Source organism: Erinaceus europaeus, chromosome 3 (assembly GCF_950295315.1).
Source record: "Erinaceus europaeus chromosome 3, mEriEur2.1, whole genome shotgun sequence".
NCBI lineage: Eukaryota > Metazoa > Chordata > Mammalia > Eulipotyphla > Erinaceidae > Erinaceus > Erinaceus europaeus.
Window position 1 is genome coordinate 150,975,819 of NC_080164.1, and position 72,089 is coordinate 151,047,907.

Consider the following 72,089-nt stretch of genomic DNA (forward strand, 5'->3'; position numbering starts at 1 on the left):
GTTTCTTTGAGAGAGAGCATATGTTCACATGTATCCATCAACTACTGCAAAATATATACCTGAAAGCAGAAGTACACTAGAGTTTGCAGTGAGTACCCCCCTAACACTTCCTCTCCACTATTCCAAGCTTTGGGTCCATGATTGCTCAACAATTTGTTTGGCTTCATTTGTTAACTCTCTTTTCAGTCACCAGGTTCCAGATGTCATCTGGATGCCGGCCAGGCCGCCCTGGACTGAAGACCCCACCAATGTGTCCTGGAGCTCAGCTTCCCCAGAGACCCATCCTACTAGGGAAAGAGAGAGGCAATTATAGTAGCCAGACCTTCTACCTTCTGTAACCAACAATGACCCTGGGTCCTTGCTCCCAGAGGGATAGATAATGGGAAAGCTATCAGGGGAGGGAGTGTGATATGGAGATTGGGTGGTGGGAGTTGTGTGGAATTGTACCCCTCCTACCCTATGGTTTTGTTAATTAATCCTTTCTTAAAAAAAAAAAAAGAAAATGTTGTTCTTCATATGAAAACAGCAGTTTAAAAGTCCTAGTGATGCTAATTACAATAAGAAGCTGATAATAAATTGCATGAGAACACTGACCCACATTCTAAACGGGTGTTATCAATTAAGGCAGATTTTACTCTTAATAGCCTTTTACCCCTCTGTCAATATCTGCATATGTGGTGAAGGAAAGATAACATTAAATACTTTGCTGGGGGTTCACAAAGCTGTGATAAATAACATGAAAGCTCTAGTGAAATGCTTTTAATTTCTCAGGCATGAGTATTTAATGCCATCTTATATAAGCATATTTCTGAAGCAAAATTATTTTAAAAGAATGCTACATTTTAGTCATGGCTTTTAAAATACATTTCAATCTACAGTTTTCTACATAAAGGAATATTTATTGAACAAGGGACATCCTAGAAGCAACAAATACCTCAGTAATGGCTTTATTTTATTTATTATTTAGAACTTGCAGCACAAATTCTCCCAAAAAAGGATGTAGGGACTGCAGTCAAAATCTATCATGCACAATATAGGCAAAAATAAAGTGTTTTTAAAAGTAAGTAATGTGGGAGTAGAGTGGTAGCACAGCAGGTTAAGCACACGTGGAGCAAAGTACAAGGACCGCATAAGGATCCTGGTTTGAGCCCCTGGCTCCCCACCTGCAGGGGAGTTGCTTCACAAGCAGTGAAGCAGGTCTACAGGTGTCTTTCTCTCCCCCTCTCTGTCTTCCCCTCCTCTCTCCATTTCTCTCTGTCCTATTCAACTACAATGACATCAATAACAACAATAATAACTACAACAATAAAACAAGGGCAACAAAAGGGAAAATAAATATTAAAAAATTTAAAGTAAATAATGCACTCAATCTAGTTAAAAACTTTAATTTACAACATTTATAGATATGTGCCTGATTTAAGGAACATTTCTAAATTACTAAAATATTTTTTTTCCAGTAGGGAATAGCTCATAAGAAACAGTATACTTCCTAACCAGGTCACATATTAACTCAAGTATAAACAAATACTGCCTAAATTGGATATCCAGGGACCAGGTTTTAGGAGATGCAGAACATTAGAAATTAGAATATCTTTGTTTACAGATAAAATGGTACATCAAAATTTTTTAGCTATGCTTATCATATCAGTTTAAAAGTAAAACTGTTTTCCCTAGGTAGTGATGAGTTACTTTCAAATCATTATAAACTCTGACTAAATATGGTTCACATTAATTATTTAATGTAATTAATTTAATTTAATAATTTCTTTTCAAGGTGCAAATGAAATAACATATCATTTCACATTCTTCCTAAATTGTATGAGAGAGAGATACCTTCATTTTATAGATATGACTGTGTTGTATTTTAAGGATGTAAGGATGTATTCTTTTTTATTTATGAGTGACTTTTTTTGTAGATAATAATGAATGGTTATTTCACTTATTTTATTTCATCTCTCCTTTCACTGAAGAAACTACTGCTGGTACTTAGGTAAATCAAACAAAATAATTTATAAAATGATAAATTAAAATTTCATGAAATAAGCTCTTTATTGCAATGACTCAAGAACCTAGACCTTTTCAATCTTGTTGATCTTTTATGTACCAGTAAACTATTGTAGTTTATGAGTATGATATTTACATTCTGGGCATTTTTTATTTGTATTTATTTAATTTTTAATATTCCCTTTTGTTGCCCTTGTTGTTTTATTGTTGTAGTTATTGTTGTTGTTATTGATGTCGTAGTTGTTGGATAGGACAGAGAGAAATGGAGAGAGGAGGGGAAGACAGAGGAGAGAGAAAGATAGACACCTACAGACCTGCTTCACTGCTTGTGAAGCAACTCCCGTGCAGGTGGGGAGCCAGGGGCACCAACTGGGATCCTTATGCCAGTCCTTGCACTTTGTGCCACATGTGCTTAACCCACTGTGCTACCTCCTGACTCCCTATTCTGGGCATTCTTTATGAAGTAGCTTGGTGGAAGAACTGTAGAATATAAGATAAAACTATGGTCAGTTGTCTTTTAAGAGAGTTTCCTAGAATCTACTATAAGAAAATCTCTGCTTCCAGTGACTATAAATTTGTATTTTAAAAACACTGGTTGAATCCCCTGCATAGGAGAACTTTCAGAATTTCTTGCAGGACAGGCTTGGTGATAGTTAATTTCTTCAAACTGTTGCTTGTCATTGTCAGATAAGGCTTTTATGCCTGATAATACTGTTAATTGAACTAGAACTAAGTATATCAACTGCTTCTTCAGTTAGCTATCTTAAGAATCAGATTGGGAGTCAGGCGGTAGCGCAGTGGGTTAAGCGCAGGTGGCGCAAAGCACAAGGACCTGAGGAAGGATCCCGGTTTGAGCCCCTGGCTCCCCACCTGCAGGGGAGTTGCTTCACAGGCGGTGAAGCAGGTCTGCAGGTGTCTGTCTTTCATTCCCCCTCTCTGTCTTCCCCTCCTCTCTCCATTTCTCTCTGTCCTATCCAACAATGATGACAGCAATAATAACTACAACAATAAAACAACAATAATAACTACAACAATAAAACAACAAGGAATAAATAAATATAAAAAAATTTTTTAAAGAATCAGATTTTATTATCCATTATATTAAGAATACTCTTTAACAGGTTTACATCTGCTGAATTTCTTCCAGTGCCTCCCCACCTCAGGTCCCCAACTCCTTTAGGAGGGTTGACAATTTAGTATACACACACTAAATTATTTAACAGCTGAAAAAGTGTTGCTGCCTACAGAGTGAGAGATTATGATCTAACATTCCAGGTTGAACCATGTAGATCTAAAAATCATTCAGGAGACTATACTAGTTGGATGAGCTTCCTTTAATTTTGAGTAGGCTGCAGTAATGATCAGATTAACTTTTTTTATTTGATTAAATTTGTTTTAGTCTTTTTCAATTACTTCTACTCTTCTACTATAATCTGGTGTCTATTGCTAGTTATTTATTTATTTATTTTAGCTTTTTGCTGTTTGTCTTTTTTTCTGTGGCCCACCACTGTTGCTCTTTAATTTGTTTGGTTTTTTTTAGCACAGTAAAATTATTTATTGAATATAGAACATTGAAAAGGTTATTTAATTATTTTGTATATAAAATATAACCAATATTGAGGCCTTATTATAATGTCTGGAAATACAAAGTTAGCCAATATTGAAACCTTATTACAATGTCTGTTCAAAAATACAAATGTTAGCTATTATAATTATTACTATTTAATAATCCAGTCAGTAATATCAGTAGCACAAAAACTTTCATACCTAAAGTACTAGAAGTCCCAAGTTCAAACCCGGCCATCATAAGCCAGAGTTGAACAGTAGTATGGTTAAAAAAAAAAAATAGCTAAAGAGTCATCATTAAAGTTTGCCAGTCTCCTTCCCTTATTCAGCTTTTGCAGTCCTTGCTTTGCTAAGGTTAGCTTTGGAGTGAGTGAGAGAACTGTTAATAGGAAGTAGGTGATACCTCAGAGGGTATCTAAGGCTAATTAGATACTATTTCATTAGGAACTTTATACTGACTCACTGCAGACTATTGTGTACTTTTGCTTTCAGGTATATATATTAGTTTATGGATACATGTGAACATATGCTCCACCTCACAGGACCTGGTCTATATCTAGGTTTTGGGACTTTGTTAGGAAGTGAACTGCCTGGAATGGAATTAGAGAATACTATGAAAGGAAAGGTCTCACCCGAGTAATGAGGCTGAAGGGTTGTCATTCCATACCTGAAGTCTCTGGACACAGTCTGAAGTGAAGTATGCTGAGTTGGTACTCTAATGATGACTCTTTAGTCACTCTCAGGCCACCCCATCAGCTGGGGCCCTAGTAGGGGAGTCCTGAGATTCCCAAACAGACATGATGGACCTAGACCTCAAATAAATCCCTCTATCCACTGTTACCAGTCATCTCTATCAGGAACAACAAAATAGACCCCTTTGTGGACCCCCATAGGACCTTGTACTCAACTTGGATGAACAGTGGTAGAGAATGTTCCATCTTCCAAAGGGAGGCTGGAGAATATACTTTGCTACAACTGAGGAAGATGGGTCCTGATATTGGGGCAGCTTGGAAAGTTCCCACTCATGAGCACAGGATGTGAGCTTGTATCTACAGAGATGCAAAAGTCACATAGGCACCTAAGCTGAATATGTGCCCCAGACCAAATCAAATCGATGAGGTTTACAATCAACAGTATTTATACCCTTTTTTCATATTAGGGAGCTATTCTCTTCCCTGATTCAGATTTCTGTCCCTTTTCCAGCCATGACATCACCTCCTCAGACAATAACTTGGATCCACCTGCATATCAGATTTCAGGCTCAGAGGAAAAAAAAAAAACTAGTATAGCTACATGCCCTTTGGAATATAAATAAAATATGCCTATGAGCTATCTACAAAATGGAGGATCCCCCAACACTTCATCTGCACTCTTCCAGTCTTTAGGTTCATGATTGTTCAATAGTTTGTTTGGCTTTGAATGTTAACTCTCTTTTCAGAGACCAGGTTCCGAAAGCTACCATGATGCCAATCTGGCTGCTGCAACATCCAAACTTCCCTGGACAGATGACCCCACCAATATGTCCTGGAGCTCCACACTACTAGGGAAAGAGAGAGGCTGGCTGGGAGTCTGGGTCAACCTGTCAATGCCCATGTTCAGCGGGGAAGCAATTACAGAAGCCAAGCCTTCCACCTTCTGTGCCCCATAATGACCTTCATATTCCCTGGGCAACAACCCCACCAATGTGTCCTGGAGCTCTGCTTCCCCACTGCCCCACCCTACTAGGGAAAGAGAGAGGCAGGCTGGGAGTATGGATCGACCAGTCAATGCCCATGTTCAACAGGGAAGCAATTACAGAAGCCAGACCTTCCACCTTCTGCATCCCACAATGGCCTTGGGTCCATACTCCCAGAGGAATAAAGAATAGGAAAGCTATCAGGGGAGGGGATGGGATATGGAGATCTGGTGGTGGGAAATGTGTGGAGTTGTACCCTCTTATCCTATGGTTTTGTTAATGTCTCCTTTTTAAAAAAAAAATTATTATTTTTTATTTATTTAAATAAAAATGTCTCCTTTTTAAATAAATAAAAATCATACAGGTATACAGTAAATACTAGATAACTAAAATACAAGATCATATTTATATACCCTTAATTATTACTCTCATTTTACATACCTTACAAATTCTGTCTATTAAAATTTCATTCCTAAATTTAGAAACGTAGCAAGGGAAATATGGGGTGAAATATTACTGAACTGTGATCTACTTCATCAGACCTAAAAGTTCAAAAGGGAGATTGGAGGGGGTAGGTGGGAAGGAGTGGTGAACCCAGGGACCTAAAATACATAAATTAAGTTTAAGAAATGTTATGAATTTTACCTAAGGAAGATGGAGGTACATTAGTAGAGTATCAGGCTCATAATTGCTGCTGACTGAAACTGGGGCATAAGGTCAAGAGCTATTGGCTTTAAATTGCTAAATATATTGAGAGGGTCATTGAATTTATTATATTGTGTTAGCAAAATATTATTTTAATATGATAACAAAATACTTTTAAGTTAAATTCTGAAAAGTTATAGTTACACATTATTATGTGCACAAGAAAGGGTAGGTAGTACAAATATGGTAAGGAAGACGCATGAGGGATTGGAACTATGTTTCTTTTAAAAATACAAACAGTATCCTGAATTTGAGAGGTTGAAAACATACTATCTCTAAAGTGTTATCAGGGTCTTCTAATTTAATGCATTTTTTTGTTCCTTGATTTTCTCTATATTTAGACTTTTCACTGAATCAGTACCATAGTAACACCTTATATTGTTCTGTGTTTCTCAGAAAGCTCCATTGTCAATGGAACATGTTCAAAATAGTTTATTTGTTTAAAAAAAAAACCTGGTTTTCTAGTTGAAAAGAAACCTCAATACTGAATGTTTATATTATGAAAATAACATGAACAACTGTGGATGTTTTTTTGTTTTGTTTTGTTTTGTTTTGCCAATGAGCAGGGTAGGGACTGGTGATTAGAGAATTACTGAGGAAATAATGGGCAAAAGGGATTTCTGGCTAAGTCATCAATAGCTAGACAAGATTCTTGCTAAAGACAAATATCTTGCTGCAGGATATTCATAATATATATATATATATATATATATATATATATATATATAGAAACATCCTAAAATACATAGGAATAAAGAATTTCATCAGATATGTAGGTGAATAGATATTTAGAGAAGTCAGATATTGAGAGAGGGTAATTTATAGCTAAATTGACTTCATCTTGCTAATGTTTAATTAAAGGAGAGTCCTTTTTATCTTAATTGTGTTTATTTACAATATAATGTAAGACTAGAATAGAGTCTTTTCCAGAGCATGTGTGGGAATGACAGCTAAGGCCTTTTGGCTGACTTGAAAAGGAGTTTTTTCCTCAGTTCTCTTGAATGTCCCCTGGGCTGTTGTTCTAAGCCCTTTTGTCATTTTATTCCCTCTTCTGGGATGAATCCACTTATTACACCCCTCCCCCCTTCCCCCCAGAATGGAAATCAGCTCTGTTTTATAATGGTACAGGGCCTTGAACCTAGGACTTTGGAGCCTTAGGCATAAGAGTCTCCTTGCATAACCACTGTGCTACCCTCCCCCCAAGAGAGTGTTTTTCTGTATAAAAGCTAAGGATTCTTTGGAATCATATTTGAATACCATGTTTTCTTAGGCCAGATTATGGGAATAACAGCTCTCTGTAGATCCAAACTTGAACCAACTGAAAATAGGAGACAATAGATGTATTAGTATTTTTCTACTTCTTCCACTACTGTGTACTGTTCTGAGGTAAACATTGCCTGTGTGTGTGTGTGTGTGTGTGTGTGTGTGTGTGTGTGTGTGTGTGTGTATTTGTGTTGGCTTCTAATAAGATACCAAGTAGTAAGACTTAGTCACTCCTAGTGTCCTCAGATTGGCTTGCCCTCTTGCTATCATTTTCTTTGTTCCTCACTCTTGCCTCTTCAGATTGCACTCCTGATGAGATAGTTACAAATAAACATCAGCTATAGAGTTAACTTTGTGAGAATTAGAGGTTAATCAGTTCAAGGCTCAATCATTATCATCAAGCAAGATTTCATTACAATTCTGGGTTCTGTTTTGTAATTTCTTGTCTTTATTCTCGAGTGTCATATGACAATAAAACGATAGTTTATTTGCTTCTTAAATTCTATGTCCCAGAAAGAAAAACCAAAAGATTACTTTACCTAAATTCTACCAAAAAGATTTCATATCTCATTGTTCTGATTGAGTTAGATTTCTGTCACAAAACCAAACACTCCTGCAGCATTCACATTGTTTCAGTCCTGTTTCATGAGTTAAATGTGGGGGCAGCTTCACCTGAACATTAGAGATCTGAAAACAGAACAAATGGTGTTTCCCAGAGGGAAAGTGAAATGTATTTGTGAGTGAATGCTACAAATCAACCATTGTGTCACACACAAGCCACAGCATATCATATTACAAAATATGCCAGTAGATAGAAAAAAACCTCTTTTTCCCCCCAGTTCAAACTGCTTCTGATACAGAATCTAGAGATATAGCAGTAATTGATCAGATACAGGGGGGCAAATGAGACACTTTTAAGTGAATCAGCATTTGTGTATATGTTGAACAAGAGAGTTCTGGTCCAGTAGATTGGTACGTGAGGTTTATTATTTGTTTTGTTGCTTCCCGGGTTTCAGAGCTCCAGACTGATTGTTTCTGATGGAAAAAGGAAAAATTGATCAATAGAGTGAGAGAGAAACAGATACTATAATATCAAAGCTATCTCCAGTGCTGTGGGAAATGGTCTTAAAACAGGTGGTGGAAGGGCTGGGGAGACAGCATAATAGTTATGCTAAAGATTTTCACAACTGAGACTCCAAAGATTCCAGATTCAGTTCCAAAAACTACCATAAATCAGAGATGACCAGGGCTCTGGTAGCTCTCTCATTAATAAACAAACAAACAAACAAAACAAAACTGGTGGTTTGCATAGCAAAGAAGATACACTACCCAGGGAAGCTATTTTTTGACCCTACACTGACACTTGAAAGAATTAAAGGATAAAATGTGGCAACAGTCATAAGAGGTAATAGAAACAGATGGAACCTAAATAAACTAGAGGTAATCTCACCAGTGTGAATTATATGTTTTAGTAGATCCTCAAATAAAAAAAATAAATGGTGTTTTTTTTTAAGATATAAAGAGAGATAACGGAGTTTCACATCAGCATTTGTAGTGTTGGAACTCAAACATAGGGCTCATACATTTAAGCGCTATGCTCTACTGCTGAGCAGTGCACCCAGCCTCAAGGCTCTCTCAATAAAAAATATACATGTACGCATTAGCTTAAATACAATTATTTAGAGGTAAAGTTACTTAGTATACTCAGGCGTACATTTATCAATAATAATCAATAGAATAAGCTTGATATACTATAAAAAAAGACAACAACAAAAGTCCTGGACCAGATAGCATCATAAATGAATTCTACAAAACCTTCAGGAAACTGTTAATACCCATACTTCTAAAGCTTTTCCACAAGATCAAAGAAACAGGAACACTCCCTTCCACCTTCCATGAAGCCAACATCACCCTGATACCAAAAGCAGATAGAGACATAACAAAAAAGGAAAACTACAGACCAATATCTCTGATGAACATAATGCCAAAATATTAAACAAGATCGTGGCCAACCGGATACAGCAGCATATCAAAAGATTGTTCATCATGACCAATGCAAGGGTAGTTCAACATCCGTCAGTCAATCAATGTCATTCACCACATCAATAAAAGCAAAGCCAAAAACCACCTGATTATCTCAATAGATGCAGAGAAAGCCTTTGACAAAATCCAACACCCATTCATGCTCAAAACTCTACAAAAAATGGGAATAGATGGGAAATTCATCAAGATAGTGGAATCCATATATAGCAAACCTACAGCCAACATCATACTCAATGGACAGAAGCAGAAAGCGTTTCCCCTCAGATCGGGGACTAGACAGGGCTGTCCACTATCACCATTACTCTTCACCATAGTATTGCAAGTTCTTGCCATAGCAATCAGGCAAGAGAAAGAAATCAAAGGAATACAGATTGGAAGAGAAGAAGTCAAACTCTCACTATTTGCAGATGATATGATAGTATACATAGAAAAACCAAAAGAATCCAGTAGAAAACTACTGGAAGTTATTAGGCAATGTAGCAAGGTATAAGGCTACAAAATCAATGTACAAAAATCAGTGGCATTTCTTTATGCAAATACTAAATCTGAAGAAGAAGACATCCATAAATCACTCCCATTTACTGTTTCAGCAAAATCAATCAAATACCTAGGAATAAAGTTGACCAAAGAAGTGAAAGACTTATATACTGAAAACTATGAGTTGCTACTCAAGGAAATAGAAACTGATACGAAGAAATGGAAAGACATCCCATGCTCATGGATTGGAATAATAAATATCATCAAAATGAATATTATCCTCAGAGCCATATACAGATTTAATGTGATACCCATCAAAGTTCCACCAAACTTCTTTAAGAAAATATAACAAGGATTACAATCATTTATCTAGAACCAGAAAACACCTAGAATTGCCAAAACCATCTTAAGGAAAAGAAACAGAAATGGAGGCATCACATTCCCAGATCTCAAACTATGTTATAAGACCATCATCATCAAAACAGCCTGGTACTGGAACACAAATAGGCACACAAACCATTGGAACAGAATTGAAAGCCCAGAAATAAATCCCCATACCTATGGACATCTAATTTTTGCTAAGGGGGCCCAAAGGATTAAATGGAAGAAGGAGGCTCTCTTCAATAAATGATGCTGGGAAAACTAGGTTGTAACATGCAGAAGAATGAAATTGAACCACTTTATCTCACCAGAAACAAAAATCAACTCCAAATGGATTAAGGACCTGGATGTCACACCGGAAACTATCAAATACTTAGAGGAAAATATTGGGAAAATATTTCCCACCTAAGCCTCAATGGCATCTTTGATGAAACAAAACCAATTGCAAGGAAGACTAAAGCAGAAACAAACCAATGGGACTACATCAAATTGAAAAGCTTCTGCACGTCCAAAGAAACTATCACACAGAGACCCCTCACAGAATGGGAGAAGATCTTCACATGCCAAACATCAGACAAGAGACTAATCACCAAAATATATAAAGAGCTCAGCAAACTTAGCACCAAAAAAGCAAATGACCCCATCCAAAACTGGGCAGAGGATATGAACAAGACATTCACTTCGAGGAGATCCAAAAGGCTAACAAAGATGACAAACTGCTCCAGGTTGCTGATTGTCAGAGAAATGCAAATAAAGACAACACTGAGATACCACCTCACTCCAGTGAGAATGGCAATCATTAAAAAGGACAGCAGCAACAAATGCTGGAGAGGTTGTGGGGACAGAGGAACCCTTCTGCACTGCTGGTGGGAATGTAAATTGGTCCATCCTCTGTGGAGAGCCATCTGGAGAACTCTCACAAGGCTAGACATGGACCTTCCATATGACCCAGTAATTCCTCATCTGGGGATATACCCCAAGGATTCCATAATGCCCAACCAAAAAGATATGTGTACATCTATGTTCATAGCAGCACAATTCATAATAGCTAAAACCTGGAAGGATCCCAGGTGCTCAACAACAGATGAGTGGCTAAGAAAGCTATGGTACATATACACAATGGAATACTATGCAGCTATTAAGAACAATGAGCCCACCTTATCTGACCCATCTTGGACAGAGCTAGAAGGAAATATGTTAAGTCAGCTAAGCCAGAAAGATAAAGATGAGTATGGGATGTCCCCACTCATCAACACAAGTTGAGAAAGAGGAACAGAAAGGGAAACTAAAAGCAGGATCTGATTAAATTGAGAGCAGGGCACCACAGTAAAAACCCTGTGGTAAAGAAGAGGGTGGCTATTGGGCTTCCCGGCATGAAGGGGGTAGGGCAGGGGTGGGTGGTTGGGATGGGACGGGACACAGTCTTTTGGTGGTGGGAATGGTGTTTATGTACACTCCTATTAAACTGTAGTCATATAAACCACTATTTAATTAATATGAGGCTGAGTCTTTGATATGTTGACTCTCTCAAAAGCCTAGACCAGGGAGAACAGAACCAATTGGTGGCACAGTTATATACAAGATGCTGGGTATTATACCCTAAACCCTAACAAAGGGACTTTTCAAAGTTAACCCAATCATCAAATAATGTGATGATAACAATAACTACCCATTGTCTTCTTGAACCCTAAGACAGCAGGAACCTCACATTTCCACTATAGAGCCTATATTTCCCCCAGTCCTGGAACCTTAGGGTGGGGCCCACTTTCCTGCATGCTTCTCTCAATTCACATCAAATAATACTGCATCCGCGGACCACAACCCAATCAACGCAACGAGTGCCATCCCAGCATGCTTCACTTCAGACTGTGTCCATAGACTTCAGGTGTGGAATGACAACCCTTCAGCTTCATCACTCGGATGAGACCTGTCCTTTCATAGTATTCTCTAATTCCATTCCAGGTGTTCCACTCCCCAATAAAGTCCCCAAACCTAGATATAGTCCAGGTCCCCTGAGATAGAGCATAGGTTCACATGTGCCCATAAACCAAAGAAAAATATATACCTGAAAGCTGAAGGACACAAGAGCATGCAGGGAATACCTCCCAACACTTCATCTGCACTATTCCAGTCTTTAGGTCCATGATTGTTCAACAATTTGTTTGGCTTTGTATGTTAACTCTCTTTTCAGCCACCAGGTTCCAGATGCCAGCAGGATGCTGACCAAACTTCCCTGGACAGACAACCCCACCAATGTGTACTGGAGCTCCACTTACCCAGAGACCCACCCTACTAGGGAAAGAGAGAGGGAGACTGGGAGTATGGATGGACCAGTTCAGCGGGGAAGCAATTACAGAAGCCAGACCTTCTACCCTCTGTAACCCACAACGACCCTGGGTCCATACTCCCAGAGGGATAGAGAATGGGATAGCTACCATGGGAGGGAATGGGATATTGAGATTGGGTGGTGGGAATTGTGTGGAACTGTACCCCTCTTTTCCTACGGTTTTGTTAATGTCTCCTTTCTTAAATAAAAAAAATAAATAAAAAGACTTTTCCATTTATTCTTACTTATTTTTACTTCAAATATTCTTCTATATTTTCATGAGATTTTTATTATGAACTTCTTATGGGGTGTGAATCAGAAAATCATTTTTCTCTCCAATACTTTCCACATTTGTAAAATAAGATATGTAGTAGTAAGATTATAGAATTGGTTCTTTTAATGTTTTATTTATTTATTATTGGAGAGAGAGAGAGAGAGAGAGAGAGAGAGAGAGAGAGAACTGCAGCCCTGCTTCACCACTTGTGAAGCTTTTCCCCTGCAGGTTGGGACCAGTGGCTTGAACCTGGATCCTTCAGCACTGCTGTGTGCTTAATCAAGTTCGCCACCGCCTGGCCCCTAGAATTGGTTCTTAAAGAGTAAGTGCTTTTAAGGCAAACACCTATGCCAAAAATCAGCAAAATCATTTACTATCTAAATGATGTTAGACATTATTTTCAGGTGCTCATGGTATGGGTTCATAGAAAAGGGTTTATAAAACTATTCACTTTGTAATTTGTTATGAAAAATCCACTGATGCCTATAAAGTGTTATTTTTAATATTTTTGCTTTATTTATTTATTATTGCATAGAGACAGAGATAAATTGAGAGGGAAGAGGGAGACAGAAAGGGAGAGAGACAGAGAGATGCCTGCAGCCCTGTTTCATCACCTGTGAAACTTTCCCCCTGCAGGTGGGGACCAGGGGCTAGAACCTGGATGCTTGAGCACTGTAATGTGTGCCTTTAACCAGGTGCACCACTACCTGGTCTCACCTATAAAGTGTTTAGAGGAATACCTAACATACATTACTTAAATACTCTAATGCTTGAAAATTAACAATATACATTCACTTGAATTCATTACAATTTATGTAACTTGGAATTTTAAATTAATAAGACCATTTCCTTTGGAAATATACTAATTAATTGGAGAAATTTACTATAAACATCGTTTCCTTTACGTGCATTCTATCTTAGAATATATCTATCACATTTCATCAGATAAGGATATAAAATGGTAATTTTACTAACATCGAAGACTTTCCTTTGTAAAACTTTGACTAGGGAAAAGAATGTCCCTCAATACTATAAGATATATTTGACTTATTCTGGGTGATGCATAGGAGAAAATTTTAGTGATGACTGACAGGTAAAAGGAGTCAAACATATAAGTCAATTGGAGTATGATCTTTTTTACACAGGAGTATCCAATGATACTATAGGTTTCTCTTGACAAATTGTGAACCTTCCAGCTATAGAATTATGCAAATATGTGTTGCAGTTTATGTACTCATTATCACAGAGTTCATTTCAGGGATTATTTAAGATTGGGTTCTATAATTCCTTCTAATTTCTTTTAATCATGTAATATTATATCAGTTCAATTCTCTCTAAGTTTTATGTATTTGAAGAGAAGGAAATCAAGCATGATGGCAAACAGCTATGTTTAATGAAGGAACTAAGTCTAAAACTAATTCTGAAGGAATGATGTCAAAGTAAGCTCTCATTGTTCTTTGAACTTTCTAAGCTATACTTCAAAGCAGGTGAAGCATTTAGACAATTTTAGACAGCTGTGTCAATCAGATGTTGTTACTTAGCAACACAGGGTTTTACTTCTTAAGATTTGCTGAATTTCTAAACATATTTTATATGACACACTTCTAGTGATTTAAACTTGTTTCACTGTGACATTCAAGTTAAGGAAAGCCCCTCTCTCCTCTCTCTCTTCTTAGACAGAGCTGCTCATAGAGCAGGAGAGCTCTCACAATTTTAATTTTCTCTTCTTAATTTTCAGAGCTATATTCATCTTAGAAAGTTGTATGTTTCTTGTGGGTGGCAGACATAGACTAATAAAAACATCTTGATGTTCAACTAGTGCATATATTTTAAAGAAAATCTACAAAAACCTTCCCTCTCTGACTAATGAGGGTGAGGGAGATTGAACTTGGGATCCAGGAACCTCAGGTATGAAAGTCTGTTTGCATAACTGTTATGCTGTCTCCCCCACCCTTATAAAAACTTTCTTATTTCTCAGGATGCACTGAGAATACACATCTGCAGGAACAATTTATAAACAAACTACTTGACATCACCAAGATGACTAAAAAAGGACGTCCTTTCTAATATCAGTTGGTGTTCAGAGTTGTAGACCTATATTTCCAATTACATAGTTATAACTTCTTTGTTGTCATACATTTTATTTTTTCTATTGAATTTTCCATTATTTAAGCGAGGCACAACCATAGTCTACTTTAAGATAAATTTCATGCAGCAAGAAAATAGAAAGGCCTATATAAGGCACCATAAATTGTATAATCACCTCCAACTAAAAAAAAAAAAAAAAAAGAAAATATACAAGTCCAGGAAACATAGAGTGACACAAAATAAATACAAATAAATGTACATGAAGATATATATTAATTAAAATGATAAAAATATTTCTTATTGGTAGCAGACTGGTAGTGTAAACATGTTACCATATACCCAAGCTCAAGTCCCCAATCCCCACTTGCAGGGACAAAGATTCACAAGTTGTGAAATAGGGCTGTAGATGTCTCTCTTTCACTTACCTTCAGTATCTCCCCCTTCCTCTCAATTTCTGTCTGTCTCTGCCCAACAAATAAATAAATGTTTAATGAAACAAAACAAAAATTTATTTATGAAGGGAAAAAGAATGAGTGAGAGAACAATAGAGAAAAACTGAGAGGCTATAGAGCACCACGTCACTTGACCACATGTATTCAGTGCAGGGGAATAAACTCAAGGTCACACACACACACACACACACACACACACACACACACACACACACAGTGTTCTTTATACCAACAAGACTTTAATGCTATGTCAATAAAATTACAATTATTTATTGAGAATTCAACAAGATTGCTATGCTGACTCCAACTTTGGATCTTAGTTAAAAGACATTCTAAACATAAACTATGAATAGTAGAAATGATTTCCATGAGTGCGTGCTGACATTGATATTACCGCTGAGATTCCAAAAGATGTCCTGAAGTATTTGTTACCATCTGGTATAGTTTTCTTTTTAGTGCATGTTTCAACATTTTAGCTCATTCACCCTTCAAAGATTCATGCATGCATAGAAATATTCATTTTACATATTGATTAGCATCTTCTGTCTGCTAGCTGCTTTGCTTTTGCTACAGAAAAAAAAAACACAACAATAATAACTAACATTTACACAGTGCTTGTTATGTTTCCTGAGTTTCCCACATAAAATTCATTTACAAGACCTGAAGAATAGCAGGAGCCGGTAAGCTACTGTAATTCAACAAGGCATGTCAAAATTAATATCTGAGGAAGCATAGGGTGTGGAACAAAGAAAAGAATGGTTACCTCTCATTGGGAATGTATGAAGAGCCTCAGCAGTAGCGCAGTATATTTTGTGGCTTGGTACATTATAGGGGGGAGATTAAGTTTTAGCTCTGTATAATTCAGGTTTTGCAAAACTGACGTTGCAAAGTTTATACACTGAATAATTCTACAGCAACATGCCATATCAGACTGGTGTTTTAGAAATTTCATTCTTTGTGCAATAGTAGGTCAATTTAGACCCCCCAAAAATGTGGGGGGAAAGTGCAGGAAATCAAAAACTTAGTGTAGTCAGTCATGAACTAGATATCTTCACCCAAAAAATAATAATGGTCTAGAGAACTAAGATAATTGCTGTGTTAAAGAATTATATTTTTTAAAATAAAATAGTTCCCTTGGAATGTTATAGCTAGAAGGTATCAAGACAAATATTTGCACATATATATTATGAAAACTTGATAAGAACATATAAAAAAGCTTATTGTAGAGATATAACACAGACTCAGACTAGCAGATCTTTGTTCTCACCTTCTGTCACCCCAAGTGGTGATAAGAAAATTGCTCTTACCTTGAGGGCAAGTTTACAAACTGCATCAAAGAAAGATAAGCAAGTTTCCTTTAGAAAGGAAGACCATGCTGACAGCAATCAGAGCCGTTTCAAAATTAGGAAAGAAGCGGAAAAAATGGGCCAGTTTGCAGAAGCAAATATTTCCTTTTTACTGCCTTCTCAAAAATGTGCGCTAGGAATCAGAAAAAGAAACTAGATTAAATGCAAGTAAAGCATACAGAATCATTGCCTTCCTCTCATTGTTTATTATACCCTAGTTGAATTGCCTAACATGCATCTAATTCATGCTCACATCATGAAGGGGTTCTCTGAAACTAATACATTTCTGACTTAAAGATAGATACACACTATTTCTTTATGAATACTGACATTAAATTTTTATACAATTTCAAATAAGAGTTATATTCTGTGACATGAAGATTTTGATATTCTGGGAATGTCTGTGATGAAAGCTGTGAATTGTCATATGGATGATGCATAACATCATAATAGACAGATTATCTATATTACCCAGAGACATTTTAACAATGAAGAAAGGAACAAGACACTTCTGGTTTCCTATTGACCTACAAAATCTATTAGCGAAATTAAATAATATTTGTTTAGATCAGAAAATATCTGGAAGAAGTCAGAATGCTGCTCTTGAGATATTTCAGTTATTTAAATACTGACTTGAAGTAATATACAGAAAATGTAAGAGTATTTCTTAGAGAATTTTTTTGTTTGTCCATAATTCAACTTGATGAACTACTATTCTGTCAGAAGAGAAGGAACCAGTTTGTTATACATTACAAAGTTCTCAGCCTGGAACTACAGATAAGTAAATATGAAACCGGAATCTTTGATTGCAAGATAATAATCATGGCACAATTTGAAAACAAAAGTTAAAAAAACCCTCCCTGTTTTAAACCTGTTGATTACTGTTGACCATAAATAATGTTTCATTTTCTCCAGTTATTATCATTGCAGTTGTTGTTGTTGTTGTCTGGGTTTTTATTACTCTGGGCTCACTTTTTTTCTTTTTTCAGGTAGAAGAAAGAGGAAAAGACAACAAAACACCCAAGCATGGTGGAGTTCAGGTTCAATCTGGGTTGCTCACATGGCAAAGCCATTGCCTTCCTGAATGAATGATCTTACCAGTTCTCATTTTCTCCTGTTCTTACACAAAATTTTAGTTCTAGAGAGATTTCATTAACTTAGCTCCCTAGTCAATCATCTGTCTTCTAATTTTGTGTCAGGAATAGTGTGGAGTGAGTTAGAACAAGGAAGATAAGAGAGAAAGAAAAAAAGAGAAAATGGAGAGAGATTTTAGATCAAGATATGAAGTCAGTAGAACATAAAGCCAGTCCTACTAAATATTTTCCCTGGGTAGAGATTTTTCTTGATGCTTTCAAGTATCTTTTCTGTGCTGTTTTTTTAATCTTCTCTCCAGGTATAAGCCTGCTGCTCTTAGAAAGCTTTGATAGTAGTGAAGCAGTGCTGCAGGTGTCTCTCTGTCTCTCTGCCTATATACCGACCCTTTCCTCTTGATTTCTAGCTGTCTCTACCCAGTAAATAAATAAAGAAAAAAACATTTAAAAAAAAAAAAAAAAAAAAAAGAATTTCACATTTAGAAATATTATTAGCAATTAGAACCATGGATGTCTTCACTTATTGAAAGTTGTATTTACTGTAAAATAGTCCTCTATAAGGACATTATATTCTACTTAGTCAGTATAACAGTTATCTAAAGGAAGAAAATTGTAGAATGAAATTAGAAATTAATATTCAGAAAGGGATGTTTAAAAAAAGTAACAACAAATGAAAGAAAGAACTAAACTGGAATAGAACCTGATTCAAAGATGATTTGTTAAGCAGGTGTCCAGATAATAACAAATAAAAAGAAGATTAGCTATATTATTGTGATTTACATGCAATCTCTACTATAAGAATTGTGCAAATTAAAGTTACACTTAGATGCCATTATGTGTTTATCAGATTTATAAATATTTCTGTTAAGTAGCAAGTCTTGGCAAGGAATCAGAGACCTTAATACATACCTTTTGAGAATGTAAATTAGTAGTCTTCATAATCAGAAATATAGCAGCTTCTGACAAACTTTCAAACACACATACTTTAGGCCATTTAATTCTATTTTTACGAATTTAAACTACATATATTATTGTACATATGGAAAAATGGCAGGAGATCAAGGGTATGTTTAGCAGCATTGTTTATAATAGCCAAGGAATAAAACCACCCAAACTCTCACCCTCTTATTTTATTTTATTGCCACCAGATTTATTGCTGCAGTCACCCCCCCTTTTTTTTTCCTTTCTATGTTTATTTGGCAGGACAGAGAAAAATTGAGAGGGGAAGGTAGACATAGAGGAGGAGAAAAAGACTGACACCTCCAGTCCTGCTTCACTACTCATGAAGTATTCTCCCTGCAGGAGGGGAGCAGGGGCTCAAATCTAGGTAATTGTGCATTTAACCGGGTGTTCCACAATCTGGCCCCCTCTCCCATCCTGCTTTTCTTCATTTCCCCATCTGAAGCTTTGTGGGTGTAATCTGAAAGCAGCCTCCATACAGAGATGGCATGGAGAGGAGTCAGAAGCAACCTGCTTCATTTTGGTAGGTAGCAGTTTTAATGAGCAAGGGGCTTTCTGACTAACCTCTCCATTTTCTCCTCTAAATTTCAAAAGTTTTATGAAGACGATAGCTGGGTCTAGACCAGTATGAAATTCAGATACACCCACAGCATTGCTTCACTACTTGTGAAGCTTCTCCCCTTGCAGGTGGGAGCCATGGGGATTTAACTCAGTTTCTTAGACATGGCAGTGTGTACCTTGTATCAGGAGCACTGCTGCCAGGCCCCATTATACTACATTTTACAAATCAGAAAGACTAATTCCTAGCAGAACAGTGATGAGGGTGATATTCTAAATCAATGGGTAAAATAGAAAATTGACCTCATTTATAGATTTTTTCAGAGCTAATCTGTTTGTAGGAAAAAAAAGTACCATCCGGAGGTAAAGCTGAGTGGATCGAAGATGGATTTGATTGATTAAATTTAAGTTCTAACATTTGTTGATGCTCCTTTTCTGATTCTATATTAATAATTACCCTTTTGATCCTCTGCTCAGTAAGTATGGGCCTCTAGATTTTTACTATATTTTTCATGAAATCATGGCACTTTTCATGAAGATATGTGTCAAGAAGGCAGAGGATTTTCACACTTTTGGCCACTGGTTTATCCCTTGAGTCCAAAACAATACTTGCCTTATAATAGAAGTTCAAGAAAATACTTGTTATTTAGAGATGAATTAATTTATACCTTTTGGGGAATTCATGGAGCCTGTCTCTATTGTCCTTTTGGGAAAATGGAAAGAGAAGGAAACATTTCCAGTGAGTTTGTAAGTATCTTAAATATGAGAAATCTATATGGCATGCTTCCAGAAAAAGAAAAAAAAACTTTTTAATATGGAAGATAATTGATTATTATTTACGGGTTTTCTATTAGCACCTAACTCTCAAAGGTGAAGCTCACTGAAACCTATAATGCTTTATTTTTTTTTTAATTTTGTATGTTCCAAAAGACTAATTCAAAGGCTAAATCTCCCATACTGATTCTTCTCCACAGGTTTTTGTAATAGGATAAAGGGATCAAGGAACCAGTAGTGCCACAATATGATATTGAAATTGACTGGTAGGTCTTTTGTAGCTTTCATAGGAATAAAGAGGACTTTATTTGATTTTACTTATCAGGAAACAAGACTTCCTTATCTTCACATAACGCTCACCATCATTTTTGCAAAAATTAAATCCTTGAAGAATTTTTGACTGAATGAATACAGTGATAATTGTACAATGAGCACCATAAGGATAGAAGTGGGGAATGGGTTAGAAGACATTTTTTGCATTCACAGATAATCCAAGTGTCACTTTTATTTAGCTGAACTTTATTGATTTGGGGTCTCTATTTAAACATAAGTACAATCCATAAATACACATGGCTTTAATTATCTCATAAGTATATATTTAACGATATATATATATATATATATATATATATATATATATATATGGCTTATATTTTGAAATAGTTTCACTACAGAAACAGATAAGGGTTAGTTTAGCTTAGCTTCGCTTAGATTGTGTTGCGTCCTACATGAATAAAGAGATACTGCGTACAGCTCAATCATGAGTCCCGGGTCGTCTGTCTCCTCTCGCGAAGCCAGCCCGACAATGGGTGTTGATAGGTCGATCCATACTCCCAGTCTGCCTCTCTCTTTCCCTAGTAGGGTGGGGCTCTGGGGAAGCAGAGCTCCAGGACATATTGGTGGGGTCATCTGTCCAGGGAAGTCTGGATGGCATCATGCTAACACCTGGAACCTGGTGACTGAAAAGAGAGTTAACATACAAAACCAAACAAATTGTTGAACAATAGTGCAGATGAACTGTTGGGGGTTCACCATTTTGTAGATAGCTAGTAGGCATACTTTAGGTATATTTCAAAGTGCATGTAGCTATACTAGTTTTTTTTTTTTTTCTCTTAGCCTGAAATCTGATATGCAGGTGGATCCAAGTTACTGTCTGAGGAGGAGATGTCATGGCTGGAAAAGGGACAGAAAACTGGATCAGAGAAGAGAGTAGCTCCCTAATATGGGGAAGGGGTATAAATATTGTTGACTGTAAACCCCATGAACTTGATATGATCTGGGGCCTATATTCAGCTTGAGAACCTATGTGATCTCTGTATCCCTGTAGACCTGAGATCACATTCTGTGGTCATGAGTTCCCATGAGAACATTGCAAGCTGTTCCAATATCAACCCATCTTCCTCAGGTGTAGCATAGACTATGTTGTCCAACCTCCCTTCGGAGGATGGAACATTCTCTACCATTGTTGATCCAAGGGCAAGGTCCTATGGGGGCCCACAAAGGGTTCTATTTTGTTGTTCCTGATAGAGATGACCAGCAACAATAGAGAGAGGGATTTATTTGATGTCTAGGCCCATCATGTCTGTTTGGGAATCTCAGGACTCCCGAATAAGGCCCCAGCTGATGGGGTGGCGTGATCGTGACTAAAAAGTCATTATTAAAGTCTGCCAGATACTTGCTCTTATTCAACTTTTACAGTCCTTGCTTTGCTAAGGTTAGCTTTGGAGTGAGTGAGAGAACTGTAATAGGAAGTAGTTGAGGAGGGTATCTAAGTCTAATTAGATACTATTTCATTAGGAACTTTATACTGACTCACTGCAGACTACTGTGTACTTTTGTTTTCAGGTATATATTTTGCCCTAGTTTATGGATACGTGTGAACATAAAAAAAATAAAAAATAAAAACAATTTTAAAAAAAGAAACAGAAACAGATAAGGTATCTCTATTCTTCATTGTCTGATGTTCAATGTCTGGGGAATAATTGTTGCCTTATGTACTTTAAGAAATATTTTCAGGTAAAAGAAAACAATTTATTCAGTTTCCCTGTTGATCAGAATCAAAGAATGATGTCATTCTGAAAACTTATTTATGTACAAAATGGTAACAATATATTGGAATGGTTGATTCACAATGTATGATTAAAATGGTATTCTTTGACCTGAATCTTCAATTCATAAGTCAGGAAATTCATGGATTTAAAGGAAGCCTGGCCCTTCTCTACTATTGATGCTCTAGCAAAACTTTTACTTCTCCTTCTGGCAACTTGTCTTCTATATGTGTAAAGGAAGAAAGTTTCCATTAAGAAAAGCCACTGTAAGGGCCGGGTGGTGGCGCACCTGGTTGAGTGCACATGTTACAGTGCACAGAGACCTGAGTTCGAGCCCCTGGCCCCCACCTGCATGGGGAAAGCTTCACGAGTGGTGAAGCAACGCTGCAGGTGTCTCTCTGTCTCTCTCCCTATCTCCCCCGTCCTCTCAATGTCTGGCTGTCTCTATCCAATAAGCAAATAAAGATAATTTAAAAAAATTAAAAAAAAAAAAAGAAAAAAAGAAAAGCCACTGTGGTTTCATTAAAGTGGTCATGCGGCCATTAAAATAGACTAGTTTGAACTCTTCAGCAAAATAGATGAACAACATTAATAGTATTACTAAAATGGGGTGATGATTGATCTATTAACATATGTATACATTTTTCTAATACACAGTAATAATAATAAGAAAGCACATTCCTATTTGCAAAATGACTCCTTGGATGCATCTTAGACCTGCTATGAGACCAAAAATCATGCTAAGTGAAGGAACCTGAGTAAGAAGGGAATATAGAAGAATAGAGGAACAAGGCAGCTTGTTATACATACTAGCTATAACTATGGATCTTGTTGTATAAAAGAGTATAATTTTGTATGTTACTAACTCACTCTTATCTGTCTCTCTCTCTCCATATATATATATATACATATATATATCATCACCAGCTTTTTTCTTTACCCCTTTTTTGTTCCCTATGATCTAATATACATACATTTAACAGTAATGAAATCGTAACAGTGATTACTCTTAGATTTCAATATTAACATTGCAAGATGTCAAGAGAGAGTATACCTCAGCTGAATGAAAAATAAACATCACCCACAAATGGATAAAAGAACACTGTGTCCTTTACAAAGTAGATAGTCAAGATATCTGCAGTTATATAAAAAGAGGTCATTAAATTGGCAGACATATGCTTCTACCATTGTTTTCAATGAATATATATCTTGGATTGGAGATTGTGAAGAAGACTGTTCCAAGGAGTGGCCATCCTACCTCTGTGTTCTGAGGCTTTGGCCATCTTACCTCTGGGGTTCTGTAGCATTGGCCATCTTACATCTGGGTGTCCATGACATGGGCCATCTTGCCTCAATGGACTCGGCCATCTTGCCTCTTGAGCTCTGTGTTGTCAGTTATCTTGTCTCTGGGGCTCCATGGTGTTGGCCATCTTGCCTCAATGGAGTCAGCCATCTGGCCACTGGTGCTCCATCCCATTGGCCAACTAGTCTCTGGGGATCCATGGTGTCGGCCATCTTGCCTCAATGGAGTCAGCCATCTTGTCACTGGGGCTCCAACTCATCAGCCATCTTATCTCTGGGGCTCTGTGACATTGGTCATCTTACCTCTGTATCTCAGTGGCATCAGCCATCTTGACTCTGTGACTTTGTTGCATAAGCCATCTTGCCTCTGCTGGTCCATCCCGTCGGCCATCTTTTTTCTTCAGCTCCATAGGGTTGGCCATCTTGTCTCTTGGGCTCTGTGGCATCATCGGCCATCTGGCCTCTTGGGCTCCATGGAGTCAGCCATCTTGCCACTGTAGCTCCATCCCATCATCCATCCTGCCTCTTGTTCTCCATGGCGTCAGTCATGTTGCCTATGGGACTCCATGGCATAGGCCATCTTATCTCCAAGGCTCCAAAGCATGACTATCTTTCCTCTGTGTTCCATCCCATTGGCCATCTGACCTCTGGGGCTCATAATGTCACCCATATTTCCTCTGAGTTCTGTGGAGTTGTCCATCTTTCCTCTGAGTTCTGCAGCATCAGCCATCTTGCCTCAGGGACTTGGTGGGTCAGCTACCTAGCCTCTGGAGCTCATTGGCCTCAGCTATATTGCCACTGGGGCTCCATCCCACTGGCCATCTTTCCTCTTGGTCTCTGTGGCTTTGGCCATCTTGCCTCTGGTGCCCAGTGTACTTGGCCATTTTGCCTCTGGGGCTCCGTGGCATTGGACATCTTGCCTCTGCTGCACCATTGTATTGGCCATCTTTCCTCTTGGGCCCCGTGAGGTTTGCCATTTTGTTTCTTGGGCTCTGTGGCATCGGCCATCACTTGCCTCTGGGTTCTGTGGCTTTGGCCCTCTTGCCGTGGTGCTCTGTTCCGTCTGCCTCTTACCTCTGGGGTTCTGTAGCATTGGTCATCTTATCTCCATGTGTCAGTGGTGTTGGCCATCTTGCCTCTGGGGCTCGTCTCATCAGCCATCTTGTGTCTGGTGCTCTGTGGCATTGGCCATCTTGCCTCTGGAGCTCCATGGAGTTGGCCATCTTGCCTCAATGGAGTCATCCATCTTGCCACTGGGGCTCTGTCTTGTTGGATATCTTGCCTCTTGGGCTCTGTGGCATTGGCCATCTTGCCTCTGGGATTCTGTAGTGTCAGCCATCTTAACTCTGGGTGTCCATGGCATCATCCATGTTGCTTCTGGTGCTCTGTCCTTCAGCAATCTTGCTTCTTGGGCTCCATGGTATTGACCATCTTGCCTCTGAGTCTCAGTGGCATCAGCCATCTTGTTTTTTGGGCTCCATAGCATTGGTCATCTTGCCTATGTGGCTCTGTGGCATTGGCTATTTTGCTTCTGTGTTCTGTGGCATTAACCATCTTGCCTCTGAGGCTTGGTCTCATCTACCTTCTTCCCCCTGGAGCTCCATCTCGTCAACCATCTGACCTCTGGGGCACTGTAATGCTGGCCATCTTTCCTCTGGGTTCCATGGAGTCGGCCATCTTGCCTCAGGGGTTCGTTGGGATTGGCCATCAAGCCTCTAGAGCTCATTGGCCTTGGCCATCTTGCCACTGAGTCTCCCTGACATTGGCCATCTTGCCTCTAGGCCTCAGTGTCATCAACCATCTTACCTCTGGGGTTCTGTGGCACTGGCCATCTTACCTCAGGATGTCTGGGGTGCTGGTCATCTTGCTTCCTTGAAGTTGGCCATCTTGCCACTGGGGCTTCATCCCATCAGCCATCTTGCCACTTGTGCTCCATGGTGTCGGCCATCTTGCCTATGGGGCAACCTGGTTTCAGTCATCTTACCTCTTGGTCTCAGTGGTGTCGGCCATTTTGCCTCTGGTGCTCCAGACATCTGCCATCTTGTCTCTTGGGCTCTGTGGCATTGGCCATCTTGCCTCTGGGGCTCCATCCTGTTGGCCATCTTGTCTCCGGTACTCTGTGGCATTGGCCATCTTGCCTCTAGGTCTCCTTTACGTCAGCCATCTTACCTCTGGGGTTCTGTGGCATCGACCATCTTACCTCTGGGTGTCCGTGGTGTTGGCCATCTTGCCTCAATTAAGTCAGCCATCTTGCCACTGAGGCTCCAACCGTCTGCCATCTCATCTCTTGGACTCCATGGAATCAACCATTTTACCTCTGGGGTTCTTTAGCATTGGCCATCTTACCTCCAGGTGTCTGTGGCAGTGGCCATTTTGCCTCTTGTGCCCCATCTCATTAGCCATCTTGCTTGTGGGGTTTGATGGGGTCAGCCATATTGCCACTGGAGTTCCATCCCAGCAACCGTCCTCCCTCTGGAGCTCTACTCCATCATCCATCTGACCTCTGGGGCTCTGTGATGTTGGCCATCTTTCCTCTGGGTTCACTGGAGTTGGCCATATTGCCTCTGGGTTCCGTGGTGTCTCCATCTTGCCTCTAGTGCTCTGTGGTGTGGCCATCATGCTTGTGTGGTCAGTGGTGTCAGCCATCTTGTCTCTGTGGCTCCATGGTCAGCTTCTGCCTCTCCATCTGCACTCTTGTCCTGCTACAGGTTTGAACACAGGAAACCACACCCAATGGGAGTAGATTGACAATCCATACATAGTTAGGAGAGGGGTGGAGAAAGGTACCTCCCCAGCAAAGGTTGCTAGGGGTTCAACTGCTAGTATAGCAATATCCTGAGGGGAATTAGGAAGGAGGCCTTTAGTCATTTGTAAGACAAAGCAGGAGATTGATATGTAGACAATAAAGGGAAGGGCCATACTAGCATGGAAATAGGGTGGAGCAGGCTTAACAAAGCTGTCGCCTGGTGGGAAGATGTATTTTGTGGGGGAGGGAAGACTTACATGGCCACCATCCTTCTGAGGTTCATGTGTCCCCCTTCTTTGCTCAACCCCTTCCTAGAGAGAGAGAGACTTACTAGGTGAACTCACCTCATAGATTAAGCTCTGCCAGGATCCACCACCTCCCCACAATTTCCCAACATTACGCCAGTCCTTGCACTTCACTCCATGTGTTCTTAACTCGCTGCATTACTATCCGACCCCCACCCATTACTTTCTATTTTAGTAACTATATATTTTGTTTCCAAATCCTCTGGTTCAATTATTTCCTGTTGCAAAGATGTCAGTCCTTTCATCCGCTTTACTTTTAACTCTAACACATAATATATTTGTTTTTTATATGGTTTTAACTTTTATGATTTATATCCTCTGCTTTCTACTAGTAGCATACTATGGGCCTGACTTTAACAAGACCCTAAAAAGCCATTCTGTTTTCAGAAAAATGAAAACAAAACTGATGAGCAGGCTCAGATACGATAGGAATTAAATGAACGTCTTTCCCTAGTCCTAAGAATAGGACTTTTATTCTTGTTTCATTTTTTTCACACAGGATTCAAATACAAAAAGGAGCAATAATATGAGTTTAACACAAGTCATATGGTTAACCCTAAGTAAGAGAAGCATGAAGATTCAGCTGATATTCCAAGGCTAAGTGAAACTGGAGAATGGGAATATGGGAATGCAAACTGGTTTTTTAAAAGACTAAGCAAATAAAAAAAAAAAAAAAAGAAAAGAAAAGAAAAGACAACTTCACACTGCATATTAAACAAATGTCAATATCATTATAAACAGTGGTAAAGGAAAAGGAATTACATATACTCTTCATTTATAGAAGACAAGAGAATCATTATCATTTAGATCATTTAGACCATGAATTTGACTCAGGGGAAGAACCTTTACTATTAACTTCCAAGAATTTTTATATATTTTAAATTTTATTTTGTTATTTTTATATAGAGAGACATTAGAGGAAATGGAATAGGGAAAGAGATAAAAAAGAAACATTTCTATTTGTGAGTTGTTTTATCCCTTCCATCAACAAGGGAGTTTATTTTGTGTTTTATTAGTTTTTTAATGGTGGTTTACAAGATTATAAGGGTAATTATACACTGCATCCAACCCCAAAGTTCTGTAACCTGACCTCCATAAGCAAGGAAGTGTAAATATCATATGTGAGACTTGCAAAAACTTTAATGTAATTTACTTATAATGCTAGGAGTGAAACATTATTTCATACCCTCTATTTACCTAAAGTTTCCTACTAAAATCTTGTATTTAACTACATTCTTTTTTGTTTATTTGTTTGTTATAATGATTTAATAATGGTTTACAAGACTGTAAACCACCAAAGTTCTGTAACCCACCCCTCATCCCTCCCGATATAGGGAATCACTATAGTTCTCAGAAAAAAAAAGTTAAAGAAAGCATAAGCATTTTTTTATTTTTAGGCATGGAAAAACACATAATAAGTTATGACTGTTTAATACAAGTTAATCCTTATATTAATTTCCAAGAACTATTTTGCTAATAGTCACCTCTTCAGAACTTAATAGAAAGTCAGGAGGGAATCAGGTAGATGTTGCATGATGAGATGCCAGAAATATTTCTTACTGATGGAACCAACTTTTTCACCTCATTCCAACTTGTTAGATGGTTGCTTGATAAGTTTTAAACATTGTTATTCTATTTATATTCTGCAGATAAAAACATTTACTTAACTTTTATTGGACTTTGTGATTATTGCCTTCCTTAGATTCCAACAGTTACAGTTCTTCCTAAAATAGAAAGAAAGAAAGAAAGAAAGAAAGAAAAAGAAAGAAAAAATAAGGGGACTATTTTCCATGAATTTTGCCTCTTGTTTTTCATATGAGTAGCAAAATGGAAGTGCCTTTCATTTTTTACATACATTTAAATTCAATTTAACTCACTGCAAATAATAATGTCTCAAAGAGAATAGTGAAATACTTCTTAAAGCAGGCATCTTTTTCTTTTCTCATATGTTCCTTGAATACCTTCTCAGTACCAGGTATTTAATAACAGTAGACAGTGAAACTACAGAGTTGAATAAGGCATGATATGGTCTCATATTCAAGGACTTTACAATTTGTCATTAAAGCTATAGTGAACTGGTTGAAATAGATCTTATGAAATTTTAAGCCAAATTTAGATAACTTAGAATTATAAATACCAAGTTGAAATTTGAGCAAGAAGCTATGCTAAAGGCTGATTCTCAAGACAGCAGATTAATGAAAAGGAGGAGGAGGAGGGAGAGGAAGAGGAGGAAGAGGAGGAGGAAGAGGAAGAAGGAGGAGGAGGAGGAAGAAAAAAGAGGAGGAGGAGGAGGAAGAAAAAAGAGGAGGAGGAGGAAGAGGAGGAGGAAGAAGAAGGAGGAGGAAGAGGAAGAGGAAGAAGAAACAAACAAGAAAAGCTATTCCTGAATAGATGCTTTAGGATTGGAGATAGAAAAAAACTTATTTCAATGAGAGTTCAGGGAGGCAACCCAGCTGTAAAGTGATTGCTTGCATCCATGATTCTCTGGGTTCTATCCCAAAACAAAAGGAAAACAACAAATAATGAAGGATAAAAAAAAAAAGAACTTAATGACTGGTGGAGTGGTGCTTTACTTTCTTTTCTTATAAAAAAAAAGATTATTAAAGTGAGATGTAGTTCAGAGTTGTATAATATAAACTGGCATTTGAAGGCTTCATGTGTTTCTAAAACCCTTTCCAAAGTTTCAAGGAGAGCAAGTATAATACATCTGAGGACAAACGAGCAATTTGATTACTTCATAGAAAGTTTAGCCTTTAATTTTGGTGGGCGATAGTAAGTTGAAGATATTTCACATTTTCTCTTTTTTTTCTCAAAATCCTGCTGCAAGGTCACTGAACACTTCTGTGAACATTAAAGAAACATTTGCATGTTAGGGCAAAATCTTTGATTATTTGCAAGGCATACTGTGCAGAGATTAGGACATTTGAAATAATTACTACTAACTATAGACAAAAGCTGAGCCAAATCCAAAAGATGAAACTGAGAATGTAATAAACACTGAGGAAATCTGGGGATATAAGATAGGCAAAAGGGTTGTAAATGGCTGTGACCAAGACAGAATGGCGGCTAAAATGAGGGATTAAATCACTTTTCACCACAGGGCTAATTTTAAATAACTACTCTTTGAAGAACTAAACATTCTGATAAGATGTACACATTGATAGCAAATAAAACAAATAACATTTCTAAAAGTAAGCTTTCAGTTAAACTGATTGGTATATTTTTAAAGGAATGCTGTCTATTTGTGTATGGTGGGAGCCTTTCTAGGTGACTAATTTTATTTCTCTACTCAGTCTATGCATTTTGTTATAATTAATTCACTGAAGCCATGTCTATAAAAACAACCTGCCAAGTGATGGTTTTATGTGTGGGGTTTTGCTGACATGTATTTAAAAGGGATTGATTTTGTGGGAAGGACTAGATAAATGCCTTTTGTTCCTCCCCCTCTCCCACATTTTAATGTGTACTCAGATGTATAGCAGAAAGGAAATAGGAGTTTCTTCACAGGAATTTTAACTTGAGTAAATAGCAGTGGGTAATAAATAAAAAAGACCTGACATTTATTATAGAATCCCACTCTTATTTATAATTTTTTTGGCTTTAGTTCAAAAAGCACACTCCTCACTCCCACTGAGAAGATGCTGTCTATTCTAAACTGGAGCTCTTATCTTTCCTCACCTGATAAGGAAGGAATTTTCTGTGCTTCACTTCATTGCAAGAGGTGCATTTCTTTCCCATTAACATCTGTTTGAGTCTCTCCTTGCCCTGCTGCTTATCTGGGCTGCCTGGTACATTTCCAAGAGGAAGAGTTGTGGTTTCCTCTTGCCATTTATACAGGCAGTGAATTTAGATAGTAACTCTAATGTGCCAAGAGTCCTAGAAATTTTGCCTTTACAGAGTTTTCAGTGTTGGCTTGGACAGAATACTATATACAGAAGTATTTCTCAAGTTGGAAAGGCATCAGTTATAGGACCCAATGATCCTATTAAGTATTACAAGGTTTTTCTACATATTTGTTCTTTCTAATGTAGTTAATTTGGCAGATTGATTACACTGATGATTCCATTTAATGACTTCCATGAATCTAAGATTTGTCTTATAACTAGCTGTCACCTCTAATGGAGTTCAGAATACATATTTGACCTTGTTATTGCTTCAAATAATAAGGGGTTCTATTTGAGATTTTTAAAATTTAAATTATTTAATAGATAAATTTTAATCATTGTATATTTACCATTACTTGAGATCTTATTCTAAACTAAACAATCTTTGAGATAACTTTTTTCTTGTAAAAATATTTTTATTTTATTTTTTTATTTTTGTATGTGGTTTTTTAAATTAGGGGGATTAATGGTTTACAATAAGTGCAGCTGTCAGTATATGTGTAAAATTTCTCAGTTTTCTGCAAAACACCACCACCATCCCCCCCAGCCAAGGTCCTCCTCAAGCACCAGGACCTGAAAGCCCCCTCCCAACTATTCCCTGCTTCTGACCCCCGAGTCCTTTACTTTGGTGCAATAAACAAGACTTTGAGATGATTTGGGATAATTTTTGGGATGAATTCAGTTTGTAACTATAATGTCTAGCTAATAATAGTGATGATATACTGTTTGACCAAATACTTTTTATGGCTGTGAAGTCAAGGTCTTGTGCACGTAAAATTTCAGTATTCATGAACTTCTTGCTCATACATATGTGTGTATATGTATATGTATATGTATATGTATATGTATATGTATATGTATATGTATATGTATATGTATATGTATATGTATATGTATATGTATATGTATATGTATATGTATATATGTATATGTATATATATATATAGAGAGAGAGACATTTTATCATCAGTGTTCCCTAATACTTCATTGTGATACCAGGGCTGAGTCTTGGACCATGTGCATAGCAAAGGAAGTGTCCAATCAAGTAAACAATCTCTCAGACTCAATAAAATACATCCTATGCCAGTTATTTTAATTTAAATACAGATTTTGTGATAGAATGATTGACATTAAAAGCAAATAGAGAATACATGGCAGTGGGGGGTGCTGCTAGTACATGCTACAATGTGCAAGGACCCAGGTTTGAGCCTCTGGTGCCCACCTGCAGGAAGAAAGCTTTGTGAGTGGTGAAACAGTGTTGCAGTCCTCTCTCTGTGTCTTGATCCCTCTCTATCTCCTCCTTCACTCTCAATTTCTGGCTGTTTCTATCCGATAAATAAAGATAATTAAAAAGTGAGAGAGAGAGACTACAAGGCAATTTTGTTGCAAGGAATTACAAATATATAAGTTTTCACTCAGAATCAACCATTGGCAACCAAAGCAAATGCCAGAAAAAAAAAATATATCACTGGAGTCTCACACATGAAAGATTCCACTGCTCCTGAAAGACTTTTTTCCCTTTCATATCTCAGATAAAGACTAAAAGTGTGTGTGCTCCTGAAAGACTTTTTTCCCTTTCATATCTCAGATAAAGACTAAAAGTGTGTGTGTGTGTGTGTGAGAGAGAGAGAGAGGAGAGTTTCCACACTGCACTATGCCACCATTTCTAATTGCCCCTTGTTGCCATACATGATACATGGTGCTGACAGTATTACTGACTTAAACACAGGACCTCCCACATGGTAAACTATGTCATCTACTTGATGAGCTATCTACCACCCAAAGGTGAGAATAATTAAAATAATGTTGAAGTCCTCTGACGGAATTACCATTAGCTTTCCTTGTTTGTCATATGGTGGATCTCCAATGTAAAGGGAAATTAAAGCATTACAATCTCAAAGTGAAGCTATTTGATTTTCTTAAAAAAAAAAAAAAAAAAAAGGAGTCTGGCCAGTAGAGCAGCGGGTTAAGCGCAGGTGGGGCAAAGTGCAAGGACCAACCTAAGAATCCCGGTTCTAGCCCCCAGCTCCCCACCTGTAGGAGAGTCGCTTCTCAGGCAGTGAAGCAGGTCTGCAGGTGTCTATCTTTCTCTCCCCCTCTCTATCTTCCCCTCCTCTCTCCGTTTCTCTCTGTCCTATCCAACAATGACAACAACAATAATAACTACAACAATAATACAATGGCAGCAAAAGAGAATAAATATTAAAAAAACAACTTATTTTATGACTTTCTAATTTGCATTATTAATTATTTATTTGAAGTCTTCCACCTGTGGAATTGTATTAAAAATGCTAAAATGGACCCTACACCTATGGACATCTAATCTTTGACAAAGGGGCTCAGACTATTAAATGGGGAAAGCAGAGTCTCTTCAACAAATGGTGTTGGAAATAATGGGTTGAAACATGAAAAAGAATGAAACTGAACCACTGTATTTTGCCAAATACAAAAGTAAATTCCAAGTGGATCAAGGACTTGGATGTTAGACCACAAACTATCAGATACTTCAAGGAAAATATTGGCAGAACTCTTTTCCGCATAAATTTTAAAGACATCTTCAATGAAACAAATCCAATTACAAAGAAGACTAAGGCAAGTATAAACCTATGGGACTACATCAGATTAAAAAGCTTCTGTACAGCAAAAGAAACCACTACCCAAACCAAGAGACCCCTCACAGAATGGGAGAAGATCTTTACATGCCATACATCAGACAAGAGTTTAATAGCCAACATATATAAAGAGCTTGCCAAACTCAACAAGACAACAAATAACCCCATCCAAAATTGGGGGGAGGACATGGACAGAATATTCACCACAGAAGAGATCCAAAAGGCCGAGAAACACATGAAAAAATGCTCCAAGTCTCTGATTGTCAGAGAAATGCAAATAAAGACAAAAATGAGATATCACTTCACTCCTGTAAGAATGTCATACATCAGAAAAGGTAACAGCAGCAAATGCTGGAGAGGGTGTGGGGTCAAAGGAACCCTCCTACACTGCTGGTGGGAATGTAAATTGGTCCAGCCTCTGTGGAGAACAGTCTGGAGAACTCTCAGAAGGCTAGAAATGGACCTACCCTATGATCCTGCAATTCCCCTCCTGGGGATATATCCTAAGGAACCCAGCATATCCATCCAAAAAGATCTGTGTACACATATGTTCTTGGCAGTGCAATTTGTAATAGCCAAAACCTGGAAGCAACCCAGGTGTCCAACAACAGATGAGTGGCTGAGCAAGTTGTGGTATATACAATGGAATACTACTCAGATGTAAAAAATGGTGACTTCACCATTTTCAACCTATCTTGGATGGACCTTGAAAAAATCATGTTGAGTGAAATAAGTCAGAAACAGAAGGATGAATACGGGATGATCTCACTCTCAGGCAGAAGTTGACAAACAAGATCAGAAAAGAAAACAGAAGTAGAACCTGAAATGGAATTGGAGTATCGCACCAAAGTAAGACTCTGGGGTGGGTGGGTGGGGAGAATACAAGTCCAAGAAGGATTCAGAGGACCTAGTGGGGGTTGTATTGTTATATGGGAAACTGGAGAATGTTATGCATGTACAAACTATTGTACTTACTGTTGAATGTAAAACATTAATTCCCCAATTAAAAATAATGCTGAAATGAATACAGTACATTGCACCAGTGATAGTCACCACAAAATTGTTTTCTTTGCCTCTCACCATTGACATATGTGAGTAGGATTTAGAGATAAATGCCTTGTTAAATCACAACATGTCAATTAAAAGTGGTAAAATAGGGAGTTCGGCGGTAGCACAGTGGGTTAAGCTCAGGTGGTGCAAAGCGCAAGGACCAGCATAAGGATCCAGGTTCGAGCCCCAGGCTCCCCACCTGCAGGGGAGTCACTTCACAGGCAGTGAAGTAGGTCTGCAGGTGTCTATCTTTCTCTCCCCCTCTCAGACAGAAGACAGTGAGATAGACAGAGAAAGATAGACACGTGCAGACCTGCTTCACCGCTCGTGAAGAGACCCCCCTGGAACCGGGGGCTCCAACTGGGACCTTATGCTCCACCTGTGCTTAACCCACTGTGCTATCGCCTGACTCCTGTAGATTTCTGTTATTTGTGTTTATTGTCATCTTTCCCTGTGACTTTATCTGAACTCTATGGGAATGATACAGAGAGATAATTATTCAGTATTAGGATGCCAAATTTAACATTTTCTTATTTATTTTTCTTTGTTTTTAGTGGCCCTCTTTGAGTCACTGCTTGAGAAGGAGCAATTCATTGCTTGGAGAGTGGTGAAGGTCTTCATAGAATAGGTGATTTTTTAAATTCCAAATAATTTGGTCCTGTCACAGAACTTACTCATTTACACTGTTTGTGTTGCAACCAGCACTATCTTAAATATTACCAAGTATTGACTGGGTTCTCATAATAGTCCCCCAACTGGTCTCTCTTGCTTCTTTCTCATAGCAAAATGGGTTTAAAAAAAAAGAAAGAAAGAAAAAACTTACATTATGAACTATCCTCCCTAATTAGTAAAATAATGTATATGTCTCACAGGTGCCCAGTGTTTGTTGAATAAAAATATGACTCACTAAGGGGCCAGGTGGTAGCACAGCAGGTTGAGCACACATGGCATAAAGTGCAAGGACTGGCATAAGGATCCGGGTTTGAGTCCCAGGCTCCCTACCTGCAAGGGAGTCACATCACAAACAGTGAAGCAGATCTGCAGGTATCTATCTTTCTCTATCTATCTTTCTGTCTTCCCCTCCTCTCTCAATTTCTCTCTATCCTATTCAAAAATACCAACAACAAAAAGCAATAACAACAAAAACAATAACAACAGGGGCAACAAAATGGGAATAATGGCCTGCAGGAGAGGTGGATTCATAGTGTAGGCACAGAGCCACAGCAATAATAACTCTGGAGGAAAAAAAAAGATAAGAAAAGAAAATATGGTTAAGTGGACATTTGCCATGGAAATCATTAGAGAGGGGCATACTAAGCTGGTGGAAACATATCAGACTTGGAACACTAATGGTAAAATCTGAAATGTTTAGTAAACAATATATATCAGTACCGACTAATTACAATGAACTGATACAACAGAATGTACATTGACAAAGCAATCATATCCATGGATACTAGTTGGACTAGCAGTTCAGTTGAAATATATCATGCCACAGGTTAATACGAATTATTTTAGCTCAGTTGAAGTAAATGATAGGGATTAGTGGAAGATAAATTGTAGAAGTAAAATGAGGTTCCACATTTGGAGATATATGTGGACAATTCCAAGAGTTCTGATGAGTGATCAATATTCTCTTATCCAAAAAAAAACAAAAACAAAGAACAGTGAATTGTGAGTTTAAAAAACTAGTTTCTCCAGACTTTTCCATGCTATAAATGTCCCTATCAGAAACAATTGGGCAAAGTCCTACTGAATGATATGGTTGACTGTGGCTTGGAAATTCATGTTTTCTTTAGTTCTACAGCTAGAAACTTTTGGATTGACACTAATAGAAACTCACCTTGAACTAAGCAAAAAGAAAAATGTTTTAATAGATTACAAGTGTGCTTCATAGAACACCAGGCCAAACATGCATCTGGGTCTCAAAGGCAATTATAAATAAGTCACCAAGTCTCTTTCTTGACTACTACTTCTCCCTGCTGGTCTGTTTCACCTTTCTTCTTCTTTAGACAAGCACTTTTTCAGAATAGTATCAGAAAAATAGCAAGGCCAGGGTCTCTTGAGTAATGACATCTTTTCAAGCAAAGCCAGAGTCCCCAACTCCAAATTTGCTTTCCTATAGAAAGTCACTGATTGACTCAGGCATATTAGCATCTTGACCCTGATCCAGTTAAATATAGTGAGGGGAGGAAATAATGAAAGGCGATTTGGAGTAGGTTTCCTAGCTGGCTGTGTAATAAAATAGCTCTTGTGTTGTCTGGGAGGTGGCACAGTGGTAAATCACTGGATTCTCAAACATGAGGTCCTGAGTTGATATCTGGTTCTTTCTCTCTCCTCCTATCTTTCTCATTAATAAATAAATAAATTCTTAAAATTTTTAAAAGTATTTCTTGAAAGTAGAGACACATTTTATGAGTCAGGAGGTAGATGTTAGATTAATAACTTCACAAAAATGGGCTTGTATAGCTGGTTATGATAATTGGAAGTAAATTTTCAATATTTTTATTTTAAAATTATATTATTTATTTATGGGATAGAGACAGAGATAAATTGATAGGATAGGGGAAGATAAAGTGGGAGAGGGAGAGAACACCCTGTAATTAGAAGTAAACTTTTAAGTTTCATTTTCAACATCTTGTGAACTAGCTAGCATGTATATATGAGTTGTTCACGGTGTCACTGCTTCTGTATTAACTACAGATAAGGAGAACATTGACTAATATCACCATTATAGAGGCTAACAATGTAATACTTCACAGTGAAAACTCTGACATATTCCCTGTTTCTAATCTTGGATTTTCTCCTTAATATAAGTATGATCCTGAGTCAATAATTTACTTGTCTGTATCTTAGCTTTCTTTCCTGTGAAACATATAATATGAGAATTAGTAATTTTCAGGTTAGCTTTGAGTACTATAAGAGATGAATCATGTGAAATGCAAGACAGGCTTTAAGTGGCCAAAAATTATCAGCAGTTGTCATAATTGCTATTGGGTGTTTTTATTTAGTAAAACAAATTTAAAAAGAAGCAAACTGCATTTTTGTTTAAGTTGCATGGGCTTCTATAAAGCTTAATAAAAGTTTGCCTTTGTTAAACAATATAAATATGGATAATTGGTGGCATCATGATAGAATTCTTTGATGCTGCATATGGGATTTCAGGGCTGAGTTTATAGGTTTTGTTTTGTTTTTTGCAGACCCATTAACTAGTAAGGCACAATTTGTACTTATGAGAGACTTAAAATTGATCAAATACTTATACTTTGGTAAGAGGAAAAATCCATGAACAACTTATTTTTAATGGTCCTGGGTTTTTCTTGTTTCTGCTATTTTCAAGTTAGGTTTCACTTTTAAGCAAATGTCTGTTTGGGGACAGTTTATGCTGGGGTGTACTACATCTCTCCAGAATTCATTTCCAACTCTTTGCTCTTCTTAGTTGAAAATACTCAAAAAGATCAATAAGAGAAACTTTAACTTTTACAAGAAAGAGGTTTTTATGATTCATTTCTCCCTTTTCTTTTGGAAGAGGCTAGTCTAAAAGCTATTTTGGGATTTCTATTCTCAGTTCACCACAATAAAGTAAACTTCAGGAAAGTTACAAAACCACCAGTAGTTGTTACTTTTTCATGATCAATAACTCAAATGGTGCTTTTACTATTAAATGAGAGAAATGAAACCTGTCTCCTATATTGTTAAATTTTCCCCTATATGTTTTGTACTGATTCCTGGATGAGAATCTGGATATCTCTGCTTAAATGTTTCTGCCTAAAATGTGTTGCAAATTGAGAAGAACTAGGGTCACTGACATTTCCTCTGGTGGATATTGGACAAGTATCAGAATAATTGATCTGTCAAATGCAATATGTGCTACTGAGTTACATGTGATGGCAATTTCTGGGGCTCCAGGAAAGGGCTAATTAAATAAACACAATGTCCTTGGAAATGTAGGCCTTAATGAGGAAACAGTTGAATTTCGAATTAGTATTTTAATTGAGACTTGACTTGCTTTGAACATTAATAGAAAAGGTAGGGATTAAGTGAGGTCTGGGGAAAGACATTTTGATTTGCTAAAGTAATTGCATTTAAAGCATAACTCAAATCCACACAAGCTTGTCTATTCACGGAACAGATTGGTGATAGCCAGAGGCAGGGTAGAGGGATTGAATATATTACAGGTAAAGAGGGTCAAAATGTACATTTGTCCTTTATGAAATAAATAAGAAAAATAGGGATATGGTTTATAGCCTGGTGTCTATAGCCAATAATATTGTATTGCCTGTTTGAAAGTTGCAATGAGAATAGGTCTTAAGAGCCCTTATCATAAGGAAAAATGCTGCAGCTGCTATGGGGATGGATATTGATTGAACTGCTTGCGGTGATCATTTCACAATATATACAAATGTCAAATCATTATGTAGTACTCCTCAAACTAATATTGTTAGATCTCAGTTGAAAAGAGAGAACATCCTTTGACAACTTTTACTAAATGCCTTACTGTTTGTATGTGTTGATTTTGGCTAGAATGATAATCATCTGTAAATGTTTCATCATGGAAAAGGATTTAGTCAAGTTAGTGCTTACATAAATTACTGGAAAGATGGGGAACTATGTTGTTAGTTTTAAAGTTTGTTTCAGGGGGCAGGGGAAAATTCCCTTACCCTTCTGGTTCTTGTTGGGGAGTCAAGTAATCAAAATAGCATAACATAGCAAGTGGTAGAGGGAAAAGATCACAATAATGTATAGTGTGTGGACAGGAAGCTGCAATGATTATGCAGGTCTCACGTCATCTAGGAATAAACTAATGCAAATCCTAAACTAGGAGATGAGGTAGCAGACTCAGGAACTCTAGAAGGGTAGGTAGCCTTCACAAAAAAACATAAAACATAAGATGAAACATGGGCAGGGTATGGTGTATTGCACCAAAGCAAAGTACTCTGAGCAAAGAGGGAAAGGAATAGGATGGAAGGGTACTGGGATCCTAATGAATGATAGTGGAAAACAGACCAAGGTTGGGAAAGAGAGAGCTTTGCAGACACCTATCCTGGGGAGAAGAAAGGTTTTACCTATGTGTCAATAACTGTACTGTAAACCATTAACAATCCAATAAAGAGGAAACAAAAGGCATATAATTACCATTGTTCTGAAGGTAAGGTTGAGTTTCTTAAAGAAGAGAAATTTAACGATAAGCCCAGAAGGAGATAACCACACTTTTTCCGATCTAAATTTTCGGTAATTAAAAGAAACAGTGATTTGCAGTGATTAGAAGGGCAAAGAATTAGAGAACAATGGATGTTCAATTATTTGGTTAGGAGAAGGGAAAAGCAGTATCTTAGCCCCCAGTGTGTGTGTTTTATAATGATCTTGATTGATGGAGATATTATATATATTGACATTAAAATAACTCTGACTAATGAAAAATGGGGGGAAAAGATGGAAGATGGTTGTTAAGGTAGTGCTAAGTTGTTTATTAAAAGACAGTCATATGTAACATTGATAAACACATGTGTGAAAGACAAGAACAAATGAAACCTGAATATGCAAGAGGCTCTACCTATATTACAGTTAATAAGTAGTCTTGGTTGCGTGCCTCTGACAGGTGGTATGCATTTGGGCACATAATGGGGTCCATTTGTCCATGTTCCTGAAGCATTACTAAGTCTTTGCAGAAGTCACAGGCAATATTTGCTCAGAGAAGTGGGCCTGCCCTCTCCAAGAAAGTCAGGGCTTCCCACCTGCACACCTTCTCCCCAGCTTCATCTTAGAAATATGTTTCCCCTTTACTGAAAATTGAATAGTAGGCTTATATTGTTATAATTTGCATTCTCTGCAATAAAATTATGATTATATGTGATTGTTTGAGTTGCAGTGAAACTTCTCTCATCAGGTAGGAGCCTTTGAAATCCACACCTCTTTCAAGTTGAAATAATCTGCATGCCAGTGTGAACTACTTTGAGAACATGAATTCTGAGAATCATGGAGTGAAGGGTTTACTGCCCATTTTTAAGGAATTAGGGAACTACATATTAAGAAATAGTTATATTGCCAGGGTTTCTGTTCAGGGGAGTTCCCAAAAGGATGTCTGTCCAGGTAGTTAGCATAATGGTTATGCAAAGAGACCATCATGCCTGAGGCTCCAAAGTCCCAGATTCAATCCCCCACACCACCAGACCACCATAAACCAGAGCTGAGCAGTGTTCTGGGAAAAAAAACAAACAAACAAAAGATGAAGGATGTTGGTGCCATGTGCTACAAAATTTCATGTCTGCTGGGCTCTTCTCTGTACTCTTTAGTATTGCATGAAGAATAGTTATCTATTTTCCCTTTATTTGTATCTTATCTGAGTTATCTTATGATCAAGTATGCCAGAATCTTTCTTGCAAGACAGTCTGAAAATACATTTTCCAAATATCCAATCCCTATAATAATGGCAGGGAGAGTAGGGACAATGGTGGAAATGACTGAGTTACCAAGATGCATGATCACAGTTGGTTGAATTAAATATATATGTATTAGAGAGTTTCTAACAAATATTTAATGAGCACTGAATAAATACCAGACATTGAACAGATAGCAAAAATGCAGCCCTGTGTTCTACTGTGAACTTATCTTATCCAGTATGATTTGTGCCATTTTTGATAACAGAACAACTGTTTTCAAATGGATTACTTATAAGGCCTCATATCCATTTTTAATTTATTGTATTTATTTATACTCATTCTTAAAATGCCTAAAATCTTAATTTCAGTAGAATTTAATCTGAATTAATCATATCTGCACCACAAGTAGGGAGTGATTACTAATTTTCTAGTTGTTTCTATGCTGCTTCCCTCATTTCTTTGTTAGCTGTACTCAATGTAGAAACTCAGAATTTACAACTTTAGAGCCAAAAAGCTGGTGTATGGAACACCTAGCTTTAATGTTTATTATCTGAATGGGAAAGAATAGGGGGCTAATACATGAGTAGTGTTTGGTTACTGAAATGCAGAAAATGTGACTTAAACTACTAAAATCAGTCAGATGAGACTTCAGCTCATCTTCTGTACTTTCCTGTAACTATAAATTTTGCTCTTTATTTCATATTAGAAAAATTCATGTAATGACATTTTCTTGTTTAAAATAAAAGTTCTTCAATAGGCAAAGAAAGATATATTATTAATACAGATGTGCATATCTCTATTATAGCTCAATAACTACTGAATGAGATTAAAAGAATTCTTGAGAAAAGGAAATTTGATTTAGTTATAAATCTATCACTGATAGAGTAAGAAAGAGTCAAATAGTAACAAATCTCTCAGTCACTGGATGATAATTGTCAAGAAATTTCTATAAATAAAATTTATGCACCTGTCATTGAATAACTTTAATCTCTATAAGGTAATGAATAATGCTTATAAAATGTAAGATAATGTAGGGAGTAAACCCTATAATATAGACTATATTGTATTCTTTTCTTAAAAATTTCTTTATTTGGGCATTAGTGTTTTACATTCAACAGTAAAGACAATAGTTTGTACATGCATAACATTTCTCTGTTTTCCACATAACAATACAACCCCCACTAGGTTCTCTGTCATTCTGTCATCCTTTTTGAACCTGTACTCCCACCCCACCCCCATCTAAGGGTCTTTTACTTTGGTGCAATACACCAAATCCAGTTCAGGTGCTAATTCTGTTTTCTCTCCTGATCCTGTTTTTCAACTTCTGCCTGAGAGTGAGATCATCCCATTTTCATCCTTCTGTTTTTGACTTATTTTGCTTAAGATGATGACTGTATTCTATTCTTAGGAAATATATAGGTAGTCAGGTGTTCAGTTTATACAATGGTAGGATTCTGGTATATATCTAGGAAGTAGACTATTTAAACATCAGATAATTGCCTCTAATGGAATAATGTATAAATATTTGGATTAGTCTCATGGCAGTTAATTATTGTTACATTTATCATCATTAATTGATTTTATAAATAGTATAAACCCAAAGTGTTAGTCATTTTAAATCTCAATTCTGAATTGAACTGAAAAATTTGATATATTCCTTTATTTGTTTTTACCAGAGCACTGTTCAGCTTTGGTTTATGGTGGTGCTGGGAACGTTGGAGCTTCAGGCATGACAGTCTCTTTGCATAATCATTTTGCTATCTAGCACCTCCCCTCCTACTCCTTTACTTTTCTGTTTATGTTGGTCTTCTTTTTTAAACAAATAGAGACAAAAAAGCCATAGATGCCTATTCAGCTATAACTGATTGGATTCTTTTGAGTCTTTCTGTGATGTTTTTGCTTAATAAGTATAGTCAAAATATAACTCTAGTAACTATAGTAACCATAGTGTGCCTGCATAGTGTAATAAAGACAGAAACATATGTATGCATAGGATAAGACGTCAACCTGAAATTGATTGGCCAAAGGAAATGTAACCTTAAAAACCAGAGGCAAAGGGGGAGTCGGGCGGTAGCACAGAGGGTTAAGTGCAGGTGGTGCAAAGCACAAGGACTGGTGTAAGGATCCCAGTTTGGGCCCCTGGCTCCCCACCTGCAGGGGAGTCGCTTCACGGGTGGTGAAGCAGGTCTGCAGGTGTCTATCTTTCTCTCCTCCTTTCTGTCTTCCCCTCCTCTCTCCATTTCTTTCTGTCCTATCCAACAACAGTGACATCAATAACAACAATAATAACCACAACAATAAACAACAAGAGTAATAAAAGGGAATCAATGAATAAAATAAACAAAGAATCAGAGGCAAGCTAAGTATAAGTAAAGGCTCAGAAACCAGCTGGATGATGCACTTCCACCCTTACTGACTGGGATGCTGCCGGTGCTGCTAAAAACTTAAAGCACGTAACCTGCTGCACCACCATCTGACTCCCCAGTTATTGTATTTCTATAGTCCTAGATTTCATTATAGTAGGTAATAATTATATAAACTGTAGGTCCAGTGCCTGCATTCAAACATCCAACTCTCACCTGGAGTGGAGAAAGCTTCATGAGTTCTGAAGCAGTACTACAGGTGTTTTTCTTCCCCTTTTCCTTCTGCAGGGCTAGCATGGAGGTGCCTCTTCACAGGCGTATACTATCTGGGTTGGAGAGAACTTGACTGGAGCCGGCCTGGGCTGCTACTCACTTAGCGACACAAGGAAGATGACTTAGGAACAGACTCGTGGCAGTGAGAAAGTGCAATATCTTTATTGATCAGAGAGCCAAGGCTTTTAAAGGGCAGACCAGGAAGTGGCAAGTCAGAAACGGAAATGGCTAGGAAAGGGGCAGAGAAAGGCAAAAGGGGCTTTAAAGGTAGGAACTTCTTTAGTCACTGTTGCGAGTGTTTTAATTAGTAGGGTTAATAATACCCTGCAAGCAGAGAGGGTCTGGAGGGTAGAAAGAAGATAGATCAAAGGAATGGAATGGGTGGGTATCTTTCAGGCAAAACAATGATTATGTAGATAGGCTATAGTGTCAGGAGTGCAGGGTGGAGCAGGGGGAGCTGGCTTAATGTTTTAAGGAATGTCAAGCTCCTGGAGGCAGAAAAATGCAGGGTGCTTTGTGAGGCTCCTCATAATTCCCCAACATCTCCCCCTTTCTTTTTATCTAATGGCCATAGTATCAAGAATGTGGGGTGCTTTGTGAGGCAGGGAGTCTGATAAGATGGGGCAAACCTTTGGGGTTACTCCTGTCTCTCCTCGCTCAACCTCTTGGTAGAGAGAAAGGACTGACTCCTAAGGTCAAGCCCTGCCTGGCTCTACCACATCCTCATAATTTCCCGACACCTTCTTTCTACTTTATTGAGGGAGGAGAGTAGTAGTAGTTTGTACATGTGTAACATTTCTCAGTTTTCCCCATAACAACCCCCTCTAGGTCCTCCTCTGCCATCATGTTCCAGGACTTGAACCCTCCCCTTCATCCCAGAGTTTTGTTTTTTCTTACTTTGGTGCAATACACCAAATGTGGGTGTTTTTCTCTCTCCCTTCCTATCTGCCCCTTCCCTCTTGATTTCTCTGTCTCTATACAATAAAAGAATGATTAGCAAAACTGCCATATAAACTTAAAACACTAATTTTTAAAAAGTTCTTTTATACTAGTTGTACAGTGCCTAAAGTAATGCAAACAAATAAAAATGAAATGAATATGCTGTCTTTAAATAATATATAAAATACAGAGAATCACTCTTTGAGCCTTTAAAATACTCATATCATAAAAATACAGATTATATTTTAGTTTAATGCCTATTGTCTTTCTCAATTTAAGAACCACAGAACTCTATGACTCAGTAACACTTTGCCATGGAAATTAGGTACAATGGTATTTTCAAATTGAGAGTTGATAATTGATGGATGTTCAAAGCATCATCTTTCCATATTGCTCAATATTTCTTCATTTGGGAGTAGAAACATTTTAGTAAACAATATACTCTGCTGGTAAGCTTACAGGGAAAATTTTTGAATTTAGGATTTCTAAAAGTTGTAATAATTATTAAATATTTCTACTCTACAGGGGGAAAATGATTAGATTTGCCAGCACCTCTATAAACAAAAATAATGCATAAGTCCCATAGCAATTAATTCATGATAGGAAGATATAAGATAAATGTATTGACTTATTATGTTTTTGCAAATAAGGTGTAAAGACATCCCCTAAGCTATTTTGTTGTGGTTAAGTTACTCTGCAAAATTATAACTTTCTTGTAGGCTTTTCCTGGGGAGATGGAGTTGGGTATAAAGATAATAAAATTTTTATTTATTACTTCTTTATTGGGGGATTGATGATTTACAGTCAACAGTAAATACAACAATAGGTTCTCTGCCAACCTGTTCCAGGACCTGAATTCCCCACACCCATCAAAATAATACAAATGCAAAATAAAGTGAAAGCCCTAATTTTCAGTTAATGTATAAACAATCTTAGTCATTATTTTGAGGAAACTGTGTTGTCACTGATAATTTACTTCTTCAATTTTAATTTAATTTAATTTTTAACTAGAGTACTGCTCAGCTCTCATGTACAATGAGACCTAAGAGCCTTGGGCATTAAAGTTGCTTGCATAACCATTATGCTGTCTACTCATTCTATTTGAAATAGAATGGATAACTTTCAGAACTCTAATGCTAACCCAAAAGGTTACTATCCCTTATTGTTATGCTTATACATTAGTGACAAAGAATATTTCAGACTCGGGAAGTCTTTTTAAAATATCTATTTTAGGATTGATAGTTATTCTGCAAATTGAAAATATGTTTATATTCACCTATTCTAAAGTTTGGTGTTCTTTTATTTTTTAATTTTATAGTGATGAGTGTCATTTTTATTGAACAATGGAGGCAAAGAGAAATCAGAGAAAATATAGGAACCAGAAAGCTTGGGCCTTACTGCAGACTTCATCACTAGGATAAAGAGTTTTTGGCAAGTTACTAAAATTTATTAATACTTTCTTCACTTTTTCCTTTTTTATGAATATAAGATAGGACTCTAATAAATAAAATTTATGCACCTGTTGTTGAATAATTTTCAAATTAACTTTAAAACAGTTACAGTAGACTTGAAAATGATGATATAAATTTTAGACTTAAAGAATTTCAAAATTAGAAATAGTTTCTCAAAGTTTTATGATTTTATTTAACATCAATAAGGCAGTTTCCTTGGACTTAAAATTTATATAGCATAACTTAAAAGATTTTTGTACAGACAAAAAAATATAGCAACTAGAAACTATTATATTTATCAAACACTTTCTGAATTTATTGAATTATTATTATTGTAGTGAAAAGTTATTTTTATTGAGGATTATATTTAAGACATTTAAAAATACTTATACTACAAAAAATGTGATTTTTAACTGAAGAGATTGCTAACAAGATTTACAGTTTCCTGCCCTGTGTGAAATATTATGTTACTTGCTTTCTATAAAAGAAGTAAATGGAACCCAGAAAGTTGAGTAGCTTTACCAAAATCAACCAATTAACTTCTTCTTCTAGCGTTTGCCAACCAATTAACTAATGAAAACATAGACATGTTTAACAAGACACCAAGGTGATATTCATAATAGATAAATTTTTATAGTAATATGGAAAAATGATTTCTGAAATAGTAAGCTCTTTGCAAGTTTTTTTTTTTTTTCCTTCATTGCCTTAGAAAGAAGACTAGATTGGTCTTGTTTTATTGTTGAGTTAATGAGAAGTTTAAGCCTCAGGGAAAGTTGAACACAGAAGGTCACTCAAGTACTTAAAGATCTAATTGAAAACAGAAGTTGATTTGTTTATTCTCTCTATAGCCTGAGGTCTATGTCTAGAACTTTGTGCTTTTCAAGACCCCAGCATGTATCTTCACGAATATTGTGATAAAGGTCATGGAGCTTTATAGTTAGGACTTATTTGCAAATGAAGTTCCAAATAGTTTGGAAACAAAAGATTAAAATAAGGTCAGTATTTTTCAATATAACTATGTGTACTAAGCCCTGCTACATTGTGTATCATATTAATGTGAAGGAGAACTTGCTGTTCTCATGAACAAAAAATAAGTAAGATAACTGCATTGAATTCTCAAATTTTAAATTATGTCATCATGCAGAGATCATTTGGAGTGAGCCATCTTGCTAAAATTTAGATATAATCTTTGGTGGGGATATTTATACACATGAATCACTTAAGCTATATCTATCTGAATTTATGAAATAATTTTCTTAAGTGGGTAGAACTTTACATTTTTTCTTTCAGTACAATTATCCTTTGGCTCAGCAATTGCAGTTTGATGGTAATGCTGAAGGTATAAAAGGAAATTATTTTAGTTATGAATTGTTCTATTACAGGGGACTACTCACTATTATTATATCATAAAAGTATATTATCATATACTTTCAGTAGATCAGTAGAGCAGAAATGAATAGCTCATCAATATCTTTTAGTGTCCAGATTGTTCAGGATCATAAAGTATTTGATACTGAAGTGTTGACAGGATTTCCTGTAAGAATAACATTTTGTAACCAACATGCTTATCAACAACAACAAAAAAACATTGTTAGATAATTACAGAAAGTTTCATTTCTTTCTTTCTTTCTTTCTTTCTTTCTTTCTTTCTTTCTTTCTTTCTTTCTTTCCACTATTCTGTGATTTCACTGCTCCAGGCTGACTTTTTCTAGTAGAAAACAAAACAAAAACAAACAAACAAAAAGCAGGGAGAGAGAAAAATATCACAGTACTGAAGCTGTGGCATGTGATTAATGGAAATTAACTAAAATTGATCACAAATCATGAGCATAAGGTGTGCAGAAAGAGAGAGAGAGAAAAGAGTATTTCAGGAAGAGACAGCGGTTTGTGTGGGAAATCAATATAATAGGAACATGAGATGAAACTGGAAAAACAATTTGAGAGTTGATTGAAAATGTTGCATAAATTGTAATATGAGTCAGGGACTTAGTGTGCTAGCTAATGGGAATAGAAACAACCACACCTCCTTACTATTCTCTCCCTACAAAATTAACTTTTTCCATTAATGATTTGAAAACTAATACTGACATAATTGGTGGAAATGTACATAAAATAACATCAATATTAATAAAAATTTAAAGGCTTCATAGAAATGAGCTCCTAGGGAATCTAGTCATATAGTTGAATTAATTTTTAGGATTTCACCTGAGGAAGTTGTGTGTGCATAAGTAATCTATGTATATGTAATTTATTTACATACAACAAAATCATTTACATATCAACAAAATATTAATTCTCCACAAGGAGAGTTTTTAGAGCTATTAAAGCTTCACTGAAAATATTCAGTGGGTGGCTCATGAGAAGGAAGTTATAATTCAGCAGACAATCTAGAAAAAATAATTAAATGTTTAACAATTTGTTTCACTTTGTATGTTAACTCTCTTGTCAGCCACCAGGTTTCAGATGCTAGCATGATGCCGACCAGACTTGCCTGGACAGACAACCCCATCATTGTGTCCTGGAACTTTGCTTTCCCAGACCCCTGCCCCAGTAGGGAAAGAGAGAGGCAGCCTGGGAGTATGGATCAACCTGTCAATGCCCTGTTCAGCAGGGAAGCAATTACAGAAGCCAGACCTTCCACCTTCTGCATCTCACAATGACCTTGGGTCCATACTCCCAGAGGATTAAAGAATAGGAAAGCTATCAGGGGAGAGGATAGGATACAGAGATCTGGTGGTGGGAATTGTGTGGAGTTGTACCCCTCTTATCCTATGGTTTTGTCAATGTTTCATTTTTATAAATAAAAGAAAAAAGAAAAAGAGTTAAATATATGTGACTATTCTGGAGTAGTGATTATCATGTGGAGAGGGTTTTTAAAAATTTTTTTTATCATCTTTATTTTTTATTTACTGGACAGAGACAGCCAGAAATCAAGAGGGAAGGGGGTAATAGAGAGGGAGAGACTTAGAGAGTCACCTGCAACACTGCTTCACCACTTGCAAAGTATTTCTCCTGCAGGCGGGGACTGGGGGCTTGAACCCGGGTCCTTGTGCACTGTTACGTCTTCACTAAACCAGGTGTGCCACCACCTGGCCCCGTGGAGAGGGTTTAAAAAAAATATTTCAGAAAAAACTTGTCAAGATTATTTGGTTATTTCCAGTTTTCTCTTTTCCAACAGCTAAAATTGATCAAAATTTTTTTTCATTAAAATTTTAGTTCACATTTTTAATAGAGAATGGAAGCAAGAGGAAAAGAAATCACATCATTTTTTTTTTTCCATATATGCCTGGTGCAAGGGAGTGACTCAAGGTATGTACTTTGCCTATGGTAACAACTTCATGGTTACTGAATTTTCTATTTCTCTTGAAATTATTTTCTCCTTTGACTTGAAACAATGTATTGCATTCATTAAAAAATATTCTTGTCTTTCTTATGTTAGTTCAGTATAAAATTTTGACAATATTTGGTAATTGGTGGTGCCACATGGTGGGGGGCTCTCTAAGCTGTTATTAAGGTTTGAAAATTCAATCAAAATGTAACTTTTGGCAAGTTAATAATATCCAAAATCTATTCCCAGTTCTTCATTTTTCTCAACAAGAAACTTAAATTTCTCAAGTATATTCACATGGGAAGCTTAGTAATAAATATCTACGATTTTAGGAAGAATATTTAAGTTTTTTTTTATCTTTTTTTCCCATTTTATTTATTTATTTATTTTCCCTTTTGTTGCCTTTGTTGTTTTTTTATTGTTGTAGTTATTACTGTTGTTGTTAACTGATTTGTTGTTGTTGGATAGGACAGAGAGGAATGGAGAGAGGAGGGGAAGACAGAGAGGAGGAGAGAAAGATAGACACCTGCAGACCTGCTTCACCACTTGTGAAATGACTCCCATGCAAGTGGGGAACTGGGGGCTTGAACCAGGATCCTTATATTTAAGTTTTTAAATGTTTTAAGAAGTCTTTTCTCTTCTGGTGCAAAAGACAGCTTTTTTTTTTTTTTGAACTTAGGTCACATAAAGTGAAGCCACTGTCATAAATATCTATTTGAATATATCTTTAGGTGATCAAGGCATGTACTAAAAGAATTATAATTTTTGCAGTGATTATTTGATAATGACACTTGTAATCTATGATGTGAATTTCCATAAAGAAAAAAAATCAAAGTAGCTCTTTCAATTAAAATCTCAAGTAATTAACACTGTTTGATAGAATTAAATTAAAAAAACTCTGAAAATGAATTGACTTCAAAGAAAATTATCTTTTGTAATTGTAGTAAGAACTCTAAATTAATCAAATATCATGAATACTATACTTCATTATTTTAATTCCTCAATTAAAGATTTATCATTCATTAAAAAGCATCATAATTTTAATATTTATCACTGATAATAGATGAAATAACTCATGATGAAACAATTAGACTAGTTAAAAATTAACTCTAAAAATGTGACTATTTTGTTTGCTTAAGAATTTGCATGTAACATTTCCCTCAAAATATAAATCTCATTAATAAAATTGAAATTCAAGAAATCAGTTTTTAGAAAAGATTTGTGCTAAATATATAGTACTGCATTATATGGAAGTTGTTTATAATTCATCATTTTATTCTGCTACCAATTTAAATACATGAAATGAACATTGTCTTTGTAGTAGTAAATGGCATACAGCTTGGAACATTGCTGAATTTACAAGGATGAGGAAGCAAAATAGAAAAGTGTTCTGATTATGCTATCAAATTGAGTGAATTCCAGAGAAATACTGCTGAGAGTTTCCTATAATGTAACATATAGTTATCTGTAAAGAATGTAAATGGTTGATACCACCTGTTCTCTTTCTATATCAATTCCACTAAAGTAATTTTTGTATGTTACAGTGGCATATGAATCTGTTACTTAACCTTTAAAAATATAATCTATGTTGACATAATTCTCCTGACAATTAAAAAAATACACTGTATAAACAGATACTTGAACTTAATGAAGATATTTGAAATTTAAAGAAAATTAAAGTATCTTGTGAAGTAGAGCTTGACTTTATAGTTTTAATGCCAAAAGATAGTCACACAGTATTAAATGTATCAGAAAACCAATGAAAGTGTTTGCTTTAATTTGCAAGCCAAATTGAATAGGCTTATTTTCAGCACGATGCACAAGATTAATGGGTTAATAGTGGCATTTAAGATCAGAGTTATTTAGCATGACTGTAAATACTCATCTTTAAATGTCAAGGATTCTTTAGAGGAAACAGAGTTATAAAGCCTCACAACGTCATGGTAAAGATGGGAGAGAAAAGGATGCTTATCCTTCTTACCTGCTGATTGTCTTACTCTCAAACTCTGCTCTCCATGTCACTGTGTCACTTACTGAGTTTTACAAAGTACATCTCCACATTTCCATATTTGTCTTCTATTGTGTTCTAGAAGTTTTAGGGTCCTTTTAATTCTCATACTTCCTTAAGCAATTTCTTTTTCTGTTTACTTTCTATTACAATACTTTATGCATATTTCTTGCAAACTTACTTTGGTAACTTTCTTAAAAGACAGTGAGCATGCTTAATCATTGTATACCACATGGCACTTCTTGCTGTCTTTTACATAATTGCTCTTACTGTATAGTTGGATAACTTAATTGACATTAGAAACATGATTATAAGGTTTGGAAGAGATATAATTGAGAGGACTTAGGATCTCTTTCGAGTAATATTTTATTTTATTTTGAAATCAGTACCAAAACCTTATGTTGAGGAAAATGATATACTAATCAGCACAGTCAGCGCAGTTTTGGTGGGCATGAAGAAGACTATTAATTGTTAGACCACTTTGATGACATCTCTTTATTGTTTAGTTTGTGAAATGAATATTAGGAGATAATAAATGTCTTTTCTAGGCCATTGGGTAACAGAGGTCAGAGAGACCCCTGGGAGTCCTGAGGTAGCTCCTCCTGTGGAAGGCAAGTGCTCAGAGAGATAGGCAGTCAGCTGTGGGAGAGCCTCAGTGGGGCAACTCATTTATTGAAAGAGAAAGCTTAGCCTACTGCACTACTGTCTGACTCCCAAGAGCAATTTTAAAGAGTTGTTAAACCATAAAGTTTGAGAAACAATCAAACTAAACTGGAAACGCCTTCCAAAAAGTTCATGACTATGATTTGTAAGGAGGAAGAACAATTTGGTCACTGTTTACCTCCAGTGAATTATTCTTTGTTGAATGATGTGTGATGAGTGTGGAAGTTATTGACACATTCTCTTGAGAATGACTTTGAACCAAATTTCTCTCAACATTTATCGGCAGTGAATGAAAACATTACCTGCACAGTCTTCTCCCACCTCTCTGAGAACATTAAAGGAAGAGAAGAAGCATTTGAGATTAACGTAAGGGATCAGTTCTAGTGGTTTTGCTATATAAGCCAGAAATCCCAAGGTTAAATGATACAGAAGAGGAGGGAAATTTTCAACACTGGGTTTTAAACATGCCTTGGGAGTTGGGCGGTAGTGCAGTGGACTAAGCTCAGGTGGCACAAAGTGCAAGGAGCTGCATAAGGATCCTGGTTCCAGCCCCTGAATCCCCACCTAAAGGGGAGTCACTTCACAGGTAGTGAAGCAGGTTTGCAGGTGTCTATCTTTCTTTCCCCCTCTCAGTCTTCCCCTCCTCTCTCCATTTCTCTCTGTTCTATCCAACAGCGATGACATAAATAACAGCAATTGTAACTACAACAATAAAACATCAAGGACAAAAAAAAGAAATAAATAAAAAAATATTTTTTAAAAAGTTTAAAAAATAAAAAATAAGCATGTCTCAATTATACAGTGATTTGTTTAAAGAAAAATCATAATCATGGTGTACATATTTTAAACCTTTACTGTCAATTATTTTATTCAATTAAATGTTCTTCTAAATTGTATCTTAATGGTTGCCAATAATTCCATCACAAAGATAGATCAGTTGTTTTAGTTAATGCTCTATCTGTTGAAGGATGTGTAGGTTGAAAGCAACTTTAACTGGGGGATTAGTATTTTTTTTTTTAATTTAAGAAAAGATAAATTAACAAAACCATAGGGTAGATGGGGTACAACTCCATACAATTCCTACCACCCAATCTCCATATCCCATGCCCTTCCCTGATAGCTTTCCCATTCTCTATCCCTCTGGGAGCATGGACCCAGGATCGTTGTGGGTTGCAGAAGGTGGAAGGTCTGGCTTCTCTAATTGCTTCCCCTCTGAACATGGACATTGACTGGTCAGTCCATACTCCCAGTCTGCCTCTCTCTTTCCCTAGTAGAGTGGGTCTCTGGGGAGTTCCATGACACATTGGTGGGGTCTTCAGTCCAGGGAAGCCTGGCTGGCATCCTGATGGCATCTGGAACCTGGTGGCTGAAAAGAGAGTTAATATATAAAGCCAAACAAATTGTTGAGCAATCATGGACCCAAAGGTTGAATAGTGGAGAGGAAGTGTTGGGGGCCAGGGTACTCACTGCAAACTCTAGTGAACTTCTGCTTTCAGGTATATATTTTGCACTAGTTTATGCATACATGTGAACATATGCTCTCTCTCACAGAACCTGGACTACATCTAGGTTTTGGGACTTTGTTAGAAAGTGATCCACCTGGGATGGAATTAGAGAATACTATGAAAGGAAAGATCTCACCTGAGTAATGAAGCTGAAGGGTTGTCATTCCACATGTGAAGTCTCTGGACACAGTCTGAGCTGAAGCATGTTGAGGTGGCAATCATTGCATTGATTAGGTTGCGATCGGCAGATGCAATATTATTTGATATGGATTGGGAGAGGCATGCTGGAAAATATACCCTATCCTAAGGTTCCAGGACTGGGGGAAATATAGGCTCTATAGTGGAAATGTGAGGTTCCTGCTGTCTTAGGGTTCAAAAAGACAGTGAATAGTTAATGTTATCATCACATTATTTGGTAATTGGGTTAACTTTGAAAAGTCCTTTTGTTAGGGTTTGCTGTATAGTACCCAGTATCTTGTATATAGCTGTGCCATTGGTTGCTTCTGATCTACTTGGTCTAGGCTTTTGAGAGAGTCTGCATATCAAATACACAGCCTATATATTAAAAAGACTCAGTCTGTGTTTTAAAAACTTCAAGACAATTAATTTTCCACCTTTCATATTAATTAACTGGTGACTTATATGACTACACTTTACTAGGAGTATACATAAATACCATTCCCACCATCAAAAGACTGTGTCCCATCCCACCCACCCACACCCACCACTGATCGGCCCAGAAAGGAGCATGTCTACCCCTCACCACAGAGTTTTTACTTTGGTGCCCTACTTTCAATTTAGTCAGATCCTACTTTTAGTTTCCCTTTCAGATCTTCTTTTTCAACTTCTGTTGATGAGTGGGATCATCCCTTACTCGTCTTTAACTTTCTGACTTAGCTCACTTAACATAATTCCTTCTAGCCCCTTCCAAGATGTGTCAGAGAAGATGGGTTCATTGTTCTTGATAGCTGTATAGTATTCCATTGTGTATATATACCACAGCTTTCTCAGCCACTCATCTGTTGTTGGGTACTTGGGTTGCTTCCAGGTTTTAGCTATTATGAATTGTGCGCCTATGAACAAAGGAGAACACACCTCTTCTTGGTTGAGTGTTATGGAGTCCTTGGGGTATAACCCCAGGAGAGGAATTACTGGATCATATGGAAGGTCCATGTCTAGCATTGTGAGAGTTCTCCAGACTGCTCTCCACAGAAGCTGGACCAATTTACATTCCCACCAGCAATGCAAAAGGGTTCCTCTGTCCCCACAGCCTCTCCAGCATTTATTGCTACTGTCCTTTTTGATATATGCTATTCTCACAGGAGTAAGGTGGTATCTTAGTGTTGTCTTGATTTGCATTTCTCTGACAATCAGTGACCTAGAGCAGTTTTTCATATGTTTGTTAACCTTTTGGATCTCCTCTGAGGTGAATGTTTTGTTCATATCCTCTGCCCATTTTTGGATAGAGTCATTTGCTTTTTTGGTGCTAAGTTTGCTGAGCTCTTTATATATTTTGGTGATTTATTTCTTGTCTGATGTATGTCATGTGAAGATCTTCTCCCATTCTGTGAGGGGTCTCTTTGTTTGTTTAATAGTTTCTTTGGCTGTGCAGAAGCTTTTCAATTTGATGTAGTCCCATTGGTTTGTTTCTGCTTAAGTCTTTCTTGCAATTGGGTTTGATTCATCAAAGATGACCATGAGGTATAGGTGGGAAAGAGTTTTACCAATGTTTTCCTCTAAGTATTTGATTGTTTCTGGTCTAACATCTAGGTCTTTGATCCATTTGGAGTTGATTTTCATTTCTGGTGAGATAAAGTGGTTCAATTTCATTCTTCTGCACATTACAACCCAGTTTTCCCAGCACCATTTGTTGAAGAGAGCCTCCTTCTTCCATTTAATGCTTTGGGTCCCCTTATCAAAACCAAAAACCACATGATTATCTCAATAGATGCAGAGAAAGACTTTGACAGAATCCAACACCCATTCATGCTCAAAACTCTACAAAAAATGGGAATAGATAGGAAATTACTCAAGATAGTGGAATCTGAATATAGCAAACCTACAGCCAACATCATACTCAGTCAACAGAAGCAGAAAGCATTCCCCCTCAGACCGGGCACTAGACAGGACTGTACACTGTCACCATTACTCTTCAACATAGTATTGGAAGTTCTTGCCATAGCAATCAGGCAAGAGAAAGAAATCAAAGGAATACAGGTTGGAAGGGAAGAAGTCAAGCTCTCACTATTTGCAGATGATATGATAGTATACATAGAAAAACCTAGAGAATCTAGCAGAAAACTACTGGCAATATAGCAAGGTGTCAGGCTACAAAATTAATGTACAAAAATCAGTGTGATTTCTTTATGAAAATACTAAATCTGAAGAATAAGACATCCAGAAATGACTCCCATTCACTGTTGCAGCAAAATCAAGAAAATAAACAGGAATAAAGTTGACCAAAGAAGTTAAAGACTTGTATACTGAAAACTAGGAGTCGCTACTCAAGGAAATAGAAACTGATACCAAGAAATGGAAAGATATCCCATGCTCATGGATTGGAACAATAAATATCATCAAAATGAATATTCTCCCCAGAGCCATATACAAATTTGATGCAATATCCATCAAAGTTCCACCAAGCTTCTTTAAGAGAATAGAACAAACACTACAATAATTTATCTGGAACCTGAAAACACCTAGAATTGCCAAAACCATCTTGAGGAAAAGAAACAGAAATGGAGGCATCACACTACCAGATCTCAAACTATACTATAAAGCCGTCATCATCAAAACAACATGGTACTGGAACAAAAATAGGCACACAGACCAGTGGAACAGAATTGAAAGCCCAGAAATAAATCCCCACACTTATGGACATCTAATCTGTGATTATTAAATTTGACCCTAACTCCCACTTCTGCCTACTTGACTCTGTTTACAGAAATTTTTTTTGCTTTGTTTTAATTTTATTTTATTGAGAGTTTAGTGGTTACAGTATATTATTATTTATTTATTTTGGATAAAGACATTGAAATTGAGAGGAAAAGGGAAGGTAGAGATAACGAGATATAGAGAGGGAGACCTGCACTACTGCTTCATTGCTTATGAAACTTCTCTTCTGCAGTTGGGGACTAAGGGTTTGAACATGGTCCTTGAGCACTATAATGTGTGCATTCAACCAGATTCCCACCATCCAGCCCCTACATTATAGTTGTTAACACAACTATGCAACTTCTCATCTCTCCCTGACTGGTATCTAGGAGACACAACAGGATCCTAATGTTTGTTAATCCTGTCCCTTTCCCTTTTTCCCCAGATTCCTATTCTTTGGTTCAATATGCCACCCCCAGTCCAAGTTTCACTTCATATTTTCTCCTGTTACTATACAGCATGCTCTTAAAAGATTGGTTTAGCATACTGTACCAATTCCAAGGACTCTAGGGGAAGGAGTACAAAAAGAAGGTTGGGAGGAGCAGGGGATTTGAGGTCCTGGTGCATGAGTATGGAAAAGGAACTAAGTAGGGTCTGAGACCCAACACCTATCATAGAGAGATGAGAAATTGGACCTATATTTCACTAATCCCTCCTTTAAAAAACACTAATCCCTCCTTTAAAAAACATAAACAAAAAACAGTAATCCCTCCTTTAAAGAACACAAACAAACATGCATTGAACAAGAAAGTACCCAAAATAGAAACATAATGCTCAAATAAGCTTTGTTTAGAAGTAACATACCATCACTTCTATATGTTGTTGCTTGTACAAACCAATTCTAGTACAATGTGGAAGGAAATGGCACAGGAATGTAAATTCCTGGGAATAGGGATCACTGGAATCATGTTGGAGAACAATATGTTATCTAGAAGTACCTATTTCTGACATTATGTGAATAATTTCTTGTGCTTTCAAACTCAAGCAAAAAAAAATCACTTGTTTTCTTAAACAATAGAATTTTTTTGTCTATTTTGCTTTACTAACCTAAAACAACAACATTCACATTGAATATGTGGTTAGCAAAAAAGGTAAATGAAAGGATTTGTTATCAAATACATCTGACCATAGATAAGGAGAATATAATTAGGTACAACTTTATCTGGTAAATTTGTATTTCTACAAAGAGTTAAAGAACTGGACATAGTAAGGGTCTTGAAAAACACAGGTAAGTCAAATTGTACAAGTTATACACCACTGAAACTACTAAAGGATATCTGATTATCAGAAAGCTCACGCAGGTGGACTAAAAATATAGTCTGGGAAGATGTTGTCATAGATGAGAATAGGACTAGAAAGCTGGGTTATGGCTGAGAGTAGCTCCCAATCTTAAAGAAACTATATAAATACAATTAACTATTTTCCCCATCCATCCATTTGAACCATGGCCCATATATATTTATATTTAGCATAAGACCCTGTGTAACTTTCTAGCCTCTGTCAGTTTGAGCTCACAATCCATAGTCACAGCTGGAAACATCCTAGGTTGCACTCACTTCAGGACCTGTCTTCCTTTACTGGTAGAGTAGGATGACCCAATCTCCTCTTGAAGACTGGAGCAGTCATTACCATTACCACTTTATTGTAAGGGCAAGGTTCTGGAGAGACCCACAAAAGGGCTGATATTCCTGTTGGAAGTGACCAGTAATGGTGGAGAGAGATATCTATTAGAAGTCTTGGCTCATCATATCTATGTAGGAATCCAAGGAGCCCCTAACCAAGGCCCCATATATTGGGGTGGTCTGGTATTGACCAAAAAGGCGAACATTAAGTGTACCAGTCTTTTCCTCTTATCCAGATTTTGTAGTCCTTTCTTTATCTGTCAAGGTTAGACCTTCTGCCACTTGTTAGGACATCAAGTGTTATTTGTTGTATCCAAACTGGTATTAGATTGATCATTTATGACACCATCTTCCCAGACAATATGTTTTGTCTACCTGCATGTTAGTTATCAAGCTTAAGCAAAAACTATCAAAGTCATGCATGTCTAGGAACATAGCTAAAATAGACTTCTTAGGTTCTTTTCACCCAAGGATCCCTAATTTCACCTGCTCTATTCCTACTTTTTAGGTTCTCTTTCACTAGACACTGTCCTGTTTTTCTTATCTTACTACCTTTCAACTACCAAGTTGCAGATGCTGCTGTGATTCCATCCTGACCTCTCTGGGCATATGACCTCACTAATGTGTCCTGGAACTTCACTTCTACAGAGCCCTACCCCACTAGGGAAAGACAGAAACAGGCTAGGGGAATACATTGACCTATCAATGCCCATATCCAGCAGAGTAGCAATTATGGAAGTCAGAACTCCCATCTTAAGCATGACATAAAGAATTTTGGTTCATAAGGGGAGAAAGGATAGGGGCAGATGACCAGAGGGCTCTTAACTCCAATTCCATCAAGACTGGGAGAAAGAAGAGTAAAAAAGGAAGGGTATTCTGAAGAAGTAATAGATGTAGGTGTGACATAGAAAGGAAGAAAATGCAAGACCACAACAGAAGTGGGCAAATACATACACACATACACACACACACACACACACACACACACACACACACACACACACACACACACATATATATATATATATGTAATATGTATTATATGTATATTCATAGAGATAATAGTTAACCCATATTTGTGACCTTGGGAGAACTACTGCAGTTTCAAATGGAGAGAATGGGAACACAGAACTCTGTTGATGGGAATAGTGTGGAATTACACCCCTATTATTTTTTAATTTTGTAAATAAATATTTAATTACAAAAAATTAAAAAATAAAGGTCAGACTTAAAAAAAGTTTATTACTATGATGTAAAACACATTTGTTTCATAATAATAGCTACAACTACACAGTGGTTCTGATTTTTATTGGAAACCTGACTAAATTACACCAGCCAATCCAGAATGAAACACAGCTGCAAAATACATGAATATTATTGAGTTTGTCTTATGGTGATAGACCATTTTAACAAAACTATTAAAATTGCTTACTTAATATCTTAAGTGTTTTAGTTTTTTTAACCAGTGTGTTATTGAAAAAAACTTTTCAACTGAGCTAGATTTAAAAGGATTTCAAATGATTAACCTTTCATAATTTTATTATAGTTGGTAGTAAAGAATTTTCACTGCATGTACATTTACTGATTAAGAGAAATATTCAATTATTGCTTCTAGCTTCATTAAACATTAAAAATCAAAGAATATATTCATAGTCTGAGCAAAGACAAAATATTTCAGAATTCTACATTCTACTATGTTTCATTTACTCAGATAAAAAATTATCAGAATAAAACAAAAGTGACAATTTTACCATCTGACTGTGAAGTGTAGAGAAAAATAAACCAAATGTACTAAATAAGACACAATTTTATTGTAGGGGGCACTGGGTTAAGTACATATAGTAGGAAACACAAGGACCCACGCAAGGATCCCAGTTCCATTCAACCCTTCCCCACCTGCAAGGGGGTCACTTCACTAGAGAGCAAACAGATCTGAAGGTGTCTTTTCTCCTCTTCCGTACTCCCCCTTCACTCTGAATTTCTCTTTGTCTTATCCAATAAAATAAAGAAAAAAAAAAAAGGAAAAATAGCTTCCAGGAATAGTGGATTACTAGTGCAGGTAATGAGCCCAAGTGATAACCCTGGAGGGAAAAAAAATACAATTTTAGTTGAGCAGATATAAACTTTATAATGAAATTAAAGTAAAATATTCCTAATGTAGTCATTCTTCTCTAAAAGCATTTCACATTATATTTGCATCACGAAATCTGTTCTTTGTATCGGAGTAATTTTATGTTTGATAGATGTTCATGACTGAAACCACAGCTAAAATTTTAAGATATCATAAGATATCTTCAACATAGTGGTGAACCTACTTTACTATTGAAACACACACTTTCTCAGTGCCACCTATTGGTAAAATAGAAAAAACTTACACTAGTTTATTGTGCATTTGATAATAATAGATGATGCATAACCAATGGACAAATTGTACCTTCAATAATATAAGCTATTTGTAGCTGTTTGATAAATTCATATTATATTTTTGGAAGAATTATAAACATAAGAAAGTTTTGACAGTTTAAACAGTTAAATTAATAAAAATATTTTTGTATGTTATAAATTTAATATTAGCAGTTTTCACAGTTTTGCAGAGATGTCTCATACAGAGCTTAAAGATAAGTTTGGTTGATTTACTTCAAATTGGGAGATAGGAAAAGACCTAACTACTGCTAGATTTTACATCCATTAAATTTTCAAATAAAGTAGAGTTTATTTTTCACAGTACTTACAATCAGAAAGCTTAAACAATCTGTTGCTTGCGGCAGCAGCAGGACTCAGAAAAAGGAGGTTTAGAGCAGAAAGGGAACACAATCCTTTATTTGTGCTGACACCTCAGAGTTGGGTGAGAGAACAGCAGTTTGGGCCACGTGGAGGCAGCAAAAATGGCTGCCTCACGCAGCAACCTTCCCTGCGTCTAATCACTGAAGTGAAAGGCAGGCAAGAGAGTGAGGGGCAGAAGAAGAAGGGCTTTTATGGGAATAGCTCTCGTGAGAATGGGAAGGGGGAGGAGTAACCAAAGCACTCCAACTATCCTGGGGAATTGACAATGCCCTGAGGGCACAACATGGCGGAACAGGCACTCCGAGTATGTCCCAACTCTCGTGGGAACTAGCAATATCCTGAGGGGACAACATGGCAGATGTGACTGCATCTGCACAATTTCCCAGCACAATCTTTTCTGAAATAGTTAAAGATCCAGAGTTATAACATTGACAAATAAGGTAAAGGACTATAAATACTCTAGAAGATGAGCATATTTTTGTGTCATTTGTGATACACCCCAGATCAGTGTGTCAGAACCATTCTGGCATCTAACTCTGTTAGAAATATATTTCTAGCCATGCAACCACAGTACAACAACTTATGCTGAGTTCTGGATCTTTTAGATTTTGATAACCCCAACCTGAACAATCTGAAATGAGGATGACATATCAAGCAAATCTCTATCTAACCATAAACTGTCCCATTCAAAATTTAAAATCTATAGTAAGGTAAGACATGGTACAGGATTTTATAGAGTGTTTAGATTAGTTACCATTCATGAAACCATAATGGGAAATGAACTATGGCTTATTCTTGGTGTTGTATATTTTATGAGTTTAGACAAATCAGTAATAATTTTGGATTGATCACTATGATATTAGCAGAGTGCTTTTATTGTATTATTTGTGAATTTTTTGCTTACTTATTCATTTACTTGTAAAACCAGAATCTTTCACTTGCACAATATCACCATTCTTATTTTATTTTATTTTTTTCATTTATATAGAAACACACATACACATGCACACACACACACAAAGTGAGAGGGAGAGAGAGAGAGAGAAATGCGACAGCCTGAGTTTCCACTGTGCCATAGCAACCCTCATGTAGTACCTGGGCTTGAACCTGGGCCATGTGTATGACAAAAATGCGCCCTTACCATTGAGTTATTTCTCTGACTTTTCATCACTTTACGATTTCTCAGCATTCCTCATTATTCATTCCTTCTCACCCTTCCTCCCACCTAGCACTACTGATCTTTCTACCATCTACATTATGTTTCCTTTCTAGAATACCATATACTTGGGGTCATACATTACATTATCTTTTCAGATAATCTTCCACTTATCAATATGAATTTGTTTCCTCTAGTTTTCAATAATAATTATTTTTGTAATAAATAATATTTCATTGTCTGCATGTACTGTAACTTATTCATTTGTTTACTGAACGGTATCTTGATTACTTCTAAATGTTGGCAACTATTCTTAAAACTTTAATAAATATGTATGTTCAGTTTGTGTGCAAATAAATTTTATACTACTCCTTTGGGTAAATACTAAAGATGACTGTACATAAAACTATATTTACTTATGTAAGAAAATAACACTCTATTAAAAATTACCATTTCAGGGTGGAGCCAAGATGGCAACTTGGAGACAACAGCTGGTATGAGCTCTGCAAGGAAGGTTGCTTTAAACCTGAGAAGTTCAAGAGAGCATAGGATTTCTGGGCCAGTGATGGAGGAGGAATGCAGGGATGGGTCATGGTGGTACCAAGGAAGATCCGTATAATTCATTCTTGAGCTGGCAAACAGATGCCAAAAAGGACAAAGGAAACAGGGATTCAGCTTGGAGTCTTTTGCTATTTCCCTTTGCACTCCCTTAGCCACAAGACCAACCCCTATACCAGCTACTTCTTGTAGACCTCCTGTGGAGTTAATTTCTTTATCAAGATTCCTGGATCAGCAGGGGTGTCATCCAAAGGGGGTTATTTCCCCAAGCAAAGGCTTTTTATTTTCTTGTTGAAGGGGACTGGAGCTCTATTTGAGTGACTGAAAACCTGACCAGTAAGAACCCTCATCTTACCTGTCTTCCTTCCCTCTACCTCTAGATCTTGTTTGATAGTTATTTCTTGTAATTGTTTGTTTTTACTTGGTTTAGGAAGGGGATGTGGCTGTGTGCAGCAATTTGGAGTGGTTTAATATGCAGACTGTTAGGGTTTTCTTTATTCTATTCTATTTTACTATTACTATTATTTGCACTTGTCTCTTTTCTCCAGGTTGACCAAAATTTGCTGTTGTTGCTTTTTCCATTGATAGGTGATTGGGTGTGCTACCCACTGTGGAAGGAACTTGCTTCTCTCTCTCTCTATTTTCTGCACTTTTCTTTTTTTTCCTCCTAGCTGATCTGAAAAAATTTCTTTCTTTTTGCTACATTTTTTTTTTCTTTCTGTATTCAATGGCACTCATTTGTGAATTATCTTGTGGTAGAAGTCTGGCTCAGAGTGCATTCTTTCTCTCCCTGTGTCTCTCTCTTTTCTCCTTTCATTTCTCTTTGCACTATCTCTAGACTTTATAGTTGACAGTTAATTTTTGTAATTGTCTATTTTTTCTTTTCTTTTTTTTGATTTTTGAATGAAATGTTGCTTGGCTAACTGTTTTTGTTTGAACTGCATTAATCTTTGCTTCACTTGCTATTGTTGTACTTTCTGAGGTTTGTGCCTTCATTTGTGAAATGATTTTATTGTGCCTTATACTCATACAACAAAAAGACTGAAAGACAACAGGACAGAAAAATACAAACACACCAAGAAAAAATTAATGGTTAAATTGAGAGCAAATAAAACTGCTACCACAATAAATTAGGACAGGAGCCTAGAAAAAATTCCAAGTAAGCAAGAAGCAACTATAAACAAGGAAAATATTCAAACAATAATTAAACTATTAATCACAGAAATGAGGAAAGCTACTGAGGAAAGCTATCAGCAATAAGAAAACAACAGATGAGGCCCTCAAGGAAAATAGTAGCTACAGGAATACTCCCTCCCACCTTCTATGAAGCAAACATCACCCTGATTCCAAAAGCAGATTAGGACACAACAAAAACAGAAAACTACAGATGAATAAATCTGATGAACATAAATGGTAAAATATTTAACAAGCTCTTAGCCAACTGGATATAGCAGTATATAAAAAATATTGTCCATCATGACAAAGTGGGATTTATTCCAGATAGCAAGACTGCTTTAATATATATGTCAATCAATGTCATTCATCACATCAATAAAAGAAAAATCAAAAACCACATGATTATCTCAATATATGCAGATAAAGCCTTTGATAAAACCCAACACCCATTCATGCTCAAAACTATACAACAAAAAATGGGAATAAATGGGAAATTCCTGAAGATAGTGGAGTCCGTATACAACAAACCTACAGCCAACAACATGCTCAATGGACAGAAGCATAAAGCAGTCCCCCTCAGATCAGGGACTAGACAGGACTGTCCATGATCACCATTACTCTTCAACATAGTATTGGAAGTTCCATGCCATAGCAATCAAGCAAGAGGAAGAAATCAAAGGAATACAGATTGGAAGGGAAGAAGTCAAGCTCTCACTATTCATAGATGATATGATAGTATACATAGAAAAACCTAAAGAATCTAGCAGAAAGCTACTTGAAATTATTAGATAATATAGCAAGGTATCAGGCTACAAAATCAATGTACAAAAATCAGTGGCACTTCTTTATGCAAACGCTAATTCTGCAGAAGAGGATATCCAGAATTCATTCCCATTCACTACTGCAGCAAAGTCAATAAAAAATCTAGGACTAAAGAAGTAAAAGTCTCATATACTGATAATTATGAGTCACTGTTCATATAAATAGAAAATGATACAAAGAAAATGGAAAAATATTCCATGTTCATGGATTGGAAGTATTAATATTATCAAAATAAATATTCTCTTTAGAGCTATATACAAATTTAATGCGTTACACATCAAAGTCCCACCAAGCTTTTTTAAGAGAATAAAACAAAAATTATAATCATTTATCTGGAACCAGAAAACACCTAGAATTGCCAAAAAAAAAACTCTTAAAAAAAAGAAACAGAAATGGAGGCATCACACTCCCAGATCTCAAACTATATTATAAGGAAATTATCATCAAAACAGCCTGTTACTGGAAAAAAATAAGCACACATACCAATGGAACAGAACTCAAAGCCCAGAACTAAACCCCCACATATATGGACATCTAATCTTTGATATGGGGCCCCAACATATTGAATGGAGGAAAGAGGCTCTCTTCAATAAATGGTGCTGGGAAAACTGGGTTGAAACATACAGAAGAAAGAAACTGAACCAATTTATATGACCAGAAAAAAAAAATCAACTCCAAATGGATCAAGGGCATGGATGTTATGTCAGAAACTATCAACTATGTATAGAAAAACATTGGTGGAACACTTTCCCATCTAACTTCAAGGGCATCTTTGATGATACAAACCCAATTTCAAGGAAGAATAAACAAAAACAAATCAGTGGGACTACATCAAATTGAAAAGGTTCTGCACAGAAAAAGAAACCATCATCCAATCAGAGTTCCCTCACACAATGGGAGAAGAGCTTTACATGACATAACATCAGACAAGAGACTAATAGTCAAAATATACAAAGAGCTCACCAAACTTAGCAACTAAAAAGGAAATGACCTCATCCAAAAATGGGCAGAGAATATGAACAGAACATCCACTACAGAAGAGATCCAAAAGGCTAACAAATAAAAATTGCTCCAGGTCACTGATTGTAAGGGAAATGCAAATAAAGACATTGAGATACCACCTCACCCCTGTGAGTATATCATACATCAAACAAGACAGCAGCAACAAATGCTAGAGAGGTTGTGGAGACAAAGGAACCATCCTCAACTGCTGGTGGGAATGTAAATTGGTCCAGCCTCTGTGGAGAACAGTCTGGCGAACTCTCACAAGGCTAGACAAGGACCTTCCATATGACCCAGTAATTCCTCTCCATAACTTAAGGATTCCATAACACCCTACCAAAAAGATATGTGTATACCTATGTAGAGAGCAGCACAATTCACAATAAAACCTGGAAGCAAACCAGGTGCCAAACAACAGATGAATGGCTGAGAAAGCTGTGGTATATATACATAATGTAATACTACACAGCAATTAAGAATAATGCACCCACATTCTCTAACCCAACTTGGATGGAGCTAGAAGAAATTATGTTAAATGAGATAGTCAGAAAAACAAAGATGAGTATGAGATGATCCCACTCATAAACAGAAGTTGAGAAAGAAGATCATAAAGGGAAACTCAAAGCAGAATCTTACTGAGTTTGGAGTATTGCACCAAAGTAAAAATCTCTGGGTGGAGGATGGGAATGGTGTTGATGTACACTCCTATTAACTTATAGTTTCACAAATCACTATTTACTTAATATTAGAGGGGAAAAATGGATTGAATATCTCAAAGTTTTTGAAGCATAGACCATAGCTCTGAATATATGTTCCTTTGATCTACGCACTTAAGATTTCAAATTGGTAATCGGACTGAATTTTAACAGTGGGCTCCAATTTTATCACATTTCTAATAATGGCTTGTTCTTTGAAATATTAAATCTCCTAAAAGCTTAGATCTGGGAGAACAAAATCAACTGGTGGCATTACTTTATAAGATGCAGCTATAGGTAAATAGCATTAAAGACCATAAATTATGGTGAGATCTTGTATGATATAGCAAATCCTAACGGCATTTTCAAAGTTCACCTACTTGCTTAATAACCTGGTTATAGTAATAACTATCTCTTGCATTCTTAAACCCTAACGTAACAGGAACCTTCTCCTTTGAAGGTTCTATTTCTCACTGGAACCTCTAGATTGTGGCTCACTTTCCTGCATGCTTCTCTCAATTCATACCAACTGATACTGCATCTGCTGATCCCAATCTAGTCAGTGCAGCCAATACCTCCTCAGCATATTTCACTTCTTACTGTGTCCAGAGACATCATGTGTGGGATGTCAACCCTTTAGCTTCATTACTTTGGTGAGACCTTTCCTAGCTCATAGGATTCCTTAATGCCATTTCCAGGGGCACACTTCTTAAGAAAACCTCAAAACTGTGATATAGAACAGGCACCATGAAATAGAGCATATGTACACATGTATCCATAAGTTAGGGGAAAATACATACCTTAAAGCAAAAGTGTACAATAGTTTGCAGTGTAAGTGTAGCAAGCACATAGACCTAAAAAGACACCTTAAAGAACTTAATGAAAAAGCTTCTACTTAGACCTAGATACCCTCCTCACCTACTTCTTATTACATGTCCCTCAATCACACCAGAGCTAACCTTGTCAGACAAAGACCATAAAAGCTGAATAAGGGCAAGAGATCAGCATACTAAATTTAATGATGACTCTTTAGTCATTACCAGACCACCCCATCACCTAAGGCCCTAGTCAGGGAGTCCTGGGATTCCCACACAGACATGATGGGCCTAGACTTCTAACAGATCCTTCTTGCCACTGTCACTGGTCATCTCCATCAAGAACAACATAATGGAACCCTTTCTGGGCCCCTATTGGACCTTACCCTCAGTTTGGATCAACAATGGTAGAGACTGTTCCTTTCTCTGATGGGAGGCTCGTTAACAAACTCTCCCACCCGAAGAAGGTGAGTCCTGAAATTAGTGCAGCATGGAATGTTCTTAGTTGTGACCACAGAATGTGAGTTCAGATTTATAGGGATGCAGAAGTTACATAGGTTCCTGTGGTGAATATGGGCCCCAGATTAAATAGGTGGGCTTTACAGTTTAATATTCATACAGTTTTCTCATATTTGGGAGCTACTCTTTTCCGTGACCCAGCTTTCTAGTCCTTTTTACAGCTATGACACCATCTCCCCAGATAATATCTTGGGTCTACCTGCATATCAGATGTCAGGCTCAGGCAAAAACTAGTAAAGTCATGGGCCCCTTGGAATATACCTAAAATAGACCTACTAGCTTTTTCTAAAATGGAGACCCCAAATCTTCATCTGTAATATTCTTGCCTTTAGGTTCATGAGTAGTCAACAATTTGTTCTGCTTTATATCTTAACTCTTTTAGCCACCAGGTTTCAGATTCTACCATGATGCCAATCTGACTTCCCTGTGCAGATACACCAACAATGTGTCCTGGAGCCCTGCCTCCCCAGACCCCTGCCTCACTAGGGAAAGAGAGAGAGACAAGTTGGGAATTTGGACCCACTTGCCAATGCCCATGTTCAGCAGGGAAGCAATTACAGAATCCAGACCTTCCACTTTATGCACCCCATAATGACCCTGGGTTCATATTTCCAGAGGGATAAAGAACAGGAAATCTATCAAGGGAGGGGATAGGATACCGAGTTCTGATTGTGGGAATTGTGTGGAATTGTACCCCTGTTATCCTATGGTCTTTTAAATATTCCATTTTATAAATAAATATTATATGTTAAAAATTACCATTTCACTCAAACATGCAATAAATGAGAATTACTTTTGCTTCACAACCTTGATAACATTTGGTGCTATAGGTGTTATAGACTAATTTGTTGTAGTGAGGATGTTTTGGTATGTCATTGTTGTTTAAATATGCACTTCCTTAGTGAAATGATAAGATTTGCATATTTTCTTACTGACTGCCCAGTCCATGCAGCCAGAAAAAACAAAAGACATTTGTATACATGAAACTAAAGACATATATTTGACTAGTTTTAGCATATTGCTTTTTCCTTTTTGAAGATTTGTATTATTTTTAATATGTTATAAAAAGATATAGTTAACAAAAGTAGCAAGATATAAACAATTCTTGAGCATCTAAGAGTATTCTTATCTTCTCTTTTCATTTGAATATAAAAGGAGCAATGTTTATTCCAGTCATGATTATCTCTATTTTTCCCCTTATTAAAATATAAGATCACTTCATGAGATTAGCACCGTGTATGAATTGCCATAAATTAGAGTATTTCAAATGTCCATGACCAAGATAAATTAAGAAACATATTTCAATTCAGTATGCACACATATGAAAAATGGAACTCAATACTTCTGGATATATGCTTATATTTCCTTTGTAATGTATCTGAAGTATACTATCCTATTCTGTCATTTTCACATACTTCTAAAGCATCAGGAATTATTGGCATTTTACAGAACAAACTGAAACACCTAGGTCTGAGAAACCTTTTAACAGGATGGGGGGCAGACGATAGCAAGAACTGGCACAAAAATACTGGTTTGAGCCCTGAGCTTCCCACCTGCAGTGTGGCCGCTTTGCAAACTGTGAAGCAGGTCTGCAGGTGTTTCTCTCTCTCTCTCTCTCTCTCTCTCTCTCTCTCTCTCTCTCTCTCTATCTCCCCCTTCTCTCTCAATTTCTCTAAGTCTTGTTCAATGGAAAAACATGGTCTTCAGGAGCAGTGGATTCATATGCCTCCAGGAGCAGTGGATTCCTAACTGAGCCCCAGCAATAACCCTGGAAGCAAAGAAAACAAAAACCAAAAAAACCTTTTTACAGTACAAAGGCTAATGGTACAAAGGCTAATAGTCTTCAAAACAATTGTTAATTTTAATATATACTTATTTCTTATCCTTCTCTGCTCCTGGGGAAATTTTGAATTCATTAATTTCTAATAATTAAATTGATTTTGATTTTGATTCTGTCTTTGGATCTTACCATTCTAATCCATGTCAACATTCTGGAGTCAGGTTTTAAAATGGAAAATAGACATATATCGTATTTTGAAATAGATCCTAAGAGGGTTCCTTTCTTGATTTTCACAAACTTATCCTTTTCACTTGTCCTTTTAACAGACTTATCCTTTGAGACATATTGTTTTTTTTTTTTTAACAATAGCCAAATGAAGATAGCTTTAAAAAGTCTTTCTATGAATATAAATTGATACAACCCCTGTGGAGAACAGTCTGGAGAACTCTCAGAAGGCTAGAAGTGGACCTTTCCTTCTTCTCCTGGGGATATATTCTAAAGAACCAAAAATACCCATCAAAAAGATTTGTGAATACCTATGTTAATAGCAGCATAAATTATAATAGCCAAAACTTGGAAGCAATCCAGGTGTCCAACAATAGATGAGTGGTAGAGAAAGCTGTGGTATATATAAATAATGGAATACTACTCAACTATTAAAAATGGTGATTTCATGTTCTTCACTAGTGAGATAAGTCAGAAACAGAAGGATGATTATGTGATGATTTCACTCATAGACAGAAGTTGAAACAGACTACCATGATGCCAGTCTGCCTTCCTTAGGCAGACTACCTCACCAATGTGTCCTGGAACCCCACCTCCCCAAACCTCTACTCTACTAGGGAAAGATAGAGTCAGGCTGAGGGTATGGATCAACATGTCAATGCCCATGTTCAGCATAAAAGCAATTATAGAAGCCAGACCTCCGGCTTTCTGTGCTTCATGGAGATCTTTGGTTCATACTCCCAGAGTGATAAAGAATAAGGAAGCTTGCTGGGCTAGTGTGAGGGTGTTTCTTCCTGGGCACATGCTCTCTAGGTTGGAGAGAACTCGACCAGGGCCAACCTGGGCTGCTGCTTACTCAGCAACACTGGAGAGAGACCAAGAACTCGTGGCGGAGCAGAAATGGAATGTGTCTTTATTGATCAGAGACAACGATTTTATATATTTTGAAAGGTAAGTGGCAAGTCGGAAAAGAAATGGCTAGGAAAGGGGGTGGAGAAAAGGAAAGAGCGGGAAGGTAGAAAGCTTCCATAGCAACTCTTTCGAAAATTTTAAGCAGTGGGATTAATTAATACCGTGTAGGCAGGCTGGGTCTCAGTCAAAACAATGATTATGTAAGTAGACCATAGTATCAGCAATGGAGGATGGAGCAGAGCTGGGGGAGGAGGGGTGCTGGCTTAAGGCCTGACAGAAGCTTCCAATGGAGGGGTGAAGGGGATGTTATATGGCATGACAGTGGTGGGAATTGTATAGAATTATACTCCTCTTATTCCACAATCTTGTCGATAATTATTAAATCACTAATGATAATTTAAAAAAAGTTGAAAAATAAGAAAACACAAAGTAGATCTTGGACTGGGTTTGGTTTATTAAGTAAAATAAAGTAAAAAATGAGTGTGTGTGGGGGGGGGTCAAGTCCTAGAACATGATGGCAGAAAAGGACCAAGAGGGGGTTGAGCTGTTGTGTGGAAAACTGAGAAATATTACACATATACAAACTACTGTATTTTACTGTTGACTGTAAATCATTAATACCCCCAATAAAGGGGAAAAAAGTCCTATAAGTATTCGTTAAATTTTATGCAGGCTATCAGAACAAGTATAAATAATATGTGATAAAGTGTTATAAACATTGTCTTAAACAGTGGTGAGGGAAATTGTGAAAAAAAGTTCTAATAGGAGATATCAGAGCTTCAGAGAGCATCAGGGACACAAAGAGAGGCTGGTAAAGAAGTCTATGGAACACTTTGTTTACATACTAAGTATAGATCTCAAGTCATTTTAGTTAAAGACAGGATAAAAAAGGGGGGGAAAGTTATAATTCAGGAAGAAAAGCAAAAATAAGGACAGATTAGAACCATTCATAATAAACTTATCTCATGATGGATAAATATGAGTCTATCTCTAATGATGTACGTAATCTGCAGAAGAAATAGGATCCTGGATTCCTTAGTTGTATTTCTATCTCAGTCAGGACTTGGAGAAGCTGAAGGGATATACCCTGTAGCAGGCAGAGAAGTATAGGCCTCTGAACATAACAATAAAAGAAGTTAGTGGATCAGCAACAAAAACCTAAGATCTTTGGCGGAGGGTAGATAGCATAATGTTTATGCAAACAGACTCTAATGCTTGAGGCTCCAAAGTCCCACGTTCAGTCCCCCGCACCACCATAAGCTAGAACTGAACAGTGCTCTGGTTTAAAAAATTAATTAATTCAACAACAACAACAACAACAAAAAAAAACAAACCCCAAGTTCTAGTGGCACCTAGGAACCGATCCTCATTATCTGTGAATGATGGCTTCTACCTGTACTTTCCCAGTTTCACTTGAATTTCTTATATCTAATCATCGAGGAAAAATGCCTCTGGGAAAAATTAGTTTCTGATTAGTTTGGCATAACACAACAACATATGCTCTGTTTTTGTTTGTCTTTCACACTTTGGTAGCTCCATTGCATACTCTGTCATGTAATTTTGAAGCAGCACTGCCATTCCCACAGAATTGCCTTGTTTTTTAGACCCACAATTTGTTTTAAAGGTTTCATCTCATAAAATTTGCAACAACTTTGTAATGTCTTCACAATTCCATATATACAGTATTCAATTGTATTATCTTAAACTTAGTGCTTAAAAGTTCTAAAAAATTGTTTGTTGAGTAAGTAAATAAACACTGACCGTATTCTTCCTTGTGTGTTGGTATATTCACCTGCCATTCCAATTATATCACATTTTTGACAGAAGTTTGAATTGTTTATAGATGTGTTTAGATTTCCATCCCCTTCTAAATATCAGAGACATTTTGTGTTCAGTTTTCTTCAGATAATTATTTTATGCACATTATAATGGCTTCTCCCAGTAGTAGAAGTCTTTGATGACAGATTTATATATTATCTACTTGTTGAGGCCAGTAGTCATTTACACGGTCCTAAGACACTTAATTTTTTTTAAATATCTTTATTTATTTATTGGATAGAGACAGCCAGAAATCGAGAGGGAAGGGGGGACAGAGAGGAAGAGAGACAGAGAGACACCTGCAGCACTGCTTCACTGCTCATGAAGTTTCCCCCTGCAGGTAAGGATCGGGGACTGGAACCTGGGTCCTTGCACATCATAATGTGTGCTCAGCCAGGTGCATCACCACCCGGCCCTCCTAAGACACCTAT